At 39.9% G+C, this 72,089-nt stretch overlaps 1 long non-coding RNA gene across 1 annotated transcript; it reads right to left on the reverse strand.

Moving 5' to 3' along the window:
- Nucleotides 1–16,831: 16,831 nt before the first annotated feature.
- Nucleotides 16,832–43,724, reverse strand: LOC309835811. Its single transcript, XR_014298049.1, has 3 exons — nucleotides 43,698–43,724; nucleotides 38,187–38,269; nucleotides 16,832–16,889 (listed from the first exon to the last, which is right to left on the reverse strand). It is a non-coding gene; the product is annotated as an uncharacterized lncRNA (long non-coding RNA).
- Nucleotides 43,725–72,089: the final 28,365 nt, after the last annotated feature.

A 72,089-nucleotide genomic window follows, 5' to 3' on the forward strand; every position in this document is an offset into this window, starting at 1 on the left:
AACAGTTATTTTAGTGTCAGGCAATAGCTTGCTATAGCTAGTGACACTTTCCACTTTAGAAACGGTAGTGTGTAGAAAAGTCTACTCTCTTGTTTCCAGTTCTGTTGTAATCCTTTGCCTTCTCCGTGACTGTGATGGAAATAATATTTTCCCTCCCTTATTTAATAAATGGTAATAAGTAATGATGCCATAAAATTCATCAATATCTGGTATCTACTCCAAGCATAGTCTTTTAAGTAGAACCTGACTACTGATTATTGTATTATCCACTCAGTAATACTTATTGAGCCCTACTATGTGTCAGGCATTCCATGAGGCACTCATAACATTAATATCCCTTCCTAAAGGGCTAGTTCACTCTTTGACATTTACTTTGGCAACAGGCACGAGCTCCATTAAAATGATGCATGGATAACTCTATTTTTAGTTTTTTGAGGAACCTCCATATGGTTCTCCATAGTGTCTGTATCAATTTACATCCACATGATCCAGCAATCCCACTCCTGGGCATATATCTGGAGACAACCATAACTCAAAGATACTTGCACCCCAGTGTTCATTGCAGCACTATTTACAATAGCCAGGTCATGGCAGCAACCTAAGTGTCCATCGACAGATGAATGGCTAAAGAAGATGTGGTATATACATACAATGGAATATTACTCAGCCATAAGAAGAATGACATCATGCCATTTGCAGCAACATGGATGGACCTAGAGATTATCATACTGAGTGAAGTAAGTCAGACAGAGAAAGACAAATACCATACGATATCACTTATATGTAGAATCTGAAAAAAAAAAGTTACAAATGAACTTATTTACAAAACAGAAAGAGACTCACAGACATAGAAAACAAACTACGGTTACCAAAGGGGAAAGGGGAGGAGGGATAAATTAGGAGTTTGGGATTAAAATATACATACTACTGTATATAAAATATATAACCAACAAGGACTTACTGTATAGCAAAGGGAACTATACTCAATACTTTATAACAACCTATAAGGAAGAGAAAATGAAAAACAATATATATACATATATAAGTGAGTCACTTTGCTCTACATTTGAAACTTACACAACTTTGTAAATCAACTATATTTCAATAAAAATTAAAATAAAATAAAATTACGCATTGAACACATAGTACTTGAGCATCTACTCTGCATGCTTAGGGTTTACTGGGATGAGACATAAGACAATGGGGAACTTTCAAGGTAGCCTCAGAAGTGCTGGATTATAGCTGACTGGCTGAGTAAACTGTCAGTAAGATGGGGATTCACAGGAGGGAGAGCCAGACTGCTGGGGCCAGAGACATAGCTGCTGGACAGACGAGTCGGCCCTTGAATGGCTGCCAGTGTATTAGGAGGAGAGGACCCTTTAGGGGAAGTTAGCACTAGAGCAAAGGCACAGATGCAGGAATGTGTATGGGGGCTTTTAGAGAACAGCAAGGTTACAGTAGCAAGTGTATCAGGGCTGTGGTCCCCAGACATTTTTTGGCCACAGACCCCTTTAAGCATACCGTGATAGGGTGATGGTAATAATAACAATGCTATATTAATGCTAGCAGTAATATAAATGATAACACGCACATAATTTCAATGTGCCTTCAGTGTTTTTCACATAAGTGGTTTTTACTAATTTAAACTTCACAGCCCCATGAGGTCTCACGGTCAAGCTCTCCCCTTACTAGATGACAAAACTGAAGTGTGAACAGTTCAAAGGTCACGCAGCCAGAAATGTGTGACCTGGAATCTGGGCTCAACACCACCCTGCCTATCCAAGCAATAGGCTCTTTTTCTAGAATAAGGAGCATTCTGTATTTCTACACAATTTCAGAGGGTTCATGGACTTCACAGATCCCCACGACCTTGGTCGCTGGGTTGAACAGTTTTGATCTATGGGGTGGCTGGTGGAAATGTTGGATTCACATTGATAAATAACCTCAAATGCCACCATTAGGAGCTCTCTGCAGGAAACCAGAAACACTGAACATTCCTAGCCTGGAAATGATATGGAAAAGCAGTTTACTTTAAAAAGCACAGAAAGACAGTAACAGGTGTGACCTGATTAGCGCACCTGAGGAGCTGCGTCAGGCACTTTCAGGTATTATGTTATTTAATCCTCCCAACAACATTGTCTTCTTATGTAACCCTCCTTCCCATCTTTTTTCTTACAGGTAAGGAACCTGGTCACCTGAGACTGTAATTTTCCCAAGGTCAGTGCCGCCGCAGAGTTTGCTCCTTTCCACCCCCTCCCCAGCTAACGTAGAACCTGTGCCTCTCACCAGCCCTGAGCATCCTTCTCCCAGTTTCTGTGAACTGTCTGCTAATGGCTCACATCGGCCACCTTCAGAGACTGGTCTTGGCCAATGTGTTCACTGCCCAACTAACAGCCAGAAATTCCCTCGAAAACCACCACCAGCTCAAGGCCAAGGACTGGTGTGGAAGTGAGGCAGGCTGGGACCCGGGACCCTTTGCTGCAGTGCTGCAATGCTTGCACCTGGACAAACGTCTCCTTGAGCTACAAAATACAAAGAAACTGTATGGGACTAAAAATAACTGCTAGCATTCCCAGTTGGGGCAAATTTTGGACAAAAGATACAAAGAGACCAAAAAACCCAACTGCCACTTTTGAAGAGCCCGGAGCAAAAGCAGGGTACTGCGCATGTCCCCTGCACTCAACACCAACATCACCTAAGCCACCCCTCCGGCCTGACCCCTGGACACACCCCTACCCTCACCCCATGTAAGGAACAAGCTCGCCCTCCTTCAGGGAGTGAGCAAGAAAGGAAAATGATTACTTGTTTTCGCCCCCCCCCCCCCCCCCCCCCCCCCCCGCTCAGCAGGGGCCCCAATAAAGTCCTGCCTGAATTTCTTGTTTGGGCTCTAGTCAATTTCTATTGATTGGGGAAGGCGAAGAACTCTGGTCGGTATCAGAACGACCAACGCCCAGGACTTAGTCTCCGGTCTGCACACACCCTCCAGAGCTCCCGCAGAACCCTGGGTCCTCATGTCAAAACCCGCAGACCCGCAGAGTCTGGGTCCTCATGTCAAATCCCACCTTTGCCCAGCTTCGCCCCTTCTCTGTCCTGCTTTCCTGGCTCCATGGAGTACTTCCTAATAAATTACTCTCACTCACATCATTGGCTCAGGCTCTGCTCTTGGGAGAACCCAGACTTAGCTGGTCATACCAGCATTAAGACTAAAAGGACACCGAGCCTGGGTCTGATCTGCCTTTGCTCTCTACCTTACATCCCAATAGCCAGCAGCTACAGAATTGTAAAGAAAAGCATCTAGAAATGAATTATTTATATACAGCTTCATTTTGGCAAACTAATTCTGTGGACTCTTACAAGTGGGAAATGTATTAAATAAAAATATTGGAAGAGAAAACTAACAGCAAGAATTATTGTGTATTATTTTTAATATGATTTCTAATGACTTGATTTTCAGGTGTGTGGTTTACAGATATGGAGATTAATAGACCATTACTAAGACAAGTTGCATGAACTTGCAAAACCTTCTAATACTAGCCTAAAGGTAAGAACTTGAGTCAACTTCAATGATGAATGACAGCAACTCTAAAGGGAATATGATAAGAAATTGTACCAATAATGCACAATCAAAACTCCCCAGTAGTCATCTCTGGCTTTTTGAAGGTGTACCTCTTCTCGTCCCATCCCTGATTCATGGATGGAAAGGTCCTCATCTTTGTCACATTTGGTAACGACATGTGGAAGCCATGAAGTTCCATCGTGTCAGTGATCAATGAACTGTGGTCACCGCAGATATAAGTGTAGCCACTGGTGGCAATAACATGAAAAAGCAGAAAATATACAGTTCATTTCCAGGGGTGTATGTCTATGGATTACGGTTCTGCGTGTTTTTCTTTAAGAAAAAAGAATACTTTACTTGGATTAAAGTTCTGTAAGACACAGCACTTGATGAAATTAAGCATGTTGATCATCATAATTTAATACGTAGCCGGTTTTTCCTTCGATAAATCATGGATATGAGTATACATATTTTTTTCTCTAGAGCGCTCACTGAGACAAAGATATTCAGATTTTGGAAGAGAGATTTTTCTTTCCCTTAGGAAAACCTCTACTCGACATGACTTTTAAAAAAAATTACCATTTGTCTCGAGAAAAGTTAGTTCCCTTAAGCGAACAGGAAAAAAATAAACAGGACTCTTGCCCCGAGTAGCACTTTTCACAGGTTTATATCAAAATATTTTATAGCCTTTTAAATTAAGGGTTGTATTCCTCCATTAGACACATATATGGTGTTTTTCTCCCACAAGAAGAATTCTGTGAAATGGAAAGAATCGCAAAGCAGAGAATCCCCAGAAGTGGGTCTGAATGAAGTGTTTGGACGAAGCGACCCCAGATAAAGCCGCATCCTCTTCTCAGGAAGGAAGTTTTTCTTTCCTATCACAGGCCCGTGCTCCGCCGTGAGCTTGTGGGACATGATCTGAAATAGCGTGCCTTTGGCCATAATACATAGGACTTTTCACACAAACAATCAGATGGTGAATCCCAGTTGGGAAAAAGAACAATCTTCTTGAAACATAAACATCACCAAAAATATGAAGAAAGCTGTAAGAAAAGTAGTTGCCTTTGAGAACATCCTTTTTTTTGGTTTGTTTTTGGTTTTTTAAAGGAAGCAGTGAGCCTTCTACCAAAACCACCCCTGCTTTCATGAAGCTGCTATCTGTAACTCAGTTGTTTCTTTTCAACGTATTAAACATGACAGGTTTCATCTTTTGGTTTTCTGGAGTTGATTTGACCAGAATCTCTGAAAACGTACTTGTGGGAACTTCTGTCAAGTGCCTGAATGACAGTGTGAAAAAATGTTTGGAGAAGGAGAAAAATCAGTGCATATGGGGCTGAATGACAACTCCTTAAGGGAAACCTAAAAAAGGAGATTTCTAGCCAAAATGTTTAATTACTGCCTCTTCAAGACAGGCCAAGCCATCTGTTGGCTGGGATCTTGTCCCCACCTTTGGGGGGTGCTTGGTGATTGGCTGGCCATGTGTGAGAGAGCCATCTCCAACTGACATCTGTCATCTGTCAACTCCCCAACTGTAATGATGGGCAAAGTTGCTATCGGCTGTCAATGGGCCATATGGAATGACGAGTAAACGAACAGACCACATCCCAGACGCAGGGTGTTTCACAGGCAAACCAACCACTCACCAGCCCCTCCGGCTCCGAATGGAACCATAGGGTTTCGTTCTGCAAGAGGACATGAGGGAAGTGGGGTCGTGGTTACACATTAGAAGTTATCTCATCTTAAAGCTTTACTGGAAAATTGGGAGATTGGGATTGACATATACACACCACTGCATATAAAATAGATAACGAATAAGGACCTACTGGACAGCACGGGGAACTCTACTCAATACTCTGTAATGACCTATAGGGAAATAGAATCTGAAAAAAAGTGGATACATATCTATGTATAACTGATGCATTTTGCTGAATCAGCAGAAACGAACACAACATTGTGAATCAACTATACTCCAATAAAAATTAAAACAAAATAAAATTTAAACTTAAAAAAATCTTTACTGGAAAGGCGAATGGAATACATAAGTAAATAAGCCTGAAAATAAGTCCATCAATGAACTCATAAATGTGTATAGGTTAGGGTGGAACTATAATCAGTCTACACACAGAGATCTGCTAACATGACAAACATTGGCCCCAGGAGTACAGGGTCAATAGGAAAAAGTCTGTCTTTAGTGGTCAGTTTGAAAACTAAGAAAACATCCATGAACAAGGCTTGAATACCATCTCTCTCTGTTTTGGGAAACTTCGTACAGACAAGCAAATCGCCGAGGGAGAATGTTTTGGTCTAAATATATATAAAGTTCACTTGAATGCTTGGCCAGCAAGGCTGAGATCTTAATGTCATGTTCCCATGGCATGACACATCCTCAGCAGCCTTTTACATGTGTTCTCTGTTACCCTACGATTTATTCAAAAGGCTTATTACAGGGAGTTACCTACCTTCAAGCACTATCTCACAGGCTTTAAAGTGTGGAATGAATTCATATTACCTAAATCAAGTCAGAACTTGAAAATAGTCATTTCTGGAACTAGAGACAAGAGCAGGTGGGTGGTAGCATCTTTTTATAACTGAGGAATCAATTTGCAACCCCAAGTTTTTCAACTCCATTTAGTTGTGGACATTAAAGAATTTTGATCAGTGGTTCTCAACTCCAGCTACTCATTGGACCAACTAAATAAAAATGGTAGGAAATAGGACCCAGCTATAAATATATTTTTAAATGTTATCTATCATTCAAATGTACGGTTGAGAAGCATTGTTTGTAAATTCAGTTCAGCTGAAATTTGAGCCGAACCTGATGAAGCTTGGAGGGCGTTACGGGACCCAGAGCCACCGCAAGCCGGCTGAGGGCTGAAGCAGATTGGCTTGGTCATGCAACCAGGAGCCAATGTGCCTGGAGTGAACCAGGGACCCTGGGGCTCGACAAGGTCCAGGCTTTCTCCAGCACTTTCTGTGCACATCTGTTTCGTACAAATTGCTTTCTGCACAAACATCTTGTCAGCACTCCAGCCTTATCTATCAGGACCAAAGCTCATCCCCGAACCCCCTCCTGACTTCCAATTCCTCTGCTGTATAGAATGGATCCCCTGGAATCATAATGATGTCTCCTGTCCAGACTTGACCATCCTCATGGCAAATATGACGTGAGAATTAAGGTAAGAATTATTATCACCATATTGAAGACAGAAAGAAAGCTTGAAGAGGTCCAATCATTTGCTTGTGTAATTGCAGTGCTAGATTTCATCCCAGGCTTGTCTGACTCCAAAGTCTACCTTTCCCCTTTTAGCCACTAATGGGAAGCTCTGTCTCCTCAAATTTGGATCCAACTTCTTGATCCAACTTCTCTTGAGAGGGGCCAGTTCTGCAGCCCTGGCCGTACTCAGCTCCAGCCACTGCCCTTGGCCCCCTCCTTCCTACTGGATGATGCTCCTGGATCCCATCCCATCACCAGCTGAGTTATAACAGGGGCCAAATCTACATGCCATCTTCCCTTCTTATCACCACTGACCAATCCAGGCTCCTCTGACCTTTTCACAGCTTGGATTCTCCTTTTCATGATTGTAAGAACATTTCGCTGTAGGTTGATCTTCAAATGCTTTAGGTTTGATCAATAAAATAAAAAGAGCCTAATAAATGATTGTCTTCTCCCTTACCTTTGCAGCAAGATTTTCTTAGTGTATCTTGATGAATTTCATTAAAAATTTTTGAGATTTATTTTCCTTAAAATAAGAGGAAAAATAATTTTGGATTAAACATTAATAATAATAGTAATTATATTTACTCAGAAGAAATACAATTCTAAATTCAAAGTAAATAGGGCAACTTGATTTTTGATTTTTAAAAAGTGAAAAAACTAAATAGCACAATAGGCTGAAAAACCACTTCATCTCTCTCATTAGCTCTGAGCTCTTTCTGGAATTGGGTTACAATATCATTAATAAAAGCATTAAAATATCTTCGGTACTTTTAATACACTAATTTGCTTAAAATGATATGTTACATTTTTGTTTTAAAAGTGTTACATACTAGTGCTATAAAATTTGGAAAAGTAGAGAAAAGAATAATCATGAGAAAAGCACTGTTAATATTTTTAAATATTACATTTCATTTAAAAATTTATTGAAAAAAAGAAACAAAACTGAAAAACTTGCTAAACTTCGAATAAAAGTTTCTCCTCAACAGTATATATAAATTCTTAAAGATCCCGATAAAGTTTAACATTTTTCAAAACCTTTAGAAAGTGGGTCATTATATAAAAAGTGATAAATCACTCTCTAGAAAAGAAAATCCCGGTAAAGTAATTATGGTTGTGGCTATCATAAATCCACAGTGATTATACCTGAATTGAGAACGTCTGTCAGCCTTCTCTTTTCCTATGAATTACCTGAACAGTGTTTGACTTTGTTATTTCAAAAGGCACTGTTCTTTAAACTCCATCAACTCCTAAAAAATTATGTCAAAATTTCATTTGGGGAGCATGATTTATTTTCATCTTGTTTTTTCTTTTAACCTCACTTTGTAATTGCCTTTCTTTTTTCTTGACAGGAAAGATAGTCACTCATTTTGTATGACACTATCTACTTTCTTCTTAAAGACATTTTCATGTAGCCCTCGGACTTCATGTTCTAATTTGGAACGATTATTTCTACACCAGCAGTAAAGGAGTTGTTCTGAGATTTACCTTTCTTTTCCAGGGACACGTTAGTTCCACCTTAAAACTCATATCCTCTTCTTTCTCCAATTTCTTTTTGGATTTGTAACCTGAATTTACGCTTTTTAATTGTTTATAGTTTTTTTTTAAACGTGCCTGACCAGATAAACTTGCTGAGCCTTTTTTGGTTGGAAAGCACCTAATTTTGCCCGCATGCTTGAATGCTAATGTGGTTTCCCTCATACCATTGTTACTCCATTGTTGTTAAACATTAGATTGTGCTCATGAGAAGTCTAGTGTTTGTTTAATACTTGCTCCTATTTTTTTAAAAGGAAGTTTAGTATCTTTCTCTGAGGAGTTCTGAAAGTGCTCACCAGTCAATACTTATATGTGAGTTGTTTATCTACCTTTCAGAAATTCTTCCAAGTTTTCGTTTGCTAATAATCACTTCCTTTTCACTGTCAGTTCTGTTTCTTTTATTATTAATAGTAAGTAATGTGGTCAGTGCCCCAATCTGAACTAGCATTTCATATTTGTTCCTTCATTTGGTGCTAACTACTTTAGCAAACACAAATATTGGTAAGACCACCTTCAACCATAAGGAAATAAAACATGCAAACAAATAATCGCAATATAAGGCTTTTAGGGCACATTTCATTAAATGTCTTGTACTGCAATTCTTAAGTGATAGGACATCTGGAGTGAGAAAAATCTCTTCCAGTTGTAATAATCAAGAAAGACTCCATGAGGAAAATAGAGCATTTGCATAGAATAAGCAGGAGTTGAAACAGTAGAAAAGAAAGAATCTAGTCTGGACAGCCAGGAAGGGAGGAAGAGAAAGAGACTGGAGGGTGAGGGGGAGTAGATAAGGAACAGTGCAGTAGGTGTTCTTGGGGCAGAGACTAGACTGACTCAGCTGGAAAGGAAACTCTTGTGTCAGGAATTGACCAGATGTGTTAATTGCGAGGAGAGTCTCACTTACTCACCAAAGGCCTGAGCAGCTGTGATGAAAGGGTCAGCAAGCCAAGCACAGGGGAATCAGGCTGAACTTGGTCTCCGGGGAATTCAGCGGAGTAAATGAAATTTAATAAACGTGGACAAGTTTCTAAAGTGACACACATTTATATAACTATATATATATTAAAATTATAGATATGGGTGGGGTGTGAAAGGAGAGATTTTCTTGGGAAAAGAGTGGGTTAGGGATTGAAGCTAGAATGCGGGTGGCGTTGAACGTGAGGCTCTAAAGACATTGGACCTGAATCAGTAGGAAACAGATGCCATTGAAGGCTTTTGTGCCTGGGAAAGATGATAGAAAACATGTTTAATGAATCTACATCTGATGGTGGTTTATGGACTATAACAAAGAGGAAAAAATAACAATTAAAAAATAATTTAAAAAGCCACCAAGTGAATGAGAGCTCTCTTAGGGGCGTCCCTTTGAGGAACTGAAAGTGAATGAAGAAGAAAGGAAGCAGTAACTGCAAAGGTAGGTCAGCAAGATGGGCAGGTACTGGCACCTGAGAGTAAGGCAGCAGGGGTGGGGGAGGAGGGCATTGGAGGGAGTGCAGTGTACGAAAACTGAGATTTTTAATCCTAGAACTGGAGAATAATGATGGTTCTATTTCTAAAAAAGAAAACTCAAAATACATCACGATGGGGAGGAAATCACAGAGGTTCTGCACATGACAGGTCTACTCAAGTCCTATTTCTGCCTCTGCTATGGAAACTTCACTGAGGCTCTACCATCTCTGGGTCTCATTTTCCCCATCTATAAAATGTGTTTGCAGTAGGGTATATATATATACATATATATTTTAAATGTTCAGATTAAAATTCTATAATTTTACTTAGTTTACACATTGGTGTTGGTGTCCTTTCTTCAGGAACTCTATCCCATATATTCATAAGCAACACATAAGTGCTACTTCATGGGCAATGATGCTAATCTTCTACCTGCACATCTTACCTTAGGAAGGGTTATTTTTTAAAACATGGTAAGAAGCAGAGAATAGTGGAATAATACTATAAATTATTTGAGAACCAAGGAAAGGTTATTTAAAAATATATATATGTCCCTTGTATTCCCCTTCAAATTACAGAGCAGGAGATCAAGTCAAAGAATTTTAATGTGGATTTCAGTTCTCTATATAAATCGTCCTGTCATCTTGGCACCGCAGCTGCGTTTCCTCATAGTAGCTGGAGAAGATCATGAATAAATTTGCAGCAGACTGCACATGGGATTACGTGTACATGAAATAATTCTTATTGGCAATGGCTTTTACAATTCACTGCACAGAAAATCTAACATGAGGGCACACAATTTCATTTCTCACACTAGAGGGGAAACTGAGAGCCACAAACACAGATGTTGAAGAGTCTCTGCTCCCCTGATCAATATAGCTTCTCTGCAGACCTGTTGTGATCTAACACCAGAAGTGCACAGCAATGTTGGCCATGATCTTTCAGTGAAGTCCCTTGAATCTCAGATAAAATCATAGTACTTCAATCTGGTAATCAAGGTCTGCCACTTTCTGACTCTAATTCAAGCCTCATCCCTAGTTTGGAATGTTGCTGTACAAGAATGATGAACACGTGATGCCTGTGTTGACCACTGTCCCATGCCCACGGAAGGCACCATCACTTGGTTGTGGCATTTTTTTTTTCACACTATGTAGTAACATATCTTCTGAAACCTTCTCAGTACCATGTTCCAGGAAGTGACTTGGACAACTGATCAGAGTGGGCATCAGGTTTAAATACATCTGCTGTTCTTGGTGGCTTCTTTCTCCCCTTACTTTCCAATCCTTGTGGCTAAGACCCCTGAACTTCCATGTCTAGTTCAGACTTATCCCAGGGTCTGAGGTCAACTTTCCCAGTAGGAATAAATGTTTAGGGAACCTCGGGCTAGTATTTAATTTAATTTAATTTAATTTAATTAATTAATTTATTTATTTATTTATTTTTCAGGCTTATCCCAGGTTCTGAGGTCAACTTTCCCAGTAGGAATAAATGTTTAGGGAACCTCGGGCTAGTATTTAATTTAATTTAATTTAATTAATTAATTAATTTATTATTTTTTTCAGGCTTATCCCAGGGTCTGAGGTCACCTTTCCCAGTAGGAATAAATGTTTAGGGAACCTCGGGCTAGTATTTTATTTAATTTTATTTATTTATTTATTTATTCATTTATTATTTTTTTCAGGCTTATCCCAGGGTCTGAGGTCAACTTTCCCAGTAGGAATAAATGTTTAGGGAACCTCGGGCTGGTATCTTAGAGGCCCAGAAACAAGCCGTCCTCTTTGCTGGCACCACTCCGATCTTACGTCTTAGTTCTATTCACTGGGCTTTTGACTTATTCTTTGGGACCTTAGTACACGGCACCATATCTGAGTTTATACCTCGGTCACTTGCTGAGGATACATCTTTTCTTTGGGATTTGGGTGTTCCCTTTCTCTTAATAGGCTCTTCAGATGCCAGAGTCCTTTCCCTTTGTGCCAACTGCTTGCACAGCTGCCTACTTCCTGGAATCCTAGTTTTCCCACTCTCGGCTTCTTCCGGGACTCATACTTTTGGCCAACCTTGGACGTGGGCATCACCTCCTGCCAAACTACCTGACACTCCACCTGGCAGTTCAAGTCTCTCTGTGAAAATTGGATAATACTTAACACTTGTGTGGTATTTCTCAATTGGCAAAATTTTCTCTCTTCCCACGGATTATATCACACTGTACCTCACTGAGCCCAATTTTAATACAATTCTACACGAACCTTCATTTCAGTCAAATTGACCTCTGAGCGTGTTTGATGATTTCTCCCTCCTCTGTAGACTTCCTCAGAACATTCTCCCAATCCTAAATATCCTCCCCAATCCTCCACAAATACTCAGCTCAGAGCTACCCTAAAGCTTCTCAGCTTCCTTGAAATTTGCTTCTTAGATCCAGTACCACAATTAGTTTCATGGCTTAATAATGCCTGGGATTTTGTCTCACAAAATCATAATTTCCCAGGTTTTGGGGGCATACCGAAGGCCAAGTAGTTCAAATCCCACCCTGGTGTGATATATGAGCTTCTCCACAGTCTCCACCAAGTGTATACCCAGTCCATACTTGAGCATGGCAGCGACAAGGAACTTGCTACCTCTTACGTCTTTGTAAATATTTAACCATCAAATAATCTACTTCTCAGTTACCTTATACTTACTTTCAGAGCCCTAACTTTATCCATGGTGAAACATACCTAAATATCCAATAACAGCACCACAAAATGATAGTGCCTTAAATGTTTAAGACAAGTCTTACGTGTTCACCAGTCTCTAGGCTTCATACTCCAAGACTTCAGTTATTTCTAATATTATAAAGCTTCTAGTTACCTCATAATTCCAGACCTGCCTCATATAACTCTTTTTTTTTTTTGTCTTCAGAGAGACTGAATGCAGATCGGTTCCATTTTTCACTGTGTTTTCCACAGTGATCATCCTCCTTGCTTGGGATGAAGGAGATACATATTGTAGAGTTGTTGATTAAAAATGACTAACGAGGATTTATAAATCATAGGCTAGTGTAGTATGTGTTCTATATGTGCATGTTCTGTAGGAAGATTGTTTAAATGAGACTTATGGCTGCACTTAGCCCGCCTGAATCTAGTGCACCAAGACTTTTGAAAAATATTAGTGCATTTATATAAAACATAAGGATGGGCAACTTATCACCCACTTGTTCTTGTCCTTCATTTATTTACAACTGTTTTATGGGTGCTTAATCCACGTCTGGAACTATTCTAGATGCTGTGGATACAGGGATGAACAAGGCAGGTAAGTTCCCTACAATCCTGAGGCCACCAACAGGAGAAAACACGTGGTCTGGATGGTAGCAGGTTACCTGTGCCTGACATGTGTCCTTCCAGAGTTCCTGTTAAGATATACAGACACACAGAAATGCAAAATAGATAGGCCACATATGATAGATAAAGTGTGAGTGAGAAAGCAGAGGTCAGTCAAGGCCAAATTTCCACTGACTGTACTTCTGGTGAGTGAAGATGGATTAAGAATCACATTATTGATGAATGTGACCAACGTTCTGGCCTTTGAACAAAACAGAACACATAACCTGGATAAATTTTTTGGCTTTTCTATTAACTATAATGGTAAATAATATTATTTTATAATAAGAAGATATTGAGCCCTAGTTATACAGAAATAAACCTGAGTTTTAAATGTTTCACTTATGAAATGTCTCACATAAAACTCAGTATAGCTGATGTTATGGAGGCATGTTCAACAGCAGAAACCAATATTCTGTGGTCTGGTTTATTTTTTTAACAATAAAAACTACTACAACTATACTACTTATAAAACATTATACTAACAAATGTAACCTATCAGGTTCCCAATTTAGCCATTAATAGTTTGGCTTAATAGAATAATACCGAAAGAGGCAAAATCGAAGACATTCAGGTAAGAAAGGCAAAAACGATCTTGCTGTTTTTCTGGGTCTTCAAAGTAGCCTCATTGGGAGGTAGGTTAATTTGGAAGGTTATCCACTTCCGTGTCCACGTTGTGTGGATAGAGAGTGATTCTCATGGTTGGTGTTGAGATATTTCTTGTTGCCAGTGGAGAACAGGCCTGGGCCAGGACAGAGGGCTCACGTAGAGGATTCCTGGGGAGCTTCGTCCTTACCTTTCAGAAGAGGGGAAGCATGGGCTGTAGTCTTCTCAGGAGGTGACTAGAGTGATGTTATAGTCTAATGGTCTGTGCTTCCCTCGTTGGGGCCACCTGCCTCTTTGGTCAGATTCAACTCGGCCCCTCTTGGTGCCTTGGTCATTGCCTTTTTTAAATTTTTTTTTATTTATGCGCGGGCCTCTCACTGTTGTGGTCTCTCCCGTTGCGGAGCACAGGCTCCGGGCGCGCAGGCTCAGCGGCCATGGCTCATGGGCCCAGCCGCTCCGCGGCATGTGGGATCCTCCCGGACCGGGGCACGAACCCATGTCCCCTGCATCAGCAGGCGGACTCCCAGCCACTGCGCCACCAAGGAAGCCCTGGTCATTGGCTTTTGCATGCTGAGTCAACTATTCCCAGTTATAGTTCCTCCTTCTGGGACAGCCCCCGCTCCCGGGCCAATTCTCGAGCGCTCAGACAGCTTCCTTTGACAATGTCTTCTTTCTTGTCGGCACTTTCCCTCAAGGCTTTTCCCTCCCCCATGTCTGGGACCACCTGCTGGCCTCTCCTTGATAGTTTCACCAGGCCTGCTTTTCCCCACAGAGCTTGTTGTTGTAAAGGAATGTCCTCTTCTAGAGAAAAGAGTCGACCCAAGGGGAGATTTTGAAAACCCGTGGACCTGGTTTCTTGGTTGCCAAGAGACTAGCTCCTCTACTACAAGTTAGCAAATAGGAACCTGGAAGGCTTCCTCCTGCAAAGGGTGGCTGGTTCTCCACCAGGAAGAATGAAGAACGGTCCCTGCTCCCTCATGCCTTCCTGTGTCCCAGAGGACTTTCATGTGAAGAAGAGAAATTTGTCAATGATGTTTGTTCCTAAAAACAAACTGTTTAAATATGAATGCAAACCACTTTTTGTACAATTTTAATATAAACAGTCTTTTCCAGGAATGCTACTATACGTCAACTGAGGGAGGGTTTCTTTCCCCCGAACTTTCCCAGGAATTATTCATCATTTTAGAAAATCCCATGATGCTGTCCGTGGCATTTACATCACCACCAGGAAACATCTAAATCAGTCTGCATTTCTATCTACCACAGTCATGGAGTGTCTACACATAGGGGAACGGATCTGACTAATATTTTTTACAGTAGTGTGCCTGAGTTGAGCCTTAGGTATTTGAATCTTCAGTTGGATTAGTTTAATCTTTTGCTCTTCTCTGGGCAAAAGATTGTTTTTATTTTTTTAATGGTAATCTCTATCCTTGATCTTCTATGATGTCCAGGCATCAAACTATATTCCATATATTATCTCATTTAATCCCCACCCTACAGTAAACCCAGTGGTAGGTAGCTTCATCTTCATTTTAGTGAAGAGTTCATTGAGCCTGTACCTTAAATGGGGATTAGTGGTCAAGACTAAAGCCAAGTTCTTCTGACTCAAAGGCCCTGTCTTTCTACCACACAAACTCCTCCCTTTTCAAGGTATAGCATCTCAATCCAAACAGATGTCTGCTTGGCAAAATTTCTTGCAGAAGCACACAGTGAAATGACATATTTTGAGCACCATGAGAGCAATATTTGGAAGCAGAATCCATGACAGCACTGTAGCAACCTCCCTGAGAAAGTCCTCTGCTTAGTGATGACGCTGTCACGTGACTACATGCATCTCAAGTGACATTTCCCACCTCATCGAATGGTCACAAGGCCACAGTTGGGCCAGGCCAGAGGGGATCTCTGTGGAAAGTCTCATAGGAGCCAAAAGACTCACCTCCTTTATTTAGGAGGAATTTAATTAGTTAAATTCTTCTCCTCAAAATAAGAGGTGCTTATTATTTGAGGAAGAAAAATTAGAATCGTATCATTATAATTAGTGGTTCAGAGAACTCCAAACCTCTCATTAGGATCACAAAAAATTTCCCATTTAAATATTCTGTTTCATCTTTATTTTTTCCAGGATGGTAAAAGGATTCACAAAGTAAAGCTTTAGTACACTTTGATAGTATTAATATTGAGAAGTGGAAAAATTAGACCAGAAACCTTCCACTTCTCCAAAAGCTGATATGAAGTGACAGGAAAGAACAGGAAGTTGTAACCTGCACTGTCGCCAACGCAGAGCATGGGTTTCATTCAGCCTCAAATCCCACTCTGTATGCAAATGGAATGTTTGCTAAAGTTTGTGCCAAATTTATCTTTTTTTTTAAAAAAAAACATTTTCTCTACCCTTTTTGGCTATCAGTTTTTAAAAAAGAATATTTTAATCATCAATGATTTAAAATCTATGCTTGTATTTGATTCATAACCTTATCTGGCATTGCCATGTGTTGGGTATTCAGATGACTAACTAGTTTGCAAAACTATTAGATCATTTATACAAATTTGATTTTAATTCAGTACTGGTTAATGGGCCATAAAAATAAAGGGTGAGCCAACAACAAAACGAATACGGTTTATTGCCTGAAAGAATGCCTGGGGACTGCGGTTGCTTGATAAGTTAATAATAGCAAAGCATTAACTTCCCCCAAGCCTTTGTCATCTGTGAAAGTGAGATCATGTAATACCCGTTTATAAAAGCACACTTTAAATATATAATTTAAAGAGAAGAAATATAGAATGCAGGGCAATTGGGTGATTTCCTGCTTGAACAATGAATCTGAAGTTCAGGTGTGCGCCTATCACTTGCAGAACACTCCTCTCACCAGCGTCCTGCTGGGGCATTCACTCCATTTCCATCTTATAGAAGAATACTGGCTGGAGATGGATTTTTGGGCAGACGTATTGGCCATAAAATATAAGAAAGGACAATAAGAGCTTTTCCATGTTTTAAGGACCCTATATGCACACTTGCAATGAAACTAGTTTAATTTTCTGTTTTACGTCAACAGGATTTTCCCGAGTATGCCCGCAAAATGTAGCTCAATGTGCTCGACTCAAAACTCCTTCTGAACTGACCTCGGTGCTTCTGGTGGAGACCAAACTACTGGGGGGGATGAGGGTGCCTCCTCTTCCTCTAAAATAGATAAAACGAAAAGTTTTGTTTTGAGAAGCAGAACATTTTAGAATAAGTGGAGAAACAAAATAAATGATACTACTGTTTCAGTTTTCCTAGCAACATTATTTAAGTAGCATTTGATGGAGACCAGAGGCAAAGAATACTGTGGCTAAGTGTGAAATTTGGAAATTAGGAACTGAGGGGGTGGGTCCTGGAAGGGGAAATTTCTACAACATCAGCCATGATTTAGAGCAGGAGGTACACCCCAGGAGGCAGAGCCGGGCTAAGCAAGAAATGCAAAGGCAGTGTCAATTATCTCCTTGGGAGAGAAGAAGAAAGGGTGAATGAAAAAGAACATAGAAAAATCTATAAGAGGAGTCAGTTGGTTGTACCAACAACATAGGTAGAAATGGACATGGCAGGCTAGCCGGTAGTTTGATTTCAGCATCAGCTTTGGTAATAAACATACTTCATTAACATATGTGTCCACTCACCGTCCATTGAAACCAGAGAGTTGAAAAGATCTTTAAGAATGTGTTTGCTGAAAACTGTTTACACTGTGTTGAAAATGCCCTCCAGTCGGGGCAAATCAAATTAGAGTATGGAACACAACTTCTGACCTCCTTGAAAAGTTTTCATTGTCCTTTCTTTGCTAAAATAAAAGTATTATATGCCAAGAATGGAAAGTCTAAATAGTTCGGTTTCTAAGTTTATTTAAAAGTTGTTTCTATAGAGGCTAGCCTCTATTTGAACTTCCTAGGCACAGATTTGCTGCTCTAGATAAAATTGAACGGCCTGCACTCATTTTTTTTCTGAAACTGATGTAGATTTTTAAAGTGGAAAAAAGAATATGAGGGATCCATCAGGTACCGAAGCAACTGCTGTTTTTGAGATGGAAATTAAGATGCAGGTCAAAACTTTGAAGAGAAAGGTCATATAGAAATGGACAGGAAGAGCAACCAGATGCCAGGTATTCTTCTTAAAATGTTCTTAGAAAATTGCCCTTAAATTGGGTTCAGGTAGAAAAAATGAAGACACGTGAGTCAGTACTGATATTTCATCTATGTGAGACTATGATATTTCAGAAGTTTTAACATTTCATACCAACACGAATAAGTGAAACCGTTTAGATAAACATAATTTATTTTATTTTATTTTATTTTATTTTACGTGGCTGGGCCACAGTTCCAATATATTTGGTGGAACATTATTTTGGATGTTTCTGTGGTGTTTTTAGGATGAGATTAACATTTAACATTGTACTTTTAAAAATACATTTTAAATTAATTAATTTATTTTTTAAATTTAATAATTTTGGCTGTGTTGGGTCTTGTTGCTGCATGTGGACTTTCTCTAGTTGCGGCGAGCAGGGGCTACTCTTTGTTGTGGTGCTCGGGCTTCTCATTGCAGTGGCTTCTCTTGTTGCAGAGCATGGGCTCTAGGTGCATGCAGGCTTCAGTAGTTGCAGAATGTGGGCTCAGTAGTTGTGGTTCTGGGCTCACGAACACGGGCTTAGTTGCTCCATGGCATGTGGGATCTTTCCGAACCAGGGCTTGAACCCGTGTCCCCTGCATTGGCAGGCAGATTCTTAACCACTGTGCCACCAGGGAAGTCCCAAGATAAACATAATCTTTGATAAAAAATGATTGAATGGAATGCAGCTAAGCTGCCTGTCCTCAGGAACTGTACTTTCTACAACTTTGCCTGAGCTCCAGTGAGGGAGGCCTGGGGCTGTCCCGTTTTGCTGACTTTCACAAAAAAAATAGCCATGTGGCTGACAGGGTCGTAGTGCTTTGGCTGGCTGAGTGTCAGGCCTGAGTCTCTGAGGTGGGAGAGCCGAGTTCAGGATATTGGACCACCAGAGACCTCCCAGCCCCATGTAATATCAATCAGCTAGAGCTCTCCCAGAGATCTCCATCTCAATGTTAAGACCCAGCTCCACTCAATGACCAGCAAGCTACAGTGCTGGACACCCTATGCCAAACAACTAGCAAAGCAGGAACACAACCCCACCCATTAGCAGAGAGACTGCCTAAAATCATAATAAGTTCACAGACACCCCAAAATACACAACTGGATGCGGTCCTGCCCACCAGAAAGACAAGACCCAGCCTCATCCACCAGAACACAGGCACCAGGCCCCTCCACCAGGAAGTCTACACAACCCACTGAACCAACTTTATCCACTGGGGGCAAACGCCAAAAACAATGGTAACTACAAACCAGCAGCCTGAGACAAGGAGACCCCAAACACAGTTAAGTTAAGCAAAATGAGAAGACAGAGAACTATGCAGCAGATGAAGGAGAAATGTAAAAGCCTACCAGACCAAACAAATGCAAAAGAAATAGGCAGTCTACCTGAAAAAGAATTCAGAGTAATGATAGAAACGATGATCCAAAATCTTGGAAATAGAATGGAGAAAATACAAGAAACATTTAACAAAGACCTAGAAGAAGTAAAGAGCAAACAAACAATGATGAACAACACAATAAATGAAATTTAAAATTCTCTAGAAGGAACCAATAGCAGAATAACTGAGGCAGAAGAACGGATAAGTGACCTGGATGCTAAAATAGTGCAAATAACTACCACAGAGCAGAATAAAGAAAAAGAATGAAAAGAATTGAGGACAGTCTCAGAGACCTCTGGGATAACATTAATAGCACCAACATTTGAATTATAGGGGTCCCAGAAGAAGAAGAGAAAAAGAAAGGAACTGAGAAAATATTTGAAGAGATTATAGTTGAAAACTTCCCTAATATAGGAAAGGAAAGAGTCAATCAAGCCCATGAAGTACAGAGAGTCCCATAGAGGATAAATCCAAGGAGAAACATGCCAAGACACATATTAATCAAACTATCAAAAATTAAATACAAAGAAAAAATATTAAAAGCAGCAAGGGAAAACCAACAAATAACATACAAGGCAATCCCCATAAAGTTAACAGCTGATCTTTCAGCAGAAACTCTGAAAGCCAGAAAGGACTGGCAGGACATATTTAAAGTGATGAAAGGGAAAAAACTACAACCAAAATTACTCTACCCAGCAAGGATCTCATTCACATTCAACGGTGAAATTAAAACCTTTACAGACAAGAAAAGCTAAGAGAATTCAGCACCACCAAACCAGCTTTACAACAAACGCTAAAGGAACTTCTCTAGGCAGGAAATACAAGAGAAGGAAAAGACCTACAAAAACAAACCCAAAACAATTAAGAAAATGGTAATAGGAATATACATATCGATAATTACCTTAAATGTAAATGGATGAAATGTTCCAACCAAAAGACATTGACTGGCTGGCTGAATGGATACAAAAACAAGACCTGTATATATGCTGTCTACAAGAGACCCACTTCAAACCTAGGGACACATACAGACTGAAAATGAGGGGATGGAAAAAGATATTCCAAGCAAATGGAAATCAAAAGAAAGCTGGAGTAGCAATTCTCATATCAGACAAAATAGACTTTAAAATAAAGACTATTACAAGAGACAAAGAAGCACACTACATAATGATCAAGGGATCAATCCAAGAAGAAGATATAACAATTGTAAATATTTATGCACCCAACATAGGAGCACCTCAATACATAAGGCAAATGCTAACAGCCATAAAAGGGGAAATCGACAGTAACACAGTCATAGTAGGGAACTTTAACACCCCACTTTCACCAATGGACAGATCATCCAAAATGAAAATAGATAAGGAAACACAAGCTTTAAATGATACATTAATCAAGATGGACTTAATTGATATTTATAGGACATTCCATGCAAAAACAACAGAATACACTTTCTTCTCAAGTGCTCATGGAACATTCTCCAGGATAGATCATATCTTGGGTCACAAATCAAGCCTTGGTAAATTTAAGAAAATTGAAATCGTATCAAGTATCTTTTCCAATCACAACACTATGAGACTAGATATCAATTACAGGGAAAAATCTGGAAAAAATACAAATACATGGAGGCTAAACAATACACTACTGAAAAACCAAGAGATCACTGAAGAAATCAAAGAGGAAATCAAAAAATATCTAGAAACAAATGACAATGAAAACAAGATGACCCAAAACCTATGGGATGCAGCAAAAGCAGTTCTAAGCGGGAAGTTTATAGCTATACAAGCCTACCTCAAGACACAAGAAAAATCTCACATAAACAACCTAAACTTACACCTAAAGCAATTAGAGAAAGAATAACAAAAAAACCTCAAAGTTAGCAGAAGGAAATAAATCATAAAGATCACATTAGAAATAAATGAAAAAAAATGAAGGAAACAATAGCAAAGATCAATAAAACTAAAAGCTGGTTCTTTGAGAAGATAAACAAAATTGATAAACCATTAGCCAGACTCATCAAGAAAAATGGGAAAATAAATCAACAGAATTAAAAATGAAAAGGAAGAGAGATTGGGTCAAGATGGCAGAGTAGAAGGACATGCCCTCACTCCCTCTTTCAAGAACACCAGAATCATAACTAACTGCTGAGCAATCATTGACAGGAAGACACTGGAACTCACCAAAAAGGATACCCCACATCCAGAGACAAAGGAGAAGCCACAGTGAGATGGTAGGAGGGGCGTAATCACAATAAAATCAAATTCCATAACTGCTGGGTGGGTGACTCAGAAACTGGAGAACACTTATACCACAGAAGTCTACCCACTGGAGTGAAGGTTCTGAGCCCCATGCCAGGCTTCCGAACCTGGAGGTCCAGCAACGGGAGGAGGAATTCCTAGAGAATCAGACTTTGAAGGCTAGTGGGAATTGATTGCAGGACTTCAACAGGACTGGGGGAAACAGAGATTCCACTCTTGGAGGGCACACACAAAGTAGTGTGAGCATTGGGATCAAGGGGAAGGAGCAGTGATGCCATAGGATACTGAACCAGACCTACCTGCTAGTGTTGGAGGGTCTCCTGCAGAGGCAGGGAGTGGCTGTGCCTTACCATGAGGACAGGATACTGGCAGAAGAAGTTCTGGGAAGTACTCCTTGGCATGAGCCTTCCCAGATTCCACCTTTAGCCCCACCAAAGAGCCCGGGTAGGCTCCAGTGTTGGGCCGCCTCAGGCCAAACAACCAACAGGGAGGGAACCCAGCCCCACCCAGCCCCACCCATCAGCAGACAAGTGGATTAAAGTTTTATTGAGCTCTGCCCATCAGAGCAACAGCCTGCTCTACCCACCACCAGTCCCTCCCATCAGGAAACTTCCACAAGCCTCTTAGATAGCCTCATCCACCAGAGGGCAGACAGCAGAAGCAAGAAGAACTACAATACTGAAGCCTGTGGAACAAAAACCACATTCACAGAAAAACAGACAAGATGAAAAGGCAGAGGGCTATGTACCAGATGAAGGAACAAGATAAAACCCCAGAAAAACAACTAAATGAAGTGGAGATAGGCAACCTTCCAGAAAAAGAATTCAGAATAATGATAGTGAAGATGATCCAGGACCTCGGAAAAAGAATGGAGGCAAAGATCGAGAAGATGCAAGAAATGTTTAACCAAGATCTAGAAGAATTAAAGAACAAACAGAGAAGAACAATACAATAACTGAAATGAAAAATACACTAGAAGGAATCAATAGCAGAATAACTGAAGCAGAAGAACAGATAAGTGACCTGGAAGACAGAAGGGTGGAATTCACTGCTGCGGAACAGAATAAAGAAAAAAGAATGAAAAGAAATGAAGACAGCCTAAGAGATGTATAGGACAACATTAAACAAAACAACATTCACATTATAGGGGTCCCAGAAGGAGAAGAGAGAGAGAAAGGATCTGAGGAAATATTTGAAGAGATTACAGTCGAAAACTTCCCTCTCATGGGAAAGGAAATAGCCACCCAAGTCCAGGAAGTGCAGCAAGTCCCACACAGGATAAACCCAAGGAGAAACATGTTGAGACACATAGTAATCAAATTGGCAAAAATTAAAGACAAAAAAAATTATTGAAAGCAGCAAGGGAAAAATGACAAATAACATACAAGGGAATGCCCATAAGGTTAACAGCTGATTTCTCAGCAGAAACTCTACAGGCCAGAAGGGAGTGGCATAACATACTTAAAGTGATGAAAGGGAAGAACCTACAACCAAGATTACTCTACCCGGCAAGGATCTCATTCAGATTTGACAGAGAAAACAAAAGCTTTACAGACAAGCAAAAGCTAAGATAATTCAGCACCACCAAACCAGCTCTACAACAAATGCTAAAGGAACTTCTCTAAGTGGGAAACACAAGAGAAGAAAAGGACCTACAAAAACCAACCCAAAACAATTAAGAAAATGATAATAGGAACATACACATTGATAATTACCTTAAATGTAAATGGATTAAATGCTCCAACCAAAAGACATTGATTGGCTGAATGGATACAAAAACAAGACCTGTATATATGCTGTCTACAAGAGACCCACTTCAGACCTAGGGACACACAGAGACTGAAAGTGAAGGGATGGAAACAGCTATTCCATGCAAATGGAAATCAAAAGAAAGTTGGAGTAGCAATTCTCATATCAGACAAAACAGACTTTAAAATAAAGACTATTACAAGAGACAAAGAAGCACACTACATAATGATCAAGGGATCAATCTAAGAAGAAGATATAACAATTATAAATATATATGCACCCAACATAGGAGCACCTCAATACATAAGGCAACTGCTAACAGCTATAAAACAGGAAATCAACTGTAACACAGTAATAGTGGGGGACTTGAACACCTCACTTACACCAATGGACACATCATCCAAACAGAAAATTACTAAGGAAGCACAAGCTTAAAATGACACAATACACCAGATAGATTTAATTGATATTTATAGGACATTCCATCCAAAAACAGCAGATTACACTATCTTCTCAGGTGTGCATGGAACATTCTCTAGGAAAGATCACATCTTGGGTCACAAATCAAGCCTCAGTAAATTTAAGAAAATTGAAATCATATCAAGCATCTTTTCTGATCACAATGCTATGAGATTAGAAATCAATTACATGGAAAAAACATAAGAAACACAAACACATGGAGGCTAAACAATACGTCACTAAATAACCAAGCGATCACTGAAGAAATCAAAGAGGAAATTAAAAAATACCTAGAGACAAATGACAATGAAAACACGATGATCCAAAACCTATGGGATGCAGCAAAAGCAGTTCTAAGAGGGAAGTTTATAGCTATACAAGCCTACCTCAAGAAACAAGGCAAATCTCAAATAGACAATCTAACCTTACACCTGAAAGAACTAGAGAAAGAAGAATAAACAAAACCCAAAGTCAGCAGAAGGAAAGAAATCATAAAGATCAGAGCAGCAATAAATGAAATAGAAACAAAGAAAACAATAGCAAAGATCAATAAAACTAAAAACTGGTTCGTTGAGGAGATAAAGAAAATTGATAACCCTTTAGGCAGACTCATTAACAAAAAGGGGGAGAGGACTCAAATCAATAAAATTAGAAATGAAAAAGGGGAAGTTACAACAGACACCGCAGAAATACAAAGCATCCTAAGAGACTATTACAAGAAACTTGATGCCAATAAAATGGACAAACTGGAAGAAATAGACAAATTCTTAGAAAGGTATAACCTTCCAAGATTGAACCAGGAAGAAATAGAAAATATGAACAGACCAATCACAAGTAATGAAATTGAAACTGTGACTAAAAATCTTCCAACAAACAAAAGTCCAGGACCAGATGGCTTCACAGGTGAATTCTATCAAACATTTAGAGAAAAGCTAATACCCATCCTTCTCAAACTCTTCCAAAAAATTGCAGAGGAAGGAAAACTCTCAAACTCATTCCATGAGGCCACCATCACCCTGATACCAAAACCAGACAAAGATAACACAAAAAAAGCAAATTACAGACCAATATCACTGATGAATATAGATGCAAAAATCCTCATAAAATAATAGCAAACAGAATCCAACAACACATTAAAAGGATCATACACCATGATCAAGTGAGATTTATCCCAGAGATGCAAGGATTCTTCAATATATGTAAATCAATCAATGTGATACACCATATTAACAAATTGAAGAATAAAAACCATATGACCATCTCAATAGATGCAGAAAAAGCTTTTGACAAAATTCAACACCCATTTATGATAAAAACTCTCCAGAAAGTGGGCACAGAGAAAACCTACTTCAACATAATAAAGGCCATATATGACAAACCCACAGCAAACATCATTCTCAGTGGTGAAAAACTGAAAGCATTTCCTCTAAGATCAGGAACAAGACAAGGATGTCCACTCTCACCACTAGTATTCAACATAGTTTTGGAAGTCCGAGCTATGGCAATCAGAGAAGAAAAAGAAATAAAAGGAATACAAATTGGAAAATAAGAAGTAAAACTGTCACTGATTGCAGATGACATGATACTATACACAGAGAATCCTAAAGATGTCACCAGAAAACTACTAGAGCTAATCAATGAATTAGGTAAAGTTGCAGTATCCAAAATTAATGCACAGAAATCTCTTGCATTCCTATACACTAATGATGAAAAATCTGAAAGAGAAATTAAGGAAACACTCCCATTTACCATTGCAACAAAAAGAATAAAATACCTAGGAATAAACCTACCTAGGGAGACGAAAGACCTGTATGCCGAAAACTACAAGACACTGATGAAAGATATTAAAGATGATACCAAAAGATGGAGAGATATACCATGTTCTTCGATTGGAAGAATCAATATTGTGAAAATGACTATACTACCCAAAGCAATCTACAGATTCAATGCAATCCCTACCAAATTACCAATGACATTTTTTACAGAACTAGAACAAAAATCTTAAAATTTGTATGGAGACACAAAAGACCCTGAATAGCCAAAGCAGTCTTGAGGGAAAAAAACGGAGCTGGAGGAATCAGACTCCCTGACTTCAGACTATACTACAAAGCTACAGTAATCAAGACAATATGGTACTGGCACAAAAACAGAAATATAGATCAATGGAACAAGATAGAAAGCCCAGAGATAAACCCACACACCTATGGTTAACTAATCTATGACAAAGGAGGCAAGGATATACAATGGAGAAAAGACAGCCTCTTCAGTAAGTGGTGTTGGGAAAACTGGACAGCTACATGTAAAAGAATGAAATTAGAACACTCCCTAACACCGTACACAAAAATAAACTCAAAATGGATTTGAGACCTAAATGTAAGACCTGACACTATAAAACTCTTAGAGGAAAACATAGGAAGAACACTCTTTGACATAAATCACAGCAAGATATTTTTTGATCCACTCCTAGAGTAATGGAAATAAAAACAAAAATAAACAAATGGGACCTAATGAAACTTCAAAGCTCTTGCACAGCAAAGGAAACCATAAACAAGATGAAAAGACAACCCTCAGAATGGGAGAAAATATTTGCAAACGAATCAACGGACAAAGGATTAATCTCCAAAATATATAAACAGCTCATGCATCTCAATATTAAAAAAACAAACAACCCAATCCAAAAATAGGCTGAAGACCTAAACAGACATTTCTCCAAAGAAGACAAACAGATGGCCAAGAAGCACATGAAAGGATGCTCAACATCACTAATCATTAGAGAAATGCAAATCAAAAGTACAATGAGGTATCACCTCACACCAGTCAGTATCGCCATCATCAAAAAATCTACAAACAGGGACTTCCCTGGTGGTGCAGTGGTTGAGAATTCGCCTGCCGTTGCAGGGGATGCGGGGTTCGATCCCTGGTCTGGGAGGATCCCACATGCCGCGGAGTAGCTGAGCCCGTGTGCCACGACTGTTGAGGCCCGCGCCCTTGGAGCCCGTGCTCTGCAACGGGGGAAGCCACCGCAATGAGAAGCCTTCGTACAGCAACAAAGACCCAATGCAGCCAAAACCAAATAAATTTAAAAAAAAATCTACAAACAATAAATGCTGGAGAGGGTGTGGAGAAAAGGGAACCCTCTTGCACAGTTGGTGGGAATGTAAATTGATATAGCCACTATAGAGAACAGTATGGAGGTTCCTTAAAAATCTAAAAATAGAACTACCATACGATCCAGCAATCCCACTACTGGGCATATACCCTGAGAAAGCCATAATTCAAAAAGAGTCATGTACCACAATGTTCATTGCAGCTCTATTTACAATAGCCAGGACACAGAAGCAACCTAATTGTCCATCAACAGATGAATGGATAAAGAAGATGTGGCACATTTATACAATAGAATATTATTCAGCCATAAAAAGAAACAAAATTGAGTTATTTGTAGTGAGGTGGATGGACCTAGAGTCTGTCATACAGAGCGAAGTAAGTCAGAAAGAGAAAAGCAAATACCGTATGCTAACACATATATATGGAATATATAAAAAAAAGGTTCTGATGAACCTAGGGGCAGGACAGGAGTAAAGACGCAGACGTAGAGAATGGACTTGAGGACACGGGGAGGGGGAAGGGTAAGCTGGGACGAAGTGAGAGAGTGGCATGGACATATATACACTCCCAAATGTAAAATAGATAGCTAGTGGGAAGCAGTCGCATAGCACAGGGAGATCAGCTCGGTGCTTTGTGACCACCTAGAGGGGTGGGAGGGAGCCACAAGAGGGAGGAGATATGGGGATATATGTATACATATAGCTGATTCACTTTGTTATACAGCAGAAAGTAAAACAGCATTGCAAAGCAATTCTACTCCAATAAAGATGTTAAAAAAGAAATGACTGAATGACTTGGCTCTAGGAATGTTATCCTCCTCAACCCCCTTTTTTCAGAAGGAAGGAACTTGGTGGTTTGGGAAGCAACCTGTCTCGTCAAGAACCTGATCTGCTGGTGGTTGAGCAGGGACTGGAGAGTGAAGCCCAGTCTGCCCAGCGTTCCTGGGCCTCAGTCCTGATGCCGACACATGAGAGCAGCTTGGTCACAGTTCCCGGCAAGGCCCTCAAATTCCCCAAGCATCTGTTTCCTCATGTGCAAAACAGGGATTTACAATAATCCTTCATGTGGTTATTGTATCCAGTTGGTAATGCATGTGGCGGCACTTTCTAAACCTCTATAAATGCTATACCGATTACGTTATTATTCTTCCCATGATGTTACACGGTGTTCTCTGTGTACCTGATGAGAAAGCTGAGGCCTAGGGTTACAAATTCACAGGAGGTGATTCCAGAATTGGGTCTCAATTCCAGCGTATATGCTTTTCATTCTGCTGAAATTTTACTTCAGAATCACATTCTTGTCCTTCTGAGAAGTAGGATCAGTTCCTTTTCCTTCTGTTTTGATGTTTCATTTCTCCTAAACCTGCAACCCCACGGTGCATCCTTACTGAGTTCTATAGCATGTCTTTCACTAATAGAAGTAAACCCTAAAAAAAAGTTTCTACCGAGTCCTATATTTGAATATTGTTTCTGTATGTGTCAGCTTCCTCTTCATGAAAATCCTATCAAAGCTTGGCTGTGACACATGACAAAGACCCAGAGACTGGGTAAGCCAATTTTACACAGCATCTAGTGGAGCCCACCGAGAGGCAGGTGTGCAAAGGTTTAGCAATGCTCACCATGGTTGTAACGGCCATAAAGATGGTCTCTCATCTATAGATCATAATCTAGTCCATGAAATGTCATAATATAAGGAAAAATCTTATTAATACTTAAAGAGCTATATCATATCGGAAGTAGTTCGAAGTTTCAGAAATCTTAGATGTCACATGTCACCTAGCATGGTTAATTGGATGGAAGCCCCAAAACATGCCTTTATTCTGCACCCCAGATACTCCGAAAGGAATAACAAGTATCACAGTGCATGAAGTACAGTATATCAAATATCCCTCAAATATATTTGTCTTCCTAAAATAGATTTGCCTGTCTTTTATGCCTTCATTTGAGTTACTAATAAACATCTTGAGAAAGATGGATCTCAAGTCAGGGGCATGTTGAACTTTTGAACTCCGTGGCAGCCTCAGACAATTAAACAGCAGATGGCATCCTGATGTTGTAAATCTGGGTTAGTCCCCAAATCTCCCGTTCCTTCAACATTTCAGTATCACAGTTGCGATGATCCGAGAGTAACTGTCGACTGCATCTGGCACATTTGAAACACGTGCCTAGTAACCCTAACAAAAAATGTTAAATTGCTTGGGTCTAGCTTGACATGTTTTTAGTGAACGCACAATCACCAGATTCTTTTCTAAATACTCACAGACAATCCACTGAAAAGAGTTAATTGTATATTTTGGCCACAATTCACAAAAGTCTATAGTTTCTGGAAATTCCAGAAGATTTGTACTATTTGCCATTCTCCAGCCAAAAAAAAAAAAAGAAAAAAAAAACCTCATAGAATCCATATATTTTTTTAAAATTATAAAATTTTTCTGAGATTACACATGTTTATTGAACCCATTCAGATGTAATGCTCATGTACAGAGAGATTTGAATATGTTGAAACTGACTGGTTTTGTTTAAATATTCTTTGCAGCTGACTTGCATTTTGTTTTTTCCTCATCAGAGCTGCCCTACCCTTTGCACTCTGGGACCGTCCTCAGAGTTGAAGGCACCAAAGCCATATGGGAATCGCACAGTTCAGCTTTTGGTCAACATGACATCATATTTCCCAAAGGCCCATGCCTTCTTTGTTCTTGTTGCTTCAAACAAACAAACAAAGAAAAAAAAAACTGTATTTTTTTCTAGCATTTCTCATGAACTTCGTTTGTCATGGGTTTGAGCCTTTCCTGACATTGTTCTTACAGGTTCGTTTCATGCTTTCCTCATGTGTCCATTTAATTTCACCTGTGTACATCCCACTTACAGAGGATAAACGTGCTTTGAGTGATTCATCAGAAGCTGAGTCACAGATGAGTAAAATCAAGTGAGCATAAGAAGGGAAAATTCTTACGGAATAGGCATAACTTTCCAGACTCCATTTCCAAATGTTTGCCGTTTCCTCCTTCTTTCCGGAGTGATTCCTCAGGCGATGCTTGAGGAATCACTGGAAAAGTCTGTCACAGGAAGTCCCCAGTGTCCCCTGAAACACCTCCCCAACGTCAGTAGCTGTTGGAGTGTTTGCTTTAAAAAACTTCCAGTGTGGGGGCTTCCCTGGTAGCGCAGTGGTTGAGAGTCCGCCTGCCGATGCAGGGGACACGGGTTCGTGCCCTGGTCCGCGAGGATCCCCCATGCTGCGGAGCGGCTGGCCCCGTGAGCCGTGGCCGCTGAGCCTGCGCGTCTGGAGCCTGTGCTCCGCGATGGGAGAGGCCACAACAGTGAGAGGCCTGCATACCGAAAAAAAAAAACAAAAAAACAAAAACTCCCAGTGCTGCCCAGGAGAAGCTATATGAGCTGGGCCTTCATTCATATATTCATTCATTCACACATTTAACAAAGATTTTTTTTTTTACATCTTTATTGGAGTATAATTGCTTTACAATGGTGTGTTAGTTTCTGCTTTATAACAAAGTGAATCAGCTATACATATACATATATCCCCATATCTACTCCCTCTTGTGTCTTCATCCCACCCTCCTTATCCCACCCCTCTAGGTGGTCACAAAGCACCGAGCTGATCTCCCTGTGCTATGTGGCTGCTTCCCACTAGCTATCTATTTTACATTTGGGAGTGTATATATATCCATGCCACTTTCTCACTTCGTCCCAGCTTACCCCTCCCCCTCCCCATGTCCTCAAGTCCATTCTCTAGTAGGTCTGCATTTTTATTCCTGTCCTGCTGCTAGGTTCTTCAGAACCATTGTTTTTTTTTTTTTTTTTTTTTTTTAGATTCCATACATATGTGTTAGCATACAGTATTTGTTTTTCCCTTTCTGACTTACTTAACTCTGTAATACAGTCTCTAGGACCATCCATCTCATTACAAATAACTCAATTTCGTTTCTTTTTATTGCTGTAATATTTCTTTTCATGGTATAACATTACATCAGTAATATTCCATTGTATACATGTACCACATCTTCTTTATCCATTCATCTGTCGATGGACACTTAGGTTGCCTCCATGTCCTGGCTATTGTACATAGTGCTGCAGTGAACATTGTGGTACATGACTCTTTTTGAATTATGGTTTTCTCAGGGTATATGCCCAGTAGTGGGATTGCTGGGTCGTATGGTAGTTCTATTTTTAGTTTTTTAAGGAACCTCCATACTGTTCTCCATAGTGTCTGTATCAATATACATTCCCACCAACTATGCAAGAGGGTTCCCTTTTCACCACACCCTCTCCAGCATTTATTGTTTATAGACTTTTTATGATGGCCATTCTGACTGGTGTGAGGTGATACCTCATTGGAGTTTTGATTTGCATTCCTCTAATGATTAGTGATGTTGAACATCCTTTCATGTGTTTGTTGGCAATCTGTATATCTTCTTTGGAGAAATGTCTATCTAGGTCTTCTGCCCATTTTTGGATTGGGTTGTTTGTTTTTTTGATATTGAGCTGCATGAGCTGCTTATATATTTTGGAGATTCTTTGTCAGTTGCTTCGTTTGCAAATATTTTCTCCCATTCTGAGGGTTGTCTTTCCTCTTGTTTATGGTTTCCTTTGCTGTGCGAAAGCTTTTAAGCTTCATTAGGTCCCATTTGTTTCTTTTTTATTTTATTTCTATTTCTCTAGGAGGTGAGTCAATTGGATCTTGCCGTGATTTATGTCAAAGAGTGTTCTGCCTATGTTTTCCTCTAAGAGTTTGATAGTGTCTGGCCTTACATTTAGGTCTTTAAACCATTTTGAGTTTATTTTTGTGTATGGTGTTAGGAAGTGTTCTAATTTCATTCTTTTACATGTAGCTGTACAGTTTCCCCAGCACCACTTATTGAAGAGGCTGTCTTTTCTCCATTGTATATTCTTGCCTCCTTCATCAAAGATAAGGTGACTATATGTGCATGGGTTTATCTCTGGGCTTTCTATCTTGTTCCATTGATCTATATTTCTGTTTTTGTGCCAGTACCACACTGTCTTGATGACTGTAGCTTTGTAGTATATTCTGAAGTCCAGGAGCCTGATTCCTCCAGCTCCGTTTTTCTTTCTCAAGATTGCTTTGGCTATTCGAGGTCTTTTGTGCTTCCATACAAATTGTGAAATTTTTGTTCTAGTTCTGTGAAAAATGCCATTGGTAGTTTGATAGGGATTGCATTGAATCTACAGATTGCTTTGGGTAGTATAGTCGTTTTCACAATGTTGATTCTTCGAATCCAAGCACATGGTATATCTCTCCATCTGTTTGTATCATCTTTAATTTCTTTCATCAGTGTCATAATTTTCTGCATACAGGTCTTTTGTCTCCTTAGGTAGGCTTATTCCTAGGTATTTTATTCTTTTTGTTGCTATGGTAAGTGGGAGTGTTTCCTTAATTTCTCTTTCAGATTTTTCATCATTAGTGTATAGGAATGCAAGAGCTTCCTGTGCATTAATTTTGTATCCTGCTACTTTAGCAAATTCATTGATTAGCTCTAGTAGTTTTCTGGTAGCATCTTTAAGATTCTCTAATGTATAGTACCATGTCATCTGTAAAGAGTGACAGCCTTACTTCTTCTTTTCCAATTTGGATTGCTTTTATTTCTTTTTCTTCTCTGATTGCTGTGGCTAAAAATTCCAAAACTATGTTGAATAATAGTGGTGAGCGTGGAAAACCTTGTCTTGTTCCTGATCTTATAAGAAATGGTTTCAGTTTTTCACCATTGAGGACGATGTTGGCTGTGGGTTTGTCATATATGGCCTTTATTATGTTGAGGTAAGTTCTCTCAATGCCTACTTTCTGGAGGATTTTTTTATCATAAATGGGTGTTGAATTTTGTAAAAAGCTTTTTCTGCATCTATTGGGATTATCATATGGCTTTTCTCCTTCAGTTTGTTAATATGGTTTATCACATTGATTGATTTGTGCATATTGAAGAATCCTTGCATTCCTGGGAGAAACCCCAGTTGATCATGGTGGATGATCCTTTTAATGTGCTGTTGGAGTCTGTTTGCTAGTATTTTGTTGAGAATTTTTGCATCTATGTTCATCAGTGATATTGGTCTGTCATTTTCTTTCTTTGTGACATTTTTGTCTGGTTTTGGTATCAGGGTGATGGTAGCCTCGTAGAATGACTTTGGGAGTGTTCCTCCCTCTGCTATATTTTGGAAGAGTTTGAGAAGGATAGGTGTTAGCTCTTCTCTAAATGTTAGATAGAATTCGCCTGTGAAGCCATCTGGTCCTGGGCTTTTGTTTGTTGGAAGATTTTTAATCACAGTTTCAATTTCAGTGCTTGTGATTGGTCTGTTTATATTTTCCATTTCTTCCTGGTTCAGTCTCAGAAGGTTCTGCTTTTATAAGAATTTGTCCATTTCTTCAAGGTTGTCCATTTTATTGGCATATAGTTGCTTGTAGTAATCTCTCATGATCTTTTATATTTCTGCAGTGTCAGTTGTTACTTCTTTTTCATTTCTAATTCTATTGATTTGAGTCTTTCCCCTTTTTTTCTTGATGAGTCTGACTAATGGTTTACCAATTTTGTTGATCTTCTCAAAGAACCAGTTTTTAGTTTTATTGATCTTTGCTATTGTTTCCTTTATTTCTTTTTCATTTATTTCTGATGTGATCTTTATGATTTATTTCCTTCTGCTAACTTTGGGGTTTTTTGGTTCTTCTTTCTCTAATTGCTTTTGGTGTAAGGTTAGATTGTTTATTTGAGATGTCTGTTTCTTGAGGTAGGATTGTATTGCTATAAACGTCCCTCTTAGAACTGCTTTTGCTGCATCACATCGGTTTTTTGTCGTTGTGTTTTCACTGTCATGTGTTTCTAGGTATTTTTTGATTTCCTCTTTGATATCTTCCGTGATCTCTTAGTTATTTAGTAGTGTATTGTTTAGCCTCCATGCGTTTGTACTTTTTCCAGATTTTTTCCCTGTAATTGGTATCTAGTCTCATAGTGTTGGGGTAAGAAAAGATACTTGATATGATTTCAATTTTCTTAAATTTACCAAGGCTTGATTTGTGACCCAAGATATGATCTATCCTGGAGAATGTTCCATGAGCACTTGAGAAGAAAGTGTATTCTGTTGTTTTTGCATGGAATGTCCTATAAATATCAATTAAGTCCATCTTGATTAATGTATCATTTAAAGCTTGTGTTTCCTTATCTATTTTCATTTGGGATGATCAGTCCTTTGGTGAAAGTGGGGTGTTAAAGTCCCTTACTATGATTGTGTTACTGTCGTTTTCTCCTTTTATGGCTATTAGCATTTGCCTTATGTATTGAGGTGCTCCTATGTTGGGTGCATATATATTTATAATTGTTATATCTTCTTCTTGGATTGATTCCTTGATTATTACATAGTGTGCTTCTTTGTCACTTGTAATAGTCTTTATTTTAAAGTCTATTTTTTCTGATATGAGAATTACAACTTCAGCTTTCTTTTGATTTCCATTTGCTTGGAATATCTTTTTACATCCCCTCACTTTCAGTCTGTATGTGTCCCTAGGTCTGAAGTGGGTCTCTTGTAGACAGCATATATACAGGTCTTGTTTTTGTATCCCTTCAGCCAGTCTGTGTCTTTTGGTGGGAGCATTTCATCCATTTACATTTAAGGTAGTTATCAATATGTATGTTCCTATTACCATTTTCTTAACTGTTTGGGGGTCTTTTACTTCTCTTATGTTTCCTGCCTAGAGAAGTTCCTTTAGCATTTGTTGTAAAGCTGGTTTGGTGATGCTGAATTCTCTTAGCTTTTGCTTGTCTGTAAAGGTTTAAATTTCTCCATCAAATCTGAATGAGATCCTAGCTGGGTAGAGTAATCTTGGTTGTAGGTTTTCCCCTTTCATCACTTTAATTATGTCCTTCCACTCCCTTCTGGCTTGTAGAGTTTCTGCTGAAAGATCAGCTGTTAACTTTATGGGGATTGCCTTGTATGTTATTTGTTGGTTTTCCCTTGCTGCTTTTAATATTTTTTCTTTGTATTTAATTTTTGATAGTTTGATTAATATGTGTCTTGGCATGTTTCTCCTTGGATTTTTCCTGTATGGGACTCTCTGTGCTCCCTGGGCTTGACTATTTCCTTTCCCATATTAGGGAGTTTTCAACTATAATCTCTTCAAATATTTTCTCAGTCCCTTTCTTTTTCTCTTCTTCTTTGGGACCCCTATAATTTGAATGTTGGTGTGTTAAGTGTTGTCCCAGAGGTCTCTGAGACTGTCCTCAATTCTTTTCATTCTTTTTCCTTTATTCTGCTCTGTGGTAGTTATTTGCACTATTTTAACTTCCAGGTCACTTATCTGTTCTTCTGCCTCAGTTATTCTGCTATTGATTCCTTCCAGGGAATTTTTAATTTCATTTTTTGTGTTGCTTATCATTGTTTGTTTGCTGTTTAGTTCTTCTAGCTCCTTGTTAAACGTTTCTTGTATTTTCTCCATTCTATTTCCAGGATTTTGGATCATCTTTACTATCATTACTCTGAATTCTTTTTCAGGTAGACTGCCTATTTCCTTGTCCTTTGTTAGGTCTGGTGGGTTTTTATCTTGCTCCTTCATCTGCTGTGTGTTTTTCTGTCTTCTCATTTTGTTTATCTTACTGTGTTTGGGGTCTCCTTTTTGCAGGCTGCAGGTTCGTATTTCCCATTGTTTTTGGTGTCTGTACCCAGTGGCTAAGGTTGGTTCAGTGGGTTTTGTAGGCTTTCTGGTGGAGAGGACTGGTGCCTGTGTTCTGTGGGTGAGGCTGGATCTTGTCTTTCTGGTGGGCAGGTCCACGTCTGGTGGTGTGTTTTGGGGTGTCTGTGGACTTATTATGATTTTAGGCAGACTCTCTGCTAATGGGTGGGGTTGTGTTCCTGTCTTGCTAGTTGTTTGGTATAGGATGTCCAGCACTGTAGCTTGCTGGTCATTGAGAGGAGCTGGGTTTTAGCATTGAGATGGAGATCTCTGGGAGAGCATTTGCCATTTGTGACTATGTGGAGCTGGAAGGTCTCTGGTGGACCAATGTCCTGAACTCAGTCTCCCACCTCAGAAGCAGTGTCCTGACACCTGGCCGGAATACCAAGTCCCTGTCAGCCACACGGCTCAGAAGAGAAGGGAGAAAGAGAGAAAGAGAGAAAGAGAGAAAGAAAGAAAGAAAGAAAGAAAGAAAGAAAGAAAGAAAGAAAGAAAGAAAGAAAGAAAGAAAGAAAGAAAATAGTTGTTAAAATAAAAAAAAATATTAAAAATAAAAAAATTAAAAATAAAAAGAAAGAAAGAAAGAAGACAGCAACCAAAGCATAATACAAATCCACCAATGATAACAAGTGCTAAAAACTATACAAAAAACCCCACAAAAACCAAAATAGTCAGACAGAACCCTAGGACCAATGTGAAAGAAAAGCTATACAGACAAAATCACACAAAGAAGCATACACATACACATTCACAAAAAGAGAAAAAGGAAAAAAAAATATATCTATATATATATATAAAAGGAAGAGAGCAATCAAATGAATAAACAAATCTACCAATGATAATAAACTCTAAATACTAAACTAAGATAAACATAAAACCAGAAACAAATTAGATGCCGAAAGCAAACCCCAAGTCTACAGTTGCTCCCAAAGTCCACCATGTCAATTTTGGGATGATTCGTTGTCTATTTAGGTATTCCACAGATGCAGGGTACATCAAGTTGATTGTGGAGATTTAATCCGCTGCTCCTGAGGCTGCTGGGAGAGAGTTCCCTTTCTCTTCTTTGTTCACACAGCTCCTGGGGTTCAGCTTTGGATTTGGCCCTGACTCTGCATGTAGGTCGCCTGACGGCATCTGTTCTTCACTCAGACAGGACGGGGTTAAAGGAGCAGCTGATTAGGGGGCTCTGGCTCACTCAGGCCGGGGAGAGGGAGGGGTATGGAATGAGGGGTGACCCTGCGGCAGTAGATGCTGGCGTGATGTTGCATCAGCTTGAGGCGCGCCGCGTGTCTTCTGGGGAAGTTGTCCCTGGATCGCAGGACGTGGCAGTGGCAGGCTGCACCGACTCCCAGGAGGGGAGGTGTGGAGAGTGACCTGTGCTTGCACACAGGCTTCTTGGTGGCTGCAGCAGCAGCCTTAGCGTTTCACGCCTGTCTTTGGTGTCCACACTGACAGCCGTGGCTTGTGCCCATCTCTGGAGCTCATTTAAGTGGTGCTCAGAATCCCCTCTCCTCGCGCACCCCGAAACAATGGTCTCTTGCCTCTTAGGCAGGTCCAGACTTTTTCCTGGACTCCCTCCCGGCTAGCTGTGGTGCACTAACTCCCTTCAGGCTGTGTTCACGCAGCCAACCCCAGTCCTCTCCCTGGTGTTGGACCTCCAAAGCACGAACCTCAGCTCCCAGCCTCTACCCCCCCAGCAGGTGAGCAGACAAGCCTCCTGGGCTGGTGAGTGCTGGTCGGCACCAATCCTCTGTGTGGGAATCTCTCTGCTTTGCCCTCCACACCCCTGTTGCTGCGCTCTCCTCCGTGGCTCCGAAGCTCCCCCCCTCTGCCACCCACAGTCTCCATCCATGAAGGGCCTTCCTAGTGTGTGGAAACCTTTCCTCCTTCACAGCTCCCTCCCACTGGTTCAAGTCCCCGCCCTATTCTCTCTGTTTTCCTTTTTTTTTTGCCCTACCCAGGTACCTGGGAAGTTTCTTGCCTTTTGGGAGGTCTGAGGTCTTCTGCCAATGTTCAGTAGGTGTTCTGTAGGAGTTGTTCCACATGTAGATGTATTTCTGATATATTTGTGGGGAGGAAGGTGATCTCCATGTCTTACTCCTCTGCCATCTTTTTTTGTTGTTGTTGTTGCGGTACGCAGGCCTCTCACTGTTGTGGCCTCTCCCGTTGCGGAGCACAGGCTCCGGACACGCGGGCTCAGCGGCCATGGCTCACGGGCCTAGCCGCTCCGCGGCATGTGGGATCTTTCCAGACCGGGGCACGAACCCTTGTCCCCTGCATTGGCAGGCGGACTCTCAACCACTGCGCCACCAGGGAAGCCCACCTCTGCCATCTTGAAGGTTTCTCTCTCAACAAAGATTCATTGAGTGTCTACTATGTGCCAAGCACTGTTCTAGGTGTTTTTAATATCTCAGGGAACAAAGAACAAGAACTTCTTAAAAAAACTTTTTTCAACTAAAAAATTAAAAATAATAAATAAAAAATTTTAAAATCTAATTAAAAAATTTTTAATAAAAAAAAATTTTAAAAGAACCCCTGCTCTCTTGCAGTTTGGCTTCATAGATGTTTTAGTGGGTCATGACGGATGAAAAGACAGAAAAGAAACTTCAGGCAGAAGTAATAGCAGATGCTAAAGCTGTGAGTCAGACAACAGCCTAGCAGCTTACAGGAAATAGCTGAAAATTCTTAAAAAGTGAAAATTCTTCACCTACCAGGTGAAGAACAGCTGGGCGTCTGGAGAGGTGGGGTGGTCCCAACAAGAAGGTTCTGAGTGTTCCTGGATCGGCTATGGTTCCTATACATAATAATCAAATATTTGTTGAAATGAAGTAAAAAAGCTATGACATGCAGTTTAAAATTTTGAGAGGTACACTGGTTCTTATAAAAAACTGTGAGTACTGAGGAATTTGGTACTTTTTTGATGAATCAATAAATGAAGGAAGGAATGAGTGACATAAGGAATTAGAACTGTCAGATTCGAATTTTAGAAAATAATTATTGTGTCCGTTTAGGAGGTGGATTTGAATGGAAAAACATCAGAAAGGAGGTGACCAGATAAAAGGAATGATAAGGACGAGAATCAGTTCCCCAGGATTGCCCCGGGGGCTCCACTCAAGGGAGTCCAAGGGCACCACCCACTGGAACATGAGAGAACACTGCCCGCTGGAGCTGTATGGTGGGCCAGCCTCGGGGCAAGACAAGGGGGATGAAAAATGGGAGCAAGATAAAGGACATCTGGGTAATAAAAACAGATTGCTGACGAGCTGGTGTTTTAAAGTTTCCGGCTAATGAAGAAGTAGTGAAAATTATTTACTGCTTTCCCTTAAATTTTATTTGAGTGATCATAGTATTAATCCTTAGGTTAGCATTACCAAACCATAAAATACACATATGACTTTGAAAAACTGAAAAAACATTTTTTCCACTTGTTATTTACTGAAAGCCTAACGAACACGAAGTTTGTTGCTGTATCTATATATGCCAGTTGAATCCAACGCACACTTCATTTCCTTTGTGAAGATTCTGAATTTACCATGATTTCCCCCGGTTGTTCCCACTGGCCTCTCTTCAACTAAACGGCTGCTGCATTCAGAGGCTTTGACACACTACTTAATACTTGATCATATATTGCTTTCTAATTATTTCTTGCTAACTACACTTGGGTGCTCAACAATTCTCTTATAATCGCCATGATGGTTATGAGGTCAGAGGTTAGGAGCAGGTTAATCTAAAATAGGATAATGTCATGGAATTAATGCAATTAATCTCAGCATTCAAGTTTTGCAAAAGCAAAACCTCCTTCCTAAGAAAAATCTTTAATGTTTTAAATTTATATTTTCAGTCAAGGGATTTTTGAAATGTCTTCATGTAAAAATTAATGTGTTAGAAAAGATAGTAAATGTCTTCTCATCTTAGCATTAGAATGATAAAAAGTCACCGATCTGTTCTTTTGGGGGCCATATAATTTTTTCATCTCTAAAGTTTATTGCAAGTTTGTAAGATTTCATGTTTCTCAGTTTCTATTTCTAATGTGTGGATGTTATTTCTATATTTGTTAAAAATGTGTCTGCATTTTGCACATTTCTAAGATGATCTGCAGGTGTGAAGTTTCTGTTCGGATTTTTAAGTAAGTTGGTTTTTGAAATCTTATCTTTACATTGGAAACACTAAGGTGCTGGGGGCTGATTTATTTTTCAGAAGACTGGCTTGATTTTTAATGTCTTATTTTAAAAGTACATTTAAAATGTTTATTAAAAGTCTTACTAATAAAATTTTGCTGCTGTTCTTCAGGTCATGATTTGGGATCTTTAGCAAGAAGAAGTGACTGTAAACCAAGTGGCACAATAAATCTGGTTAGGAATAAAAGAGGATCATTTATTTTCCAGCCACTGGGCTGAGACTTCTTGGAAGAATAATTTTGGATCAGGCCAGGATGGGGGAGCATATTCATCATATTTGCTAAAAACTGACTTGATACTTGAAATGCTTGCAGGGTTACTCCCAGGTTTGGGTCTCATCAAGGGGTCCCAAGCAACAAGCAAAACCCTCTTCCATGGGAGCATCACAGGTCAAGGTTAGATCATGGACATGAAGGTCCTATGATGGCAGCATCCGTCACACCAGAGTCTGTACAGTCGACCTTCTCTTCGCAAGTTCTTCCTTCCTCACTATCCACTCCCCATACTCTTCTCCTGAAACTGAACGTGCAATAAAAGCACACAGCCTAAAACAAGAAGGTCACTATTTGGTCAAGAATGTTTAAATAGCTCTGGATTCAACTAGAAGTCCAGGGCAGACTTATACACAAATTTTGATTTCACGCCCAGAATCATTCAGTTAATCCAACTGCACTGGACTGATAAAGTAGAAGCAGAAGCCAAGACAGCAGGAAAAGGACCGGGAGTCAGATAACACATCTCAGTTCAGGCCCAGTCCTGTTGACTAATGATATTGACCTTTCTGATCTCTGCTTCCTTATCCTGAGAACTGGTCAGCCACTGCGGCTCAGGAAAGAGGTCAAGACCAAAACACATTGGCAAGGGCCCACTATCTATTTATAAGAATCAAGAAAGCCACTTCATGAACTTCATCTTTAATGGGGTTTTTCTGTGTTCCTGGTGATTCTCTTATTTGATGGTGAACTCCTTGAGGACATGTCTCCTGGCTTGGTTGTAATCACTCATATCACCTGCATTTTGCCTCATGGGTAGAATAACAAACTCATGGAACCTCAGAAAGGCCCTGAAACTGTCAATCACCGATCAGATACCTGACACTTTACTACATTCCTGTCTAATGATCATTGTGGTGGTTAATTTTACATGTCAACGTGGCTAGACCACGGTACCCAGTTCTTTGTTAAACAGCAGTCTAGATGTTACTGTGAAGGTAGTTTTTGAATGAAATTAACATTAAGTCAGTTGACTTTGAATAAAGCAGATTATTCTTCAAAATCTGGGTAGGCTTCATCCAGTTAAAGGTCTTACGAGAAACGGCTGAGGTCCCCTAGGGAAGAACGAATTCTGTCTCCAGACTGCCTTTGGATTTAAGACTGAAACATTCACTTTTCCTTGAGTTTCTATCCTGCTGGCCTGCTCTGTAGATTTCGGACTTGCCAGCCTCCATAACTGCATGGAAAACCCTGCCTAAGACAACCATTTAGCCACCTCTCAAATACTGTCAAGTTATCAGGATGCTTTTGAGACTGGCCTTTGTAACATCATGGTCCTGGGAGTAAATCCTATCTCAACCAGTTACTAACTGTGATTTTGAGTGAGTTACTTAGACCTTTCAGAGCCTAGCTCCCCATCTATGAAATAGGTATGATACCAACTACTCTGATGGAATGTCTTGGAAATCCCAGATGATATATATGAAGCACTCATAACATAAATGGTTCTCAATAAATAGTAGTCACCATTTTGCTTTGATGAGCTACATGTGAATAAATCCTGTTATTAACTGTACTAGTAGCTAATGGCAAGGCTAGTTTGAACTTCTCAAAAGAATTCATCTTTCTAGGCTAGAAATGGACTGTGTACTCTATATTTTAGGATGGCCTTTTGTTGTAATGTTATCACGCAGGCTACAGAGATACCTCCAGACTTGAGTCAGCTTCCTTTATTCTGAGGCAGTAAAGAGAGACCTCTTAAAGGATGGCTCTCCATGGCTGGTAAGAGCAATGGCTGCTTAGCAGAACCACAACTGAATGACCAAAGGATGGGGAGATAATGGTTTAAACACTGATTAGCCCATGGAACTTGACTTAAAAAAAAAAAGTAGGAATTCAAAGGAGAACCTTTCTAAGGATAGGTTTATCCCATTAATCAGATTCCCAAATGAACCAAACGTCTTTAAAACATAATAATCGCTAACCCAAGGTGTACAGGTCTTGTGGGATAATTATTTTATATGTAAGGGCTCACATGTTTTCTAAAGACCATAACTATTGAGCAGATAATTGTTTTCTAAATGTAAGTATGAGAGATTCCAAGGGCATATCATCATGACTGACATTTTGGATATTAAGTCATAATAAATTATTAGAGATAATTTTTAAAAGGAAAAACTTGAGCTTTTGTGAAATTGAATGCTTACATTTCAAATTTAATTTGATGTGATAAGGGTTTTAGAAAGATGTATTTCAATCAATTGTTACCTAAGTGCATACTACAACACTTTTCACAAATTTTCTTTCAGTTCTAGGTCCCAAACTACTTCAGACAGGACACTGGGACTTTCTTATTTATCAATCAGTATCTAAATTCAATATTTCTGAGAAGAGACTCAAGAACAGCTTTCAAGCAAGATTTTATCACCTCTCCTTAAATCACATTTCAAATTGCTAACACGGTATTGCATACAGCACAGTGAGACCACGTGACCCACAGTCAAGACAGGGAGACATGACTTTAAAATGAGAAAGAGTCAGGAGCACAGAACTTCGTATCTAAGGATGATTTGGTTACACGATGTATTTAGACAAAGCCAGGGAGCTAACTACGAAGCTGTACTGAAATGTGTTTGTGAGAACCTGTCAGATGTCCAGCTCTGTACCAGGGGTCACTCCTTCAACAGCAGAAGCTGTCTGTCAGGAGCTATTGGCCTGTGGCAGAGTCCCAATTACCAACCAAGAGTGAAGTCAGCCAGGGACTCTCAATTAGGGAATTGTAACAATGTTTTCTTTGGGAACAAAAGTGGTACAAATACTGATGAAAGCTTATATTTGCTACTACCTATGTTTCTTAAGTCTATCACTTCTGGGGGAAAATTGAGAAATCGTACCACTTTGTATTGGTCTTTGAAAAGAACTAGGAACTTTTCCATAAATTTTAACATCCATCACCTCAAGAGTTTATCAACTTTAACATTTATCATTTTATCTTCTTCCTGTTTACTCTGTCACTTAGCATTACTTCTTTATAGAGATTTTTATGTGTGTTTTTTTTGATTTGTCAACAACATGGGATAAGACTTCTTTTACTACGACCTGGTGAGAGAGTTCATAGGATCAGGGTAGAGATCTTTGTCCGCAAGGATAAAATCCCGTGTCTCTAGATTGACCTTAAGCAATCAACATAATACTGTTTCTTTTCATGACCTTCTATTATTCAGGAAAAAAATTATCTTTCTTTGCTTAAGTTTGTAAGGCATTTTATATGTTGGGTTTTGCTCTTTCTGTCATTTGAAGCCTGTGTTATCTGCCTGTTCGTGGGAGCTGTCTCAGCAATAAGCTCTCATTCTAGGGAAAAAAACAAACTGTGCAGTAATAGTTCATTTTGTCATCACAGATAACAGATCACGAATGAGTGGTAGCGTCATAATGTATGAAAAGAGAATAATTCCTAAGGATGCTCATTTTAGAATAATACTAAAAAGAGAAAGGCAAGCTTCATTAGCGACTTTGAGAATTACTAGTTCCTGCTTCTATATGAGTTTAGTAAAACGACAGTAAATAATAGTTTAATATCAATATTGTAGACAGTCTTCAAACTTTATTAAAGTTTGAAATACATATTCAGAAGCAAGAGTCTGATTTTTACGATTTCACTTTGGTAGCCTGTGCTGTTTCACTATGTGATATAACGTGCACTACTACGTGTGAATTTAATTCCTGGATCTGCCATTCACTGTGTGAACACACTTAATTTGAGAGCTTCTCCTCATGTTCCTTGCCTTCTAGCTTCTAGTTGGCAAAACAGGAGAATAAACAACATATTTACCTGTTGTGATGAGATGAGATGAATGAGATGAACACAGGTTACTGCACAATGCTTTAAAAAAAAAAAAAGCATTTTTATTTGAAAGTAGTATATGAGGTATTTAAAAGCAGGATTTTGAAGTATACTTAGACCTCTGTTTGTAACTGGATTTGTTAAGTAGGAGCCATTTGGCCTGGAGGAAATTATAACTTTACCTCTCAAATACTAATGACTTACCTGTCAAGTGAAAATAACAATCACACCACCACACAGAGCTGTCAGGAGGATTCCATGAGACTGAAAAGCGTGTACAGCACATATTCTTGGATCTCAGGACTCCACTGGCATTGATGGCCATTTATTTATAAATTTATAAAATTTATTTATTTATTTTTGGCTGTGCTGGGTCTTTGTTGATGTGCACGGGCTTTCTCTAGTTGCGGCGAGCGGGCTCTACTCTTCGTTGAGGTGCGTGGGCTTCTCATTGCATTGGCTTCTCTTGCTGCGGAGCACAGGCTCTAGGCACGTGGGCTTCATTAGTTGTGGCGCATGGGCTCAGTAGCTGTGGCTCACGGGCTACAGAGCGCAGGCTCAGTAGTTGTGGCACACGGGCTTAGTTGCTCCGCGGCATGTGGGATCTTCCCGGACAAGGGCTCAAACCCGTGTCCCCTGCGTTGGCAGGCAGATTCTTAACCACGGAGCTACCAGGGAAGCCTAACCATTTATTATTGCATGAATAAAAGTTGATGAATCGATTTCCACGTAATTAAAATGATTTCCTTCAAGCTGAAGAGTAGGACTAATTCCAGTCTCAGTGTTTCCTAGAATAAGGTTGTGGGTCTAGTGGGCAGCTGCAGATGCAGACTGGGATCTTAGGTGGTAAGTCTTAGCTAGACATTGCTTCTGGATTCGTCAGTCATTGAGTAGTAACTGAAGCCACAGATATGGATGAAATCACCTAGTAAAACACAGAGAGAGGGGGAGAGAGGGAGAGAGAGAGAGAGAACAAATCCATAGGGCGCACATATAGTAAAGGTCAGAAAGATGAAGGAGAAAATATGTCTTTTCCCCTGAAACAAAAGGGATGGAACTAGGGGTTGGGTACAGACACAGCCAAAATTTTAGCTAAGAAGAGGGTAAAGAATTGACATATTTAATTATCTCTACATTCTCTGATGCAAGGTTTAGGTTAATTGAATGTGAGGAAAGAACAGAAATAAGGGCAGTCAAGGAACCAGCATCAGTGATGAATATAATTCATACGTGAGAACAGGAGGAGACAGGTTAGAAAGAGACATGGGCCGATGGTTGGGGGAGATCTTAGCTGTTAGAATAACATTTATCTTCCATCCCTGAGGGAAATAATTAGATGAAAACAGAGCCTTGAGATCTTAAATTGCTCGTGGAGTGCAGGATAAACAGTAGGGAAACTGAAGTCAAGGAAACCAGTTAGCAGGCCATTGTGAGAAGGTGGCCTGAGGGTGACTTCTTGGGCGGGGTATATTCTAAATGGTCTGACCCTTCTGGTCTTCCTTTGGCCACTCCACCACCTTGAACCTCATCGATTATCTGCTTCTTCACATGGCTAGCAACTCTTCATCCTTCAGTTCTCAACTCAGTTATCATCTGTTCAGGGTAACTTTCCCTGACGCCTGGTCTAATCTTATTTTATTTTATTTTTTTTTGCGGTACGCGGGCCTCTCGCTGCTGTGGCCTCTCCCGTTGCGGAGCACAGGCTCCAGACGCACAGGCTCAGCGGCCATGGCTCACGGGCCCAGCCGCTCCGCGGCATGTGGGATCTTCCCACACTGGGGCACGAACCCGTGTCCCCTGCATCGGCAGGCGGACTCTCAACCACTGCGCCACCAGGGAAGCCCAACCTGCTCTAATCTTAATATCCCTTCTCAGCAATGTCATAGCACCCTATCAAGAAACTCACCACACTCTACTGTAACAATTCATCCGCTCGTCTTTCTTCCCCACTGAACTGCGAAATTCCTAACAGGCAGAAACCATGCCTCCTTATTCCCTGGCATCTAAACACAGAACTTGGAACATTGTCAAAATTCAATGAAGGTGAATGAATGAATGAACGAACAAGTACATGTATACCGACTAAATACTATTAACATAAATAACAAAATCATAAAGGAAACGCAGACAGAGCATATTTAATAGCAAGCTATGTGAAAATGGGTCTTCTAAGAAAATGAAGGGTAATGAATGAACATTTTTGGCAGCAAAGGTCAATGAATTCTTGTTAAGCCATTCCGGCCACAATCTGCATTCAAACCAGCAGTGTGCCTCTGGCAGTCACTTCCACGCTATTCTGTGAAGCGCTTAACAGGTGCACTAAGCCTCCCCCTGCCAGCCGAGAGCCAAGGGGTGAGAATGGAACGAAGGTGCTTTTCTTTTCATGTGATCTTTTAACAGAACAGGCTTTTCTGTGAAAGGATTGAATCAGCCTGACCTTCCTGCAACTAGCGATGTTTTACAGTATTTTAAAAAAATGCCACCCGAAAGGCAGTGACTTTTTTTTTGCGGTACGCGGGCCTCTCACTGCTGTGGCCTCTCCCGTTGCGGAGCACAGGCTCCGGACGCGCAGGCTCAGCGGCCGTGGCTCACGGGCCCAGCCGCTCCGCGGCATGTGGGATCTTCCCGGACCGGGGCACGAACCCGCGTTCCCTGCAGCGGCAGGCGGGCTCTCAACCACTGTGCCACCAGGGAAGCCCGGCGGTGACTTCTATATGGTGAGGCTATGCCGATAGTCACACCAAGTCAGTGATTTCACAGAATCAGTCTGCTAGCAAGTTGTCAGAGCTTAGCTGTGGTCTGCCGAAGATGATCAGGCAGAAAACTCCTGTGTCTTTTATCTAGAAAAAATGTAAGTTTCCTAACTCTAAAAGCATCATTTATTTTAGCATTCCTCCATATCCGGGTTTTTCAAACCTAGGGATCATGTGATCATGACCTAGTCACTTACAAATATAGAAATGGATCAAGTTTCATGAATTTTCTCCTTTTACCTCTTTTTTAAAATTTTTTATTTTATATTGGAGCATAGTTGATTAACAAACAGTGTTGTGTTAGTTTCAGGTGTACAGCAAAGTGATTCAGTTCTACATATACATGTATCTGTTCTTTTCCAAATTCTTTTCCCATTTAGGTTATTCCAGAGTACTGAGCAGAGTTCCCTGTGCTATACGGTAGGTCTTGTCGGTTATCTATTGTAAATACAGTGGTGTGTACGTGTCAACCCCAAACTCCCAATCTCCTTTTACCTCTTGACCACACTTCACTGCTCTTCCGTGAGTTTTTTAAAAAGCCCACTGCAACCCTTACCCTGATGTCTTTAGCCATTGATGGCCTCAGTCACAGTTTGAGAAACATCATTTTACAACACGGAGGAAGCAGTAAAATTATAGTCTAGAGAGTAAGCTGCTGTTTCACTGTTGTATCGGTGTTTACTATATTGCCTATTTTATTTAATCCAGCTGATCAATTCAGTCAAATTTCAGACTCTTTTTATCTGTGTCTTAATAAACTTTATCTTTCAACTTCTTTTGGTTTTGTTCTATGTGTGCTGTGGTAGGGGTGGGGTTAGTGATGGAGACAAAAGCAGGACCACAGACCACGTGAGCTTTGTCTTAGGATGGAAGTATAGACGGTAAATGAGGCTTTAAGGTCATCTGGCTTCACGTTCTTGGAATTTTACCTTGATATTTGCCTTATTCGTGCATCCATTCAACAAACCTTTTGTAGCACTTACTGTCTGTCTAGTTCTGTGCCAGGCGATTGGAGATTCAAAGATGAAATACAGGGCTTCCCTGGTGGCGCAGTGGTTGAGAGTCCGCCTGCCGATGCAGGGGACATGGGTTCGTGCCCCGGTCCGGGAGGATCCCACATGCCGCGGAGCGGCTGGGCCCGTGAGCCATGGCCGCTGGGCCTGCGCATCCGCAGCCTGTGCTTCGCAACGGGAGAGGCCACAGCAGTGAGAGGCCCGCGTACCGCAAAAAAAAAAAGAAAAAAAAAAAAAAGATGAAATACAGGTTTCTGTCAGAAATACGTTTATCACCTGGGAACAAAGACGATGTGAGAAAAATTATGAAGTAATTATTTTGAAAAAAATCAACCTACTCTCTACGTTTCTGGATCTGAGCTAAACTGATATCTCAGTGCAATAAACTATTATAAGAAATGTAACAGGTCTAAATTCTACTTGATAGAAAAATAAATCTCTAGTCCCAGTAGTTGCACTACATTTGTGATTTGAGCTTACCTTTATTCTCCCCACCCCTGAACTAGTCAAGGATTCCTCAAAAACACTGATTCCTTCTTGGTTTCAGACCCTCACCTCCTTGGAAGAACAATTAGAGATTCTTCTCTGTGATGCTCTGTGCGTTTGAGGACTTGATACCTTGATAAGTCCACTCTGTTCATCTTGGTGTACACGCTGCTATATGCTTGGACTAGGATTTATCTTATTTCCTCATTGTTAAATCACAGTAATGAGTAAAAGACTTAAGAAAGCCAGGGTGTGGGTAACTTTAAGTGTGATTCAGTACCTATTTGCTTGCCTCCTGGGGGTAGCTGGAGAAAGAGATTGCCTTGGACCTGATACCATCTACTAAGAGTGATATAAAAATGCACATCAGAAGAAAGGAATCCAAAAGCGTAAATAAGCCCTTAAATATTTTCAAGAAAGAAAATTATAAATAGGTCTCTTTCTGGGAAAAGATTTACACTTTCCCTTCTAAGTTGTTTCAATGGCTCCTGCTTGAACTGTGATATGAGATCTCTAAACTGGTGACTGAAAATACACAGAAAGTTACTAGCAGAACTGGAAAATTTAGCAGGAAATGAACAATGAAGAAATGAGAATAGGGACAAAGCGTGGTCTAGTTTTCACTTGCTTTTCAGGTCACATCCAGCCAAACCAAACTACATTTGAAATTCTCAGGGATGATTGTAGATTCCATGTCAGTTTCCAATACCTCCCCGTTGGGCCTGGGCTCTGATGCTGCTGTGCCCTGGGGGACATAGAGCTGCACGTGGTCGTCAGGAACTCTGTGACCCTCAACTGCCACATTACCTTTCGCACCCACGGGTTCCTCCAGTTCGTGTGAGGTTTTAGTGCCCAACTCACTAGATGATAGTGCTGATTACATGAGATCGTGTAAATCCCAGTGTGCAGATGAACTTAAATGGTAGCTGCATTAAATTTCAATCTGAACTTGTTCTTCCTGTTTTCTCTTTCTTCACTGTATCATCCAGTCTCAGGACTGCACTTACTGTCTTCGTATGAAAGACACCAAATCCTGTTATCGACAGCATCAAACTTCTCTCCTGAGCTGCCTTCCTTGCTGACTATTCTTCCTTGGGTAGAATACCCTCACATCCCATTCCATCTGTTTAAATGATTATATTTACCCCAAACCAGCTTCGTGTCCCATTGCTTCCTTTCCTCTTAACGACAGAATTATCCTTTCCAGGTGCCTAAGTTCAGAACCCTGGTGTCACCTTCCTAGCTTCTCGGTCCACACCTGCTGATTTTCTATGCTGTACCAGACCCTGTGTTAGCACAGAGACACACAGTGATCAACAAGCCAGACATTCAAACTCCATCTTCTTTACTGTGTTCCTCCACTCTGCCTCTGTCACCTCAACTTCCCTTTTACCCTCCACTGCCATCACCATAGTTCAAGCCTTCAAGTGCAGCAGTAGTTTCAGCACAAACGTTTCCACGTTTCAGTGCGTCCTCCACACTCCTGCTAGACTGGTACCTCTCGGCCACATCCTTGCACAGAATTTCCAGATGTTTCCTGTCTGCTCTAGCAGTGGGCACAGACTCCTCAGCCCTCTATTATGGACCAACACTACCTTTCCAGTGTCATCTCCAACCCAGATCTTTGTAACTCTCCTATCCTGGTTCACAGCGGGCTTTTTTATTCATTTGCTTTGGCTCAAATTTCTTCCCTCGACCCCCCAAACCATAAAGGAACGTCTTTTTCTCCACTCCTAAAAACTTTGCCCATCTTTAAAACAAGCTCTATTATCTTCCCTTCTCTAAAGCCTTAACAGAGCATTCTTAGCCAGGGGCTGAAACACTCACTCATTCTCACCTAAGCTTTATTTCATGGGAAGAAAATCTAGGAATGTTCTCACTTATCAATTAGCAGGTTTTAAAGTTGAAAGTGCATTTATTTTCCTTAGCTTCTCTGCAAAATTCTGAATAGACAGTTCAATGTTTCCACTGTTCATCTCTGACTCTCTCCATGCATGTATAAGTTTGTATATGTCTATTTTTACATATATATTGATAGATAAAATTCAGAGCATCATTCTGCTTATATAAAAAGTACAATATAATTTGGAAATTTCCTATCATGTATTGAGACCAGCAGGACCCTGTGGGGTCCCTGGGCACAAAAGTTTTTCTGTGTTCCCTGCTTGCAGGAAATAGGTTTCATTCAGCCTCCTTGACCTTCTCTGAGTTCCAACAGCCAGGTTCAAACAGTTGCTAATCAGGGAAGGGAGGGGATGCAGAGACACAGAGGAGCAGTCAGGAAACAATAGTGCAGCCTTGGGGGCAGGGTCCTGGTTCCCCCTCAAGGGATACACAGAACAATACCTTTGAGCTTTTTGCAGATACTGAAACCCCTACCAGGTGGGAGAAGTCAAGGGCATGCTGCCCACAAGCACGGAGACCCCAGACCGGTTGGAACCATAAGGTTGATGATGCCGACTCCCAATTACCGCCCCATCAACCCATCAGAAGAATGTCCACGAGCTGATCACTCCTACTTTGAACCATTCCTATGAAACTCCTCACTAGCCCCTCCATGCTGGGACACAGTTTTGAGGGCATTAGCCCACTGTGGCCCCCTTTGCCTGGGAAAGCAATAAAGCTATTCTTTTCTACTTCATCCAAAACTCTGTCCCCGAGATTTAATTTGGTGTCGGTGTACAGAGGCCGGATTCAGCATCAGTATCATGTATGCACGTAAATAATTACTTGTAAAATCAAAGTAAAAGTGATTTGCTTCTATAGCCCTCAACACGGCTACCAAAATAGCTGAGCAGTGCAGATAACAGATAGGACTCTAAAGAAATCTACGACTCTCAAATACAGATGGTCTTAGGTCCTTGCAGTAGTTAGCTCAGTTTTTAAATTCACCAAAATTCCACACTGAACTTTTTTTTTATTTTCCAGAGCTAGGTTGTGATTTTTCTCAACACAAACAGCAGTAGATTGGGGAATTAATTAAGGGAAACCTAGAATGTCTTCTCCTTCATTTCGCTTCGCTTACAATGCCTGCTGGGTGGATGGAGGTGGCACTGTTAAGGAGATTATTTCCCCTTAGGGTGTGCAGAATATAACAAATGTTGTGATGAAAAGGCCTAAGGGATTTATACTGAGAAAAGTCTCAGTGATGACCTAACCACTAAAGAGTGTTCAAAGAAATCAATGGCAATTAATCCTTCCAACTGGTAAAAAATGAAAAAAAAAATGATACCAATTTTTTTTTAAAAACCTAAAATTAAAAAAAATATAGAGAGAATGATCCTAAAATATAGTCTGGAAAAATGTCATAAAACTAACACATTTAGAGTTACACACATATAATTTCACATGTGATAAATTAGCCTCTGGTACTTTTCTACATTTCTTTGAAGTAGATTTGTTCCTGAAAAGTTTGCATTGAGAATATTTATAAAGGTTGTTTTTTGGGGGAGAGATATTCTAAAGCAAAGCACCATTTTTGGCCAATTATCGAGTGCAACTCAATACCTGTGGTAAATTAGTTTGTGATCACTTGTTTCCTGCTGCTTAGAAACAAATGAAAAACTTTGGTATTTCAAAATGTTAAAATGTTTTTAAAATTGCTTTTTAAAACTCTTCAAAATACGTTTTAAAAATCTTTCCCTGAATATACCCTTCCCTTCCCTTCAGCAGGTAAACATTGTCCATGGTTTCTGCCCACCTCTATTCTCTCCTTTAAGATATCTCCCGTGCTGGCTTATTTCCCATGGAAAGTAATCTGGGGTTTGATCAATATCTGTTCCTGTCATCATAGAGTTATTTCAGGGATGTGGATGGTACTGCCCAGCCTTGAGGGTCGAGTTCATGCCTCTGTTCACAATTCAAGTCTGAAGTTCATGTATGAAGCGGAAGGTAGATGGAGGAAGGTTTCTCTGTCTTTTGGAGCACAACACCCCAAAGTTCTTCCTTACAGTGCTGCCGGACCGTGTGACAATCACTGATATCTAGCTAACAGCGCTATTTAGAAAATATCAAAACAAAGCTCTTCAAGATGGTTTTCAAGGTTCTTTATGATGTGGCCCTGCTTGCTGTTCAGCATCCTTTCTCCCACCATCTCTCTAAAATGCTGTGCCCCTCACTCCCACCTTCTTAAGGCACCACCAAGGCCCCACCTGTGCTCTTTGCAGGTACTTTTCATGTACTTTTCATTTGGCCTCAAACGTTCTCCAACTATGTTTTCATCCTTTCTGATGAATCCCCAGGGCCCTTGCCTCCTCCATAATGTGGGTAGGGATCCTCCCCACCTGGCCCCCATTATATCCCTGAAAGTCTACTGTGTTCTACTTGTCTCTTTAATTTCTTTACCCTCCACCCATATCTGCCATGAAACCCCAGAACCCAGACTGTCACCTGACACCAAGAAAGCACTTACTGAAACTAACACAACGTTGTTAATCAACTGTGCTCTGATATAAAATAAATTAAAAAAAAATAAACTGCATAATATTTTATGAAAAAAAAGAGAAAGCACTCACAAACACCCTATGAATGCTATAATGAATTGATGCATGTGTGAGCAGATAAAGTTATAAATGAGTGAAGCTCTGAGCCCACCACGGATTTTACTGCATTTCCCTCTCCGCTGGGATTGATCTGCCAGCCCTGAAGTGTGTGCTTCTGCGTGTAGACATGCTTTGGATATGGAAAGAAGTGTTATTTGTTGGGCCCCATCCTTAAAAACTTCCCTCCTGAGCACAGGCTCTTGCAGCTGTGACTTGGTTTCACAACAGAGGATCTTGTAGGCTGCGTCGTCCAAGGACCCCAGGAATCATGAGCTGCACAGCCGGCCCGACCGTACACAGAGGCTCTCGCTTGTCACTGATTTTTGAAGAAAAGCCAGTTTCCCTTCCTTCCTTCCTAAACATTTACATTAGGGCACATCCTTATCCTTGCATGATAAACTCCACGTCAGGGGTAGCAGCTGCAGAAGCTTACCCCTCTTGTCTCTCACATGGCCCTCTGCATCAGACGTTCTTCATACTTTGAAGTGTCAACGAATGATTTCCAGAAAGTTAAATATATCTACATGCACCCATATAGAAGGAAGATGTTCAAGGATTTTATTCAACTCATTGATTAGTGAGGGAACCAGGAAGATGGTGAAGCTGGATTCAAAAACATTTGAGGGAGAGGAGTTTGAATACATCCTCAGGAAATGCATGGAAAAAAGCAGAATATTAGAATGGGATATGGGTAAGTTAAGTACAAAAATGATTAATGACCCACAGGGCAATAAAACAGAAATCTTTTGGGTTGATTTTACTACTGAACAGAAATCTGTGGTTAACATGCAACTTCATAGTGCCTACACTGTAATCAAAGAGGACCAAACAACAAAGTCAAATGTGTTAAATAAACATTGGACGGGCTTGATGAACAATAACCCACTATGATATAGAAAGGGCATGCCACTCACCTTTTTTCTTTATTTCCAAGTTTCAAATAATTTTCCTTAACAGCAGTTATCCTCTTTGACAATTTGATGGAAGCTATGGACCACTCAATCGCAGCATTACGTGCACTATTTTCGGAGGCCTGTGATCTCCCTGAAGCCCACGCACAGGTGCCCAGTGGTCCATGAGCCGAAGAGTGGGAGCTCCTGGCCCTGACTCTCCATGGCTGAAACACGTGCATAAGACCACCAGGATGACCGTATGTGTTGGTTTTCCTTTCAGGGGAGCGTGTAGGATATTCCTTATAAACAAGTGGATTCAAACTCCAGAGGATTTAGTCAGCTAACTCCTCCAGTCTTCGGGGCAGTAGGGAAGAATCTGGCACTACTGCATCAGCCTGCCATCCCCAAACAGCCACCACTGCCTTGTGCTATATGAGGCATGAAACCAGTGGAATTGCAAGGCATCGGCTCAAGGGGAAATGTGAGAAATTCTAGGTGAGATGATGTGAAGCTGTGAGTAGGAGGTAGAGGCTGAACTGTCATGACATCAAGCAGATAGGGAGGACTCTGTGCCCTCTTCAATGGACAGGGCAAAAAAAAAGCAACTATTTATTATTGTTGTATGATGCTGTTTCTTATTTTTCGATAAATACCTTGGGCAACTCTAAACTGAAAAAAAAAAGCTCTTTTTCAATGAAAATAAGGTACTGGGTTTCCATTTTGCAGGAAAGTTGATGATGCACTTGCATGATTGGATTGTTTTTCAACGTTTACCATCCGTAGAAGGGGTAGGAGCAGGGCCGATATGATGCCACCAACAGCTCCTGGACCAGCATTAACATCTACTCCCAAAGTTATTTTTATTTTTGAGGCTTGACCCAAATATTATTTAAAGGCTTTAGAAAAGGTCCATTTTATATTATTCAGTGAAGCATGTTTCATTTAGATCAGGAACCCCTGTTTCAGTTAATTTCACTCATTTCTTTTTAAGTCCAGGTTTCTGTGTGAAGCTACAAAAAGAGAAGCAGGTTCATGCGTTGGCTCCATTGGCAGAAGAGTGTGTCAAAGAGTTAAATGGTTCCAGTTTCATGTTAGTGCCATCAGAGGCTGCAGAGGAAAAAGGAGTGCATCTCAATAAGAGTTCCAAGTTTTCATCCAGTTCACAGAATCAAAGTATGACTTTTGGAAACTAATTCAGTCAAGGGTGGCACATGATTGCAGATGCTATTACAGTAATCTAATCAAAAGCTCAACACTGAAGATAAGATCATGTATTCTTGTTGTTTGTTGGTTTGTTTGTTTTTAGTGATAACGCTATATAAATTTTGGTCAAGCACAGCATTGTGGTAAGACTATGTTTTTACTAAACTAAGAAATCTGTGAACTTGGTTGCCATGTACATATAATTCATAACTGGTATCCAAATAAGTTCAATAGTTTGAATATAGAATGAGAATGATTTTGCTGTATTCATCCGTAGATGCACGACTCCAAAATGGGAATACAAAAAATATTTCAGCATGGCAGTTCATTTGCTATACATCATTATTCAGGTTTTGAAATGTTTGAGCCTTGAAGAATCCCAGTTTAATACCTAAAATGGTACTGAACTTTGGTGACAGGATCTTTTATATTTTGGTTGCAATTTTGTTCAAAATCACTTGAAAATTTTTAATCACATTATTTGATGACTCGAGTAACTCGCCCCCCAAAAAAGTCAGCTTCTGAAGCTTTTAGCAAATCATGATAATTCAAAACAATGCTTCTGAATTGGAAGATATTGTACAGTGTTCTATAACAGCAAGGGATGAACCAAACACATTAAATGGTGAGAAGTAGAAAGGTATTTAAGATTTGAATGTGATATTCTATAATTACATTTTGAAATAAGTTGATTTACCATAAATATTATTTGATAGAGCTCCTATTTTTAATTGAGAAAATTAATACTTTGTAGCAAATTAAACGGAGAAGGGCTATAAATTTGCAGCATCTAAATTTAATTCCCCTAAAAAGCATTCAAAAGAATGTTGTGGGGTTTCCCTGGTGATGCAGTGGTTGAGGGTCCGCCTGCCGATGCAGGGGACACGGGTTTGTGTCCCGGTCCGGGAAGATCCCACATGCCATGGAGCGGCTGGGCCCGTCAGCCATGGCCGCTGAGCCTGCGCGTCCGGAGCCTGTGCTCCGCAACAGGAGAGGCCACAACAGTGAGAGGCCCGCGTACCGCAAAAAAAAAAAAAAGAATGTTGTGAAAATATCTGTTGAATGAAAGTATCCTAAATGGAATTACCTGGCAAATATTCAATCTGAAATGTTCACATATGTTAATATGAAAATAAATCAGAAATGAGTACATTATTCATGCAGAAGAATTTATTTTCAGATGACCAGCTATCTCAGCTCCTATAAAAAGTGTGTTTTCTCATTTCAAAATATCAGGGGCATAACTTATATTTCCTTGTTCTGACAGCTGAAGAAACTAGAAGCAATGACACTGCAGAAGCAACAAGCACATCTAATGCCCAGATCTTGGTTTCTAATACCATTGTCTAGGAAAAGGAATCAGGGAGGGCTCCCAGGAGAACTGGCTGAATTTATGACAGGGGCAGGAAATATACATGATGTGCCTGTAGCATCTGGTGGTGCGACAAAACAAAAAGTGCAAAAACTCCCCAAACCCTACATGGATGGGGGTGCCAGAGCGACACAGGAACCACAAAAAGGAGCTCTCAATGGCCCAGACTACAACAATTTGAACAGCAACATAGACTGGGACATAACCCGAAGTATAAAATAAACATCCAAACAGCTATGAGCTCATACTCATATAAATAAATGACAAAATAAATAAGTAAATAAATAAATAGGGGAGAACAGACAAATATCCAAATAATTTATGTGGAGATGCTACCCTCAAGGAGGTGGGGCATAACCTCCCTCTGCTTAAATATGGGCCGTGAAGAGTGACTTCTCTCAAAAACGGACGGTATGGAAATAGGGAGAAAAGTAACTTTCCAGCGGAGAAACCTGACAGACCCGACCTCAGTCCGGTGTCAAGGTTGGCATCACCAGTGATAATTCATGTTGCCAGCATGTACGTTTGATATGATACAAGAACGGACTTTACCTCTGTGGTCTTCCTCCCTAAAACACATTATCCCAGTCAAATCCTGGGACAAAACTACTAGACAAATTCCAACAGAGGGGAGTCCTACAAAATATTTGACCAGTCCTTCTGAAGACTGTCAAGGGCACCAAAAACAAGTCTAAGAAACTATCACAGGGCTTCCCTGGTGGCGCAGTGGTTGAGAGTCTGCCTGCCGATGCAGGGGACACGGGTTCGTGCCCCAGTGCGGGAAGATCCCACATGCCGCGGAGCGGCTGGGCCCGTGAGCCATGGCCGCTGAGCCTGCACGTCCGGAGCCTGTGCTCCTCAATGGGAGAGGCCACAACAGTGAGAGGCCCACGTACCGCAAAAAAAAAAAAAAAAGAAACTATCACAGCCAAGAGGAGCCTAAGGGTACATGAGGATGAAGTGTTATGTGGCATCCTGGACAGGATCCTGGACTAGAAAGAAAACATTCGGTTAAAACTAGGGTGATCTGAATAAGCTATGGACTTTACTTAGTAATAATGTACCAAGATAGGTTTATTAATTGTAACAAATGTACCGTACTAACATGAATAACAGGGGAAACTGGGTAAGGTGGTATATGGGAACTGTTTGGACTATCTTTTTAATTTTCCTGTAATATTAAAACTATTTTTAAAAATAAAATTTATTTTAAAAATAATAAAAGCACGAATACAAGGGCACATACTTTACCCTTCATGGATACAAGGGCACAAACTCTACCTTTCACTTTGGGCTCCAATATGGCTCAGCTATCACTGGCTGTATCCCCACCTCATTTGAATGGAAGGTCCCAATATTTTGTACATTTATTTCAAGACCATAGATGTGTTTCCACTGAATTTCAGTCAGGATTTTTCCCCAGAAACAATCCTGAATCTGTAAAAATACTACAGTATGCTATGATATTGAGCAGTCAAACCCCTCAATAAGTGAAAACTTTGTTTAAAAAAACAAAATCAAACATCATCCACAAGGAAGAGCCAATTTTAAATTCAGTAACTATAAAATAGTACTTTGGAAAAATTGCTGGTCATTTTATTTTAAAAATTAAAAATAATACACTATTAAAAATGTCTTCAGAAAAAGTCACACGTATCAATGTTCATCTCTGCAGTTTTTTTTAAACGCTAATACACTAAATGCTGCCACTTTTTTCCTTCCAAATAAATATTTTATACATACACCCAACCATTCTTGTAGTTGTGCTTGTTCTCACTTCCCACTCTTGGTAATATTCTTTTAATCATTCAAAAAGTTACCTCGGACTTCCCTGGTGGCACAGTGGTTAAGAATCCACCTGCCAATGCAGGGGACACGGGTTCAAGCCCTGGTCCAGGAAGATCCCACATGACGAGGAGCAACTAAGCCCGTGTGCCACAACTACTGAGCCTGCGCTCTAGAGCCTGCGAGCCACAACTACTGAGCCCACGTGCCACAACTACTGAAGCCCGCGCGCCTAGAGCCCGTGCTCCGCAACAAGAGAAGCCACAGCAATGAGAAGACTGCGCACAGCAACGAAGACCCAACGCAGCCAAAAATAAATAAATAAATTTATAGAATAAAATAAAAAGTTACCTTTTCACCTTAGCATGATGTGGTGCTTGTTCATCTTTATAACCAGTGAAGGTTACCACCCAATAGAGCAGAACTGGCAAAACTGATTGTAGGAGGGGCCATAATTTAGAACAAACCTGTTGGAAAAACTGCTCTAACAGTAAAGGTGAGGGTAAGTGCTGGAAATCAGACACAAAAGACCACACATTGCATGCTTCTGTTTACATGAAGTGTCTATAAAGGCAAATATATAAGGAAAGATTGGTGATGCCTGGGCCAGGGGGCAGAAATGGATACTGACTGGAAATGAATACCGAGGATCTTTTGGGGATGATGGAAATGTTCTAAATCTGGATTATGGTAAAGTTCACAGAATTCTGTCAACTTACTAAAATTCATTGAGTCATACACTTAAAAGGGTAAATTTTATGGTATGTAAATTATACCTCAATAAAGCTGGTTTTGAAATGATGCTTATCCAGATGGGGGTGCACACAGATCACCTCAGCCAGTTTGGTGTCATCAAGATGAATTTCTAAACTTGAGAATTAATATGGTTACTTTGCCTCGGAATCTGCTCCGAGGCAGCACTGAATCTCACAGGAGGCAAACTGCCACCCTCCTGTGTAGAAACAAATGTGTTCAGGGCCCTTAATCCATGACAGAAACTGTGCAAAGTACTTCACAATGAATAAGCTCTATAGCGAATTTAAGAAATTAATTATTCTGGGTCTTGCAATTACTTCCTCTTTCATTCTGCGATTACTCCTTCATTTCTACCATTTCTGTTTGACAACTTAAAAAAAAAATAACCTATCTTCCTTCTTTTCATAGTTTAATGTCAGCTAGAATTTTAGATGTCCCTTTTCTTTTCATTAATGCCAAGTTCCTTTCCTTTTGTACCTGAGACTGCTGAGTTCAAGCAATTAGTTGTTGAAAAAGCTATGAAAATTTTTCTGTTTCCAACTGAACTGAAGATTCTAACCTGTGAATAAATAAATGTCATTGATGGGTTAGAAATCAAGGAATAAAGACTACAATGAAAACGTTGCTGCAGGAAAGGGCACTCTTTAGCAACCCTTAATGCCTGGGTATTTATGGAAAGTATTCATGAATGTAAAACAAGGGTATTGTTCTCCTCTTTGTATGATTTGGGGAAAGGACCAGAAAGGAGCCAGTTAATTAACAAAAAAAGAAAGAAAATTAAAAAGTCCAGTGGTGAGAAATTGAACATATCAACCATGAAACTGTGTTAATTTGATAAGTGTCTTAGTTCAAATGTAGATCCTGGACACTTAACAAAATGGTGACAAAATAATTAGGAATGAAGGCATATTATACACACATTAGTAGCTGAAATGAATACAGTATAAAGCTCCCTTCAGGAAAATGCTTTTTGCACAGCACAGAGCAATTATGCATAGACTTGATTTTATTTCCTCATTCAAAGAGGATCTGGGAAGAATGACAAGGAGCCTTTCTAGTTCGGTTGAGTTCTAAAGCCCACAAGCCGAAGTAGAGAAGGAAGAGAAGGTTAAAGTGGGGAAGAGAGGGATGTGGAAAACTAACAAATGAAGAAGGATGTGCACAAAGCCCTGCGTTGTAGCCCCTTCCCTTCTCTTCTAATTTTCTGATTCTCTGCTTTGACTCTCTCTCCTTCTCACCTTTATCCTCTCACATTTGTGTCCCCTTTAAGATTTTTCCCTAGTCTCTTTGTATATTTCACCTTCATTCTTTTCTTTCCTTCCTTCCCAAAAAAATATTCATTAAGGCAAGAAAGCTCTTGAGAAAAAAGAAGATGAATGGTTTAATTTTTGTACCAAATTCAAAAGGTGGAGACAAGGAAAGGAAACCAATGCATCATGTCTTTATAGCTCAGACAGGATGGCAACCTTAGGAGAAAATAGCAAACCAGGGGATAGAAACTGAGGCCTTTCATGGAAAAAGGTAATTCATTACAATACCTATTGTTCTGAGGCTGGGTGTGCGAAGTGATATTTGTACAGTTTCAGCCAGGTAATTGGGTTCTCTTGCTTTGTCTCTTTCCCTTGAGGAGTTTAAATTTTTCCTTTTATAACTATAATACAAAGATGAGTCAGTGGCCCATTTTGTAAAAAGTAGATTTTTTTTAACACAGTTTACAGTATAGTTAGAAATGAACAGTCTTCTCTCGTGCGTAAAGCGTCCAGGGAATGCATTTAACTGCTAATTTTGAAAGAGGAAGGACAAAGGTGACTATATGCTTACACATCAAAGTCATTTCCTTCATCAAGTCATTTTATATTATCCAAACCATCATTTCACTTATTGCCCTCCAGCAATCCCTGTTGCTCATTATTATTATTCATTATTATGATGATGTGTTCATTATTATTTCTATTCTTATTACTATTATGTGCATAAAGCAATTGAAGTGAAATCATTTTTGCCAGGTCATTCATGTTATATTTTCTTAGACCTGAAAAGATCAATCCCTTCATCTTGCAAAAGAGAAATAGAGATGCAGGGAAATTAAGTGCCTTGCCATGTCACATTGCTAATTAGGAACAAATTTGAGACTAGAAGTCGGGCCTCCTAGAGTGCTCTGGCCACTGGATCATGCTGCCTCTTATTTAGCCTCACGATGATCCAACCAGCATGGAAATACAGATATTTCGTACATGTTTGCATTCTTTTTAACTAAGTCATGAAGCAGCGAACGCTTGCATACAAACTACTTTGGAGGGTGTTGACAAGTCCCAGAGACGCTGTAAGTTCTAAGGTTAAGGTAGAGGTGGTAATTCAAGGCCAGCCTTAAACCATACTAAAGCAGCCCAGTATTTCAGGAATTGGGACAATTTGTCGGGATAGCGGTTAGTAACAGATACCGGATGAGCATTCTCAATTGGTCCCATCACTCCTGTCTTCCTGACAGCAATTGGCTGAATGCAACCAGCATTCTCTTCTTCATTTCATCTTCTCATTCCCTATTAGAATTCAGATTTACTTCAAAGCAGAGAGCCTCCATAATTATCCTTTATTTTTCTGAAAGATAAGATCCTGATCTCATACACTGTCCCATTAGGACACACAAACTTTGAGGCAGGCAGTGGGCAACTGTCGGATACCTTTTCCATGGTCCAGCATGAAGGTGGATGCAAATCACAAGTATGGCCAAAAAAAAAAAGAGAAAAAAGAGCCAATCCTTATTAATATTCTTCATAATCAATCTTCATAGTCAGAGATGTTTTATTTCCACGATGTTTCCTGGACAAAACTCATAAAAGATTGCACAAAGGCTGATTTTCTAAGAGAACAGTTTTTATTGCTTCTCTTTGGTGGCTTCAAGCACATGATCTAATCTTTATGCGCCTCTTCTGTGAAATGAGGCCAACAACAGTGCCCTCCTCAAAGGCCAGTTGAGGTTTAAATGAGTCAAAATTCAAAACGCTTAGCGTAGTGACTAGTGCACGGTCCATCCCCCCAAAAAGAGCTGCTTAATATTTTTCCCAGGAAAAATACTAAAGTTGTAGATTAACTATCAAACAACTTTTAGAAACCATCTTGCTAGAATAATCTTTCCTGGTTAGCCATGAACTATGCACCAACAACAGGAAACAGTCTGTATTGTTCATAAGAAACCCAACGGCCTTCCACCCCCAGGTTTTCTGTGCTGCACACTGATTTTCATTCCCACTTGTACAGGGTTCCACCCCTAGTAACAGGCATATTTGAACTCAGATTCTGCTCTTTCATCCTCAGCCCTCTGAGGCTCTGGGAGATTCATGGCTCTCATGTTTGAAACCGGGGTTCCTTGGAAATATTTAACATTTGGGTGAGTTAGCTTTACTATGGAAATTAATACTCTCACAGTTTTATTCATTAATATTTTAATATGTTTAAGATGAGACTCAACCCAAACCAATTTACTCAACCCAAACCAATTTCCAAATCAAATCTGTCCCTCTGTAATTTGATTTGTTGGAACAGAGAACAAAAGCATTACCAACAGGGCAGTCTGAATGAAATTATAATTAATTAGGCATATGAATGCACTAACTAATTTTGGATGAGTAATTAGATGACTAATTATGTCGAAAACAGAACTGTGTGCTTAATGAGATGACCACGGCCAATTCTACCCACTGAGAATTTTTTCTATTAGTTAAACTTTTGATTGTTTTTGATGATTCAGGGTCACCTGTGGCACAATTACGTCGAGGAGTGATTTGAGACTTTTTTTTTTTTTTTTTTTGAGGTACGCGGGCCTCTCACTGTTGTGGCCTCTCCCGTTGCGGAGCACACGCTCTGGACGCGCAGGCTCAGCGGCCATGGCTCACGGGCCCAGCCGCTCCGCGGCATGTGGGATCCTCCCGGACCGGGGCACGAACCCGTGTTTCTGCATCGGCAGGCGGACTCTCAACCACTGTGCCACCAGGGAAGCCCTTGAGACTGTTTTGACTTGCAATTTCCATCATACACCCACAGTTAAGGCCTCTTTCCCAAACTTGTGTCTATAACTGTAGTCTTCGGATTTACTGATATCCCATTTCTTTCCTTCCACACCCTCAAACGCATACACTTTCCCGCCACCATCTAAATCCCAAGACAATTGCTTTAAGTTTCTAAATATAGCTCTCGTTCATTATTGCTGCTTAGGTTTGGGATCTACCCAATGATAAATTAAACAAGAAGAGAAATGACCCATTGATCAGGCTACAGATAAATCTTCATCCATCCTGGAGTCGTATTTGCCCTGGAAGTTTCTCCTTTTAAAGGGTTCTGTCAGAGACCGGCTCAGATCAGAGGCAACCTTCAAGCATTTAGTAGTTCCGCTTCAGGCAGCTGGTTCTAACTAGCACCTATTTGGCAGAAACCTACACTCAGGATTTCTGGTTTTAAGTTCAGACCAATATTTCATAGCAATTGTGTTGTCAGAATTCAGGTCAGGAAGATGGCAGATGTTAATTGAAACCAAAGAAGCAAAAACAAACTCCTTTTCCTTTTCCTTTTTATCATGCAATTGGCAGCTCTATGCAAATTCTGAACACAAAGTAAACTGTCAGTGGGTTAGAGACACACGGAGTAGAGGAGACCTTCTTAAGGTATTTTGATGTCCGGTAAATACCGAATTGATTCTAAAATCAGACAAATAATTAATGGTGGGAAAAGGGATGGCTTTTGTATGTCAGAAAATACCACTGTTGATTTTCTTTATTCTAAAAAGCAAGCTGAAAATCATCATGGTCTCAGGTTTTATGAAAATGCCTTACCTGGTCCATATTATTCAATGAGCCAGACTGTAAGCTCAGTCCTCGGAGAAAAACCATTCACCTGGGTCTCTGCTTTTTTCCTAGACTTCAAAAGGATTTCCCTTTGAGAAAGTGTTACATCTGCAGAAAAATTTGTATTCGTGCCTGGAATCTAAGTAGAGTCGAATCTACTCTATGGTTAAAACCCAAGACTCCCCATTCTTTTATGATAAACGCAAAATTGCAGGAAATATCCTATGAATCTACGTGAATGTATCTGTTTTGGGGTGGATTTGTGTACATGTAACTCTCTTTACATTTGCCCTGCCCTTCATCTGTTTTTATAGTTTCAAAAGGCAAAGAAAAGACCCAACCCTGAACGTCTTCCTGATAAAGGTTTCTATCTTAAAAGGGGATTATGACTCTACCATAAAACCACTTGAATTAGCAATTTGCAATTCTTCACATTGTTCAGGGCTCAGTATACTGAAATGATGATTTTTTTCACACCGAAGAAATTATTTAAAAATTATCTGCTGTATTCCTCAAATCAGTAACCAATTATCTGCCAAGCATTTGAAGATTATTAAGTGGCACTACCTGTCTGATCAATATTTTGTTTCCATGAGACCAATAAACTACATACACCCCTGGTTGCTATATGGCTCGCTTGTTGACCCAACATTTCTGCAGAGTCTGACCTTCACCACCAGGCAGTTCTTAGGTCTGTTGTGTGATAATCTTATCTGGTTTTTGCCACTTTATTTTGGCTATTTTTGCTGACCTTTTCCTTGCCCAAGAAAGCTTTCAGGAATTTTGGTTCTCCACCTGAGGATACTGAAATATTATTTACCTTAGATTAAGCATTTTGGAAGGTCTTGCTCAAGGAGACGCATCACACTTCCACATCCTGCCCGGAAGAGGTCACTTCAGATGCCCCAGTTTATCCTGTCCTCGTTTCCATGTAGGAGGTGTCACACTTCAGGAAAACAGAGACCCTTTGCTTCTGCCGGTTTAACCTAAAGAGCAAAAAATAGAAGCCCTCTCTGTAGTTTGCTTGTTCCTCAATGAGAAAAAATCAAAAAGAATGCTTTGAAAGAGAAATTTAGACTCTACAAAGATCTTTACGTGGAAATGAAGGCCAAATTTGGAAATTCACAGAACAAAATCCTAAGAATTGTTTTAGCTTGTCCTCTTTTCATGTTAACTTTTCCCCAGGTTTGGCAAAATGATGCACTTTGCTTTAGTTAACAGTTTGCCCCACTTCCAGAAGGCTAGGCATTGTTTCCTTCCTGTGTTAGAGATTTATTAGAAAAACTGATACTGTGTCAGAGAAGCTGAAGATAGAACAAGACAAAGGGAATCAAAATAGTCACTTGTTTTTGTTTTTTAAAGGTGTTACTTTAGAAGCCAATGATCAACACGCTTTTACAACCTTAGGATATTCTGTCCCCTGTGCCTGCATCTACGTAAGTGTTGAACGTACCACGGAAAACGGAGAGCACTTGACACTAAAAATGTTTACTTCGTTTAGTCCACTACTACCAATGTAAATGGCTTTCCCTAAATCAGGGATTCTGTTACACAGTCCTGAACTCGTTCAATTCAGTTAAGTCAAAGTTAACAATTATCTACTGAGTGTTCCTCACGTGAGCTGAGCATATGCTTGGGCCCACAGAACAAAAATACAAGCAATTCAAGAGAAAGAAAAATTCGTTTGCATTTTATTACTGACCAAGAGTGAACTTAACAGTAATTTATGTTGGTATGTAAATGTATGCTCAGTGTATATGTGTCTTTATGTGTGTGTACGCTTGCGTGTATGTGCACGTGTATGTTACGTGTTTGCTGAAAGCATATACTTTCTAAAACACAAATAATTCAGGTTGATTTCCTTTTTTCCCAAATCTAAAGCAAAAATACTTTTGAATTATTATGTTTGGTTTAACTTTTTCTACATCTGATTCATGTGTTGCTTATTATAGAATTCTACCTGATGATAGAACTTGTGTTGAGAAATCTATTTCCCTAGATTTCTGGTCTGATACAGTACAAAATTTGTCAAAGCAAATGCATCAGACTCATAGAATAGACTTTACATTTTGCCCTTAAACTGACTAACTGGGATGTCTATGTTTGTTTGACTTGCTAGTACCTACTTTTCTGTCCTTTGTGGAAAGGATGTAAGTTCATATTGGCCACAGAAATTAGTGTTTCAATAGAGTTACTTCTGTACCTAGCATACCACGTAGAGAGCAAAGTATGTCTTCACTGCAGGTTACTTATATGGGCATCCACTGAAGTAAGTGTTCCAACTGCAATGGAATTCTTTAGCTACATTTCAATACACATTCATAAAACAACTAGGCTTCAAAGAAATGAACTGAAAAAAGTCAAGATAAGGGCATCACACTTTGGCTTTTACCAAAAGTTTTCAGACACAGTTGGCCAGTGAATTCTATTGTTTCTAAAATCATTTAAACTAATATTAGAATGACTCTTTATTGTGTTTTATTGCTTTATAGTTTGTGGTGATATGATAAAAGACCGTTAAAATATACATGGGTAAATTCTTCCTGATAACTTATTAACTACTCCCCAGTTAAGCTAACATAGCCCTCAGAGGCTCTTAGGTAAAAAATAGGTGTTAGGTCGCTTTTGTCCTGCACAGGATCCAGGATTGTCACACGAGGCCCATGGTAGGTAGGTACTGCATGATACTCAGGGGAGGATGGTACCCAAAGCGAAGGTGTTGTGGTTTCTTAAAAAATAAAATCAGTAATTGGCTCTACAGTATTGAATCTCATGAATTGTGTGTCTAAGAGTCCACTGTCGGTTCTAAACTAAATATGGAGAAAGAGAGAAAAAACAAATGTGGGGCTGGTTTATGCTTTCCATCCCTGGTTTTGCACAGACCTTAACAAGGCCCATCCTCGCCCATCCCGTGTAGCAGCTGAGGATTAAGCGTCATCACTGCAGTTTTGTGTTAGCATACCCCACCTCTGTCCATGCGTGAGAGTCATTAAGAAAGACTCGGTCCGAGGTCAAGTGTCAGTGCAGTGGTGGAGGTTCCTCCAACAAGGTAAAAGCATGATTAATTCAAGATGGCTTACACTTCTCCATTGGTTCAGGCTGAGAACACATGCAGCTGGGTCACAGCTGGGAAAGCACCTGGCTTCCCATTCACCCAGAGCTGAGTCCTACCCTTCCTCATGGGTGAGGTAAGTGGAAGGCTGGGAACAAATTTCAGAATTTGAACTCTTCCCTCCACACCAGGTGGCTACATAACAAATACCATCCCATGTAGGTCTAAGGTATCCGTTTTTCACCAGGAATTCTTCCAAGCAGTGGTATGTAATGTTACTTCCCTCACACCTCCCAGATTCTTTAAGCCCATATATTGTGAATGTATTTAAAATAGTTCAAAAATATTGACTTTAGAAAAATGAAATCTTACCGGCAATTCTTGTCAGTTGAAATAAAAAAGTTAAATCTTGTATTTTTAAATAAGTTTTAATCATGTTTTATAAAAACAGGAACAGGAAAAGTATATAATTAAAAGATTTGTTTATGACCCTGTATGAACTTAGCCAAGAAATCTGAAAGTGTCTGAAGTAACACGGCTGCAGTGGGGTCAACCTGAAAATCAAAGGAATTAAGTGAACTCCTAAAACATAAACCAAGGAAACGTTTGAGAGCAAGCTATCCCAGATCTGGAAATAAATTACTTAGATGAATCTTAGAATTGAGCATCCCAGGAAGACTTGGCATCGGGAGAAATATGTAGTTCCTTCCCTCAAAGAAGCAAACGATCTAGGATGGGAAAAATTAATGTGCATAAGTAATATAATGGAAAGGGAGGAATTAGTAGTCAGAACAGGGTTGTTTGATCTGAGGATAACTGTATCTGTGCTACTAAGACTAAATTATGTGAAATAATTCAAATTAGAATACTGACCTTACTATATTTATATCTTTTTTTTTGTTCTTACTAGATTACTGGTTTATTATAAAAGGATATAACTCAGGAACAGCCAGATGGAAGAGATGCACAGGGCGAGGCATGGGGTGAGGGTGCAGAGCTGCCATGTCCTCTGCAGATGCTCTACTCTCCCAGAACCTCTTTCTGAACCCTGAAACTCCTATTTATAAACTTTAAAATAGAGCCATAATACTACGATTTACACTGGTGTTATTTATTGAATGGTGTGAAAATTCTACGGTAAATCAACTGTGAGATAACAGAACAGCTATTACTGTACCTATTTTGCAAGTAAAGATACTGAGGCTCATAGAAGCATGGCAGCTCTACTGGGTCATTCTAAAGGGCACTATTTACACTGTACCCATCAACTGACCTTCTTGAGATACCAAAGCTGGCTAAGGGCAGAGCTAGATTTTGTTGGCAAACTTCAGTACATGGGCATTCGAGTCACACGGACCCTTATCAGCTGAATGGCTTTGGTCCTGATGATTGTCATTGTCATCACTTATTTTCTTTGTGCCTCCATTTCCTAATCTTCAAAACAGGATAATAGTGCTTGTTTCACACATTTATTGTAAGGATTAATGGGTGCAGAGCACTGAGTACAAAACAGACGTTCAATACATAGTGGCAGTTACATAAATGTTACTATGTAAGAACTAATGTCTATTGATTTCTAGGTGAAAAATCTTTCCAGGACATCAGGCTTTTTTTTTTTTTTTAACATGGGCTGCTTCCATATAAATATATCATTTAAACAGATATTTTATGTGTAAACACAAACAGATACACAGACTCACACACACACAATAAACTCACATACACATAACTTCAAAACAAATCTATAAGAAAGAGTTTTCCCAGTTGGAATTTTTGTTGTAATCTTTACTGAAGAACAAAAACTCTCCTGTTATGAAAGCTTAAATATTATTCCATTTTTTTGAGTAGTCCAATCATGAGTTATATAAATTGCTTTCATTAAATTACATAAAAAATAAACTGTGTAACAAACACCTGAATTAGTGTGTAAAAAAAAAAATTCCTTTAAGAACTATGTGACAATGGTTTGGCTTTGTTTAGAAAACTTCTTCAAGTTTAATTTACTTAAACCAAAGATAATTAAAGATAATAAAATAAAAAGTAATAAATAAAAGTTAACCTCCAATAGGAAAAAAAGAATCATTATTGGGGTAGGGGGAAGAAAGAAGTTTCACCTTTAAAATGTGACTCAGCTTTGATAACACAAAGTTCTGAATAAATAATCCAAAAGAAGTTCAGGGGTGAGTGGTCAGGAATTTGGCCATTTTAGTGCCTAGGTGGTTGAAGTCAGTAATTCCTTATTTATCCATATTTATTATACTTAACAATTATGCTTTTTATACTGGTATAAAGTCACACCAACCTACAAAATAAGACTGTTTCATGAGCTGACAGTTAAGGAGCTTTACTTCTTTAAAGAACCCAACACTGCCAGCGTTAATTATTGTATTTTATTTTGGTTGTTTTCTCTTTAGCATGACATAGAAGTGAGATATCGAGCGTGGTTGAATAGTGATTGAAACAGGAAGCAGGTTGATAGTGTTTCAATCACTATCGAGCGTGGATTCTAAGGGGGCAAAGCGGGAACGGAAGGAAAGAGCCTGGAGGCTACAGGACGTCCAGCCAGTGTCATGGTGGCTGGGACCAGTGTGGGATGCACAGAGGTGGTGAAAAGACTTGGGTTGTAGATAGTTTGAAGGTAAAGTCAACAGGATTTGCTGTGAGAGGAAAGACACCAAAGATAACTCGATTTGATCCCTAAGCAACTGAAAAGAAGACATTGTCAATGGTTGAATTGGAACACTAGACCAAAGGGTCTAGTCAGATGTTGAAAGAGACAAAATGTCCCGTCAAGCTCCTGTAGAGCCAAAGCTCTCCTAAACAGAAGAAGAAAGAAGGAGGCCTTTCAGTGAGAAAAAAGAAGCTATTCATTCCTCTCTGTCCCACACAAGAACATCTTAAGTACCGATTCTGATTCCAGTATTACAAACTATGGCAACATAAATTATGGTGGGTGGCCTTAAGATTTAATAACCTGTCATATTACAATAAAGAGTGTCCCATCAACATTAATAACTGAGGATAAGTGAAGTAATCGGCCAAATACGTAGGAATGTAAGGAGCAAAATGTTTTACTTCCTGGGCTAATGCACGCTAAATGATTTTAAATGCCTTTTTTTCAATTTTAAAAACGGACGAGCATTTAATTACTGACCTATGATTTGGCCAGCGTCAAACTTACATAAAGAAAAATGTGCATGCGTGTTTGCTAGAAAAGATCTTTACAATATTTGATGGTCAAATTTTTAAAGGATGCAATTAAAACTTTCATTTTGGAGAGCTGAACTATTAGTGCTCTAGTAACTATTACTGTCACCTATGTCTCATGTACCCTCAGGTAGGTTCTATTAAACAGCTTAAACGACACTTATTTAAAATATTATATACCTTCGTTTTTAATTTAACACACTGGATTCTTTTATCCCTTAAGCTTTCATCTTTTAATAGGAAAGAATTGTCTAATTCATGTTCAATTTTCTGCATATAGGGCTTTTTTTCTATATTAGAAATAGAAAATTACAAATTAAGTTACAGTTGGATGAAGGGCTGCTTAAAGCCCATTTGCCTTTAATGGGTTTGACCTCAGGAAAAACAAAAACAGAATAACTTTTAGTCCATTAATTGCAAATTGTTGATGCCAGTAACAGAAGGGAAGGAAGGAAGGAAGGGAGGGAGGAAGGAAGGGAGGGAGGGAGGGAGGAAGGGAGGGAGGGAGGGAGGGAGGGAGGAGAGAAGGAATAAAATTAGAAAGAAAGAAAAAAACTAGAGAGAAAAAAAAGAAATCAAAACAATAGAATTGTTTTCATATAAAAATGGAGTGATCCTGTAGGTGGACAGATAGTCCCAAGTTCAGTAGTGTTTTTTTCTTGCTTTGAACTTGCTTCTTGTTATGGTCTGATATCTGTGTCCCCCCAGATCCATATGTTGAAGCTTTACCCACCCATTGTGATGATATTTGGAGATGGGACCTTTGGGAAGTGAGGAGGTTTAGGTGAGGTCATGAGGGTGGGGCCCCTATGATGGAAGTCATGCCCTTATAAGAAGAGGACCAGAGACCAGCACTCTCTCTTTGTCCTGCAAGCCAAGGTGAGAAGCTGGCCATCTGCAAGCCTGGAAGAGGACCCTCCCCAGAACCTGATCTTGCTGACGCCCTGATCTCAGACTTCCAGCTTCCAGACTCTGAGAAATAAACACCTCTGTTTAAGCCCCCCCAGTCTATGGTATTTTGTTATGGCAGCCCGAGTTAAGATACTTTTCTTTGGCCCTTTGCACTCCAAATTGCTTTTATAATCTCACCTGAAGGTCCCCTCCACCGTGCTCAGTGCTTGCTGTGCTGTGTATGTGAAGGTTAAAAGGGCTGTATCCTGACCTCAGAGTATCTGGACCCAGACACCAGGAGGAGAGAGTTTTATTTACTCTTGTGGTGCATCTGCTCATATAGCACAGAGCAATATGCCCAAATAAGGCCTCAGATCCAAGGCAAGAAGGCCAAGGAGACTTATTCCATCCAACATCCTTCCTGCAAATGTCAAACAAGAGGTTGTTAGTTTACCAATCTTTACAGTGGTGTCCTGAAACAAACCATACAACGAACATTCTTCCTATTCTGTGTTTTGCTACTTGGAATACATATTAATTTGTTTCTATCAAACAAATCTTGACATTCAATCTTCATTTTCACCACGTGTTCTGACCTGTGGATGTGTAACTCTAAGGATTAACTTCCAAGTGCATTCTTAAAAAAAAAAAAGGAGCTCATGTCTTTATCCACCAATATTTTGCTGCCAACCTGCCCAGCTTTACTTTTAGAAGTTTACATTTTAAACTAGTCACAATCCAAACATATTGCTTGTGTTAAGCTAAAGGAGAGTGGCCGAGGGAGACAGATACTTCCCTCTGTTTGTGATAAATTGAATGAACGTTATTCCCTTACATTCACAATCTTGACTCCATGAGAGTGGCAGTATAGGACAGTTGGATTTATCTGGTACTTCTTAAAATGTAAAACCTATGCTGTTTTTCCATTTGATATTTTTTAAAAGATTAGAAGACAATTCATTGGATAGAATTAAATTTACACTATATTATACATAACAAAGGTATGCTTAGCAATTTCCTTAAATATAAACAAAAATACCCATCAATCTCTTTTTTTTATTGAAGTGTGGTTAATTTACAATGCTGTGTTAGTTCCAGGTGTACAGCAAAGTGATTCAGTTATACACACATATATATCTATTTTTTTCCAGATTCTTTGCCTTTATAGGTTATTACAAAATACTGAGTATAGTTCCCTGTGCTATACAGTAGGTCCTTGTTGTTTATCTATTTTGTACGTATATAGTAGTGTGTATATGTTAATCCCAAACTCCCAATTTATCCCTCCCCGCCCTCCATCAATCTCTTTTCACATAAGTAATGGTAAAGATCAGGGGCTGACCCAGGCTTTGTAGAGATTGAAGGTTAACAATCTTTTATACCCCATTTAACAAAAAGAATACAAAATGACGAATACCACATTGCTAGGGCCCATCCAGGGCCTTGAACAGGTCCCATGTCAGAGAGAGAACCAGAAGCTTGATCTCATGAGGTATATAGTGATTAGCACACCTCTGGGACAGATCTTACTTAGTCAAGGAAATGTAGCTGGCGTGGTCGGGGTCCATCTTCTTTCAGTGTCGGCATTCG

This window comes from Grampus griseus, assembly GCF_964374135.1.
Source record: "Grampus griseus genome assembly, chromosome: 18".
NCBI classification, from domain to species: Eukaryota; Metazoa; Chordata; class Mammalia; order Artiodactyla; family Delphinidae; genus Grampus; species Grampus griseus.